The 68,542-nt window shown below is 52.7% G+C and overlaps 3 protein-coding genes and 1 long non-coding RNA gene across 9 annotated transcripts; 3 read left to right on the forward strand and 1 right to left on the reverse strand.

The window, feature by feature from the left end:
• Positions 1-1,937: 1,937 nt before the first annotated feature.
• On the forward strand, positions 1,938-22,944 carry LOC116796386 (bMERB domain-containing protein 1-like). Of its 5 annotated transcripts, none has more exons than XM_032706967.1 (7): positions 1,938-2,418; positions 10,697-10,817; positions 14,624-14,697; positions 18,063-18,177; positions 18,298-18,371; positions 18,989-19,142; positions 20,163-22,944. In XM_032706967.1, the coding sequence occupies exons 2-6, from the start codon at positions 10,714-10,716 to the stop codon at positions 19,105-19,107; spliced, it is 486 nt and encodes a 161-aa protein (XP_032562858.1). In that variant the 5' UTR covers positions 1,938-2,418; positions 10,697-10,713; the 3' UTR covers positions 19,108-19,142; positions 20,163-22,944. The 5 variants fall into 5 exon arrangements, with proteins under 5 accessions (XP_032562858.1, XP_032562856.1, XP_032562855.1 ...); XM_032706965.1 differs by lacking the exon at positions 1,938-2,418 and adding an exon at positions 3,647-3,772; XM_032706964.1 differs by lacking the exon at positions 1,938-2,418 and adding an exon at positions 3,964-4,074.
• A 3,528-nt stretch (positions 22,945-26,472) lies between these two features.
• On the reverse strand, positions 26,473-35,525 carry CCDC42 (coiled-coil domain containing 42). Of its 2 annotated transcripts, XM_032706991.1 has the most exons (10): positions 35,462-35,525; positions 34,910-35,009; positions 30,203-30,862; positions 29,865-30,022; positions 29,433-29,538; positions 29,199-29,303; positions 28,487-28,684; positions 27,644-27,865; positions 27,050-27,208; positions 26,473-26,630 (listed from the first exon to the last, which is right to left on the reverse strand). In XM_032706991.1, exons 4-10 carry the CDS (start codon positions 29,936-29,938, stop codon positions 26,568-26,570), a joined length of 927 nt encoding a protein of 308 aa, XP_032562882.1. In that variant the 5' UTR covers positions 29,939-30,022; positions 30,203-30,862; positions 34,910-35,009; positions 35,462-35,525; the 3' UTR covers positions 26,473-26,567. The 2 variants fall into 2 exon arrangements, with proteins under 2 accessions (XP_032562882.1, XP_032562883.1); XM_032706992.1 differs by lacking the exon at positions 27,644-27,865 and having other exon boundaries at positions 29,865-30,862.
• A 4,055-nt stretch (positions 35,526-39,580) lies between these two features.
• LOC116796437 (TBC1 domain family member 24-like) lies at positions 39,581-47,399 on the forward strand. Its single transcript, XM_032707060.1, has 7 exons — positions 39,581-39,683; positions 41,369-42,404; positions 42,690-42,848; positions 44,120-44,183; positions 45,162-45,257; positions 46,004-46,280; positions 46,871-47,399. The coding sequence occupies exons 1-7, from the start codon at positions 39,581-39,583 to the stop codon at positions 47,014-47,016; spliced, it is 1,881 nt and encodes a 626-aa protein (XP_032562951.1). The 3' UTR covers positions 47,017-47,399.
• Positions 47,400-52,385: 4,986 nt separating this feature from the next.
• On the forward strand, positions 52,386-56,039 carry LOC116796262. The gene is made up of 3 exons (XR_004360303.1): positions 52,386-52,565; positions 54,630-54,767; positions 55,503-56,039. It is a non-coding gene; the product is annotated as an uncharacterized LOC116796262 (long non-coding RNA).
• The last annotated feature ends 12,503 nt before the right edge of the window (positions 56,040-68,542 follow it).

Consider the following 68,542-nt stretch of genomic DNA (forward strand, 5'->3'; position numbering starts at 1 on the left):
ACACCATCTCCCAAAAAATAACAAAGACCTCTTGAAACAACTTGCACCTACTGTGCAGGTGGTTTCAGGATACAACGGACCCAGGAGCTGAGAAACTCCTTGCATCTTTATCCTGCTTTGTAACAACTCGTTCCCAAATTATAAGGGAACTAAAATTACAGACTCTGTCTTTATTTTATGATGGAATATTACAAGTAATTCCTTCAGCTCCTCTGTGTGCACCTCACATCTGTGATTGACTGAAAGAGTGTGGTACTCCCAGAATGGGAAATTAGGGAAAACTCTATAAATGTTAATTTTTCTAGTGGATCTGATCAGCATGGTAAGATCCTTTCCAGGACTCTCCAAAGATTTCTGTGATTCAGCCAGCAACCACAGCGTGGTTCTTTGTGGACTGTAGTGAAAACTGCCCAAATGTGTTCACAGAGAGGTTTTTGTGTCTTTGTAATGAATTTTTTCTCAAAATTGTAGGTATGATCCATGTAAGGTAAATCTATTTAGCTGTAGTTTCAAAAGGAGTGATGTTTTTAAGAGCTGGGGTCCCAGCACAGGAGAGACATGGAGCTGCTGAAACGAGTCCAGAGGAGGCACCAAGAGGATGAGGGATGGAGCAGCTCTGCTGGGAGGAAAGAGGAGAGAACTGAGATTGTTCAGCCTGGAGAAGAGAAGACTTTGGGGTGACCTAATTGTGGCCTTTTGGCACCTGAAGGAGCTACAAGAAAGATGGAGAGAGACTATTTCCAGGGGCCTGGAGTGACAGGACAAAGGGGAATGGCTTCAAATTCACAGAGAGCAGGGTTAGGTGGGATATCAGGAAGGAATTCTTCCCTGTGAGGGTGCTGAGGCCCTGGCACAGGGTGCCCAGAGAAGCTGTGGCTGCTCCATCCCTGGAAGTGTCCAAGGCCAGGTTGGACAGGGCTTGGAGCAACCTGGGCTAGTGGAAGGTGTCCCTGCCCATGGCAGGGGGTGGAATGAGATGAGCATTAAGGTCCCTTCCAACCCAAACCATTCTGTGATTCTATGGTTCTATTTATCAGGAGGGAGCCAATGTAAGGGAGTCTCTGCTAATTTACACTGTACATTTCTCAGGGAACAGATAAATTTTGCTCTGTGTGGTTTCTGCCTGGTTTTGCTGCCATATAAATGACTTTTCTGGCCAAGGGCATTTTTTACCGTCAGTTGAGACCATAAAACTGTGATCCCAAATGTAGAGGTGGGTATGAGGCACCTTTCTAATTAACCTTTGCTTCACCTTTGGTATATTGAGAAGTCTTGCCTGAAGAAATCAAGGAACAGGTATTGTGACACCCCCCCCCCCAGCACAGCAGACAGGGAAGTTGTTGGTAACATGACTTTGGTTTTGAAAATTTGAGAACATTTCTGCCTCCAGTCAGGTTGGAAGGTCAGACCTATGGGGGTAGTTACAACACTGAAAGCAGAAGGCTTGTGTCAATACAGGGTTTTGTTGTTAGAAAAAGGGATTTTTAACCAGGAAACATAGTCATGTGCTGAAATAACTTTAATTCAAAGCATGAATTAAGAAACACAAACCTCATTTTTTGCCAAATGCTAAGGAAAATGGAGTTAGTAAATACTCTGGACTAGTTATTCTGACTTGTACATCCCTCCATAAGAACAGACATTGAGGTCCTTGGGACCACAGTGTTTTCTCAGGGAATCTGTCACCAAGATGCACCTGAGCTGGCAGCGAAGGACCCATGAGTGTCACCTTGGAACTGTTTTTGAAGACTCAGAATTTGTTCTGGTGTTTGCTGTTGAGAACTTCAAATGCCTGTGTCCATCCTAATGCTCTCCAAGGTGCATTTTAATTCTCTGTGTGTTTGTCAGCCCATTTCAAGTGTCTGGGGGATTGTGTTACTGTTGCTTGGTACAGGCTGGTGCTCTGTTTGTAACCCTATAACATATGTGTGCTTTCTGTCATGGAGGTGCTTCATTTCTGCAGAAGGGACTGTACACAGGGAATATTTGCACCAACGTGAGTCACCTCAAGGCCCATTAAAACTTCTGAGCCTCAGAATTGAAGGACACAGAGTGTACCTGGGTGAAGGAGGAACCTCAGTTGGTGAGGAGCAAACGGATCCTGGACCGTGTGGTTACATCTGATTTGCACTTACCTCTGCCAAATGGATTTGCACATCATGGTTCCATTCCATGCAGCAGAACAACTGGCATGTGTTAATTGGATCATAACTCTGTGTGTGACTCTGGACTGTTTGATTTATGCCTGTGCTTTTATTGAGAATATGAGTGACCGTATCGAACGTGTTCAATTTGAGTTGAGCCCAAGGCAGATCTGGCTGCTCATGGTGAAAGTCATCCTGCAGAATATGCAACTGAAGAACTGATTAAAATATTTACAGGTTCATTTTCTGTGCTCTGGGGAGCAACCAAAACCAGGTGAGTCACTTCAGACCCGAGTTCGAAGTTCTAGTGATGGAGGACGCTCATCACTTAATCAGCTGAGGAACAGCCACTTCATGACTATCCTTACACTTCACATTAAAACAACCAAACCAATCAATCCCAGAGTGGCTGTGTCCCTCAGCTGGCCTTTCCTGTCCAGCTGGGAGCCTGGCAGTTGAAATCACAGTGCAGCTGCCTTGCAAACTCAGGGCATTCCAGAACAATTCATTTGAATACAGAAACTCTGTTTTTCAAGGATCACTGCTCTGGGGTCTGTCACAGCCCACCTTGGTGGCCTCGTGGCTTTGTGCTGTTCCTGTCCATGAGGTGATCCTGTGTTTTCAGAGGATTTCTGGAGCAAGGTGCTCCTGTGGCTGCCCACAGTTCACTGGCTGCTGCTGTATTTGTAACTCAGAGCAGCAGCTCCCATATCCTGTGTATTTTCCCCTGTTTTTACACACAGACTTCGTGTTTGTTCTGTTTGTACGCCACAGTTATCCTCAAAGAATGAGGCACCATCTCCCTTGCACATGATCTGGTTTAAACCACTGAACTGGATCAAGTCAGGAGCTCCTGTCTGGCTTTTGGAGATGGGAATTCCAAGATTTTGCTTGGATTTATGCCCATTCCATAGGGGCATTTCATACGGGTGAGCTCAGCAGCCTGTTTCACTGGGGAGGGAGCAGCTGGAGGTGAGGATGCTGCTGGTGTTCTGTGCAGGGGCTGCTCCCCCAGACCCCTCCCTTGTGTTGCTGTGCCTGTTTTGCTCACCCATGGCTTATTTTATTGCATTAACTATGGACTTGCAGCAGTTTGGCTGCCAACTGAGCAGGGGACAGAGTGAGAGGACAGAATCCCACAGCTGCTCCCCTGGCCCTCACCTCTCCACTGCTGCTGCCACTGCTGCTCTCCAGCCTGGTCACTTTGTGTGGCACTTCCCAAACTGACCCTGGGCCCCCTCCCCAGGATGGAGTGTCCCTGAGCCCAGCCTCCCCCTTGCCTTGGACCTGTGCTCTTGACCAAGCCATGCAAGACCTCTGCCTGCACCATGGGGACATCAGTGTCCCCTACAGGCACATCCTAGCAGAGAGACATGACCTAGCAGAGGGTTGTGTGTTTGGGGGAAAGTGGTGGTGAGTTTTGTGTCCATGGGTGTGAATCCTCAGCACAGGAAGGGCTTGTGCTGATCACAAAACCCTGCGAGCAGAAGGGTTTACAATCCACTCCCCATCCCCACCTTCTCTGCACCAGTTTGCACCAGTTTGCAGGCCAGCGGGACTGGGCACTGCTGTGTCCCACAGGAGACCCCGGCTGGAGAGAGGAGGAGATCACCAAGACCCTCGCTGAGGTGGGTGTTGTCAGCGTGTGTCAGCCAGCCTTCGGATTCCAGACCAGCACGTACCTTGGAACATTCTTCAAACACTTGCTGTTGGGCTTTTCCATAGAGAAAATTACTTCGGTCTCTCACCATAGCTTTGGGGGGGCTGTTCCGTGCCGTGCCTCACCCTCAGCACCCCCGAGTCCCACACTGCCCTGCAGAGCCTGATCACCTTCAGTGCCCGGGGCGAGGGGAGTGCCCCCGGCCGCCCCCCGGGCCCCCACCCGCGGGGCCGCTGGTACTGCCCGTGCTGCTCATGCTGCGGTTTTTGGGTGGGTCTGGATTTGGGGTGGGGACGAGCCCCGGGGGATCTCCCGGGTGAGGCTGCGGGGAGCGGGCGGGGGCGCGGGGGCTGCCGGCAGAGAGCGGAGCCCCCGCCCCGGTGAAACGGAGCGGTGCGATCGGGGGAGCGGAGCGGTGGGATCGGGGGGAGCGGAGCGGTGGGATCGGGGGAGCCCCCGCCCCGGCGGAGCGGTGGGAGCAGCCGGAGAGGAGGGAGCGGAGCGGCTGGAGCCCCCTCCCCGGCGGAGGGGAGCGGTGGGATCAGCGGGAGCGGAGCGGTGGGAGCGGCTGGAGCGGAGGGGGGGAGCGGCCGGAGCCCCCGCCCCGAAGGAGGCACAGCGGGCTGGGCTGCGGATGGAGGGGAGCCGGACCCCTCCCCGGTACGGATCCATGGAGTCCACCCGGTGGCCGCCCGCGGGGCCAGGTGAGCGCGGCGGGACCGGGACGGGCAGGGCACGGCCAGAGCCGAACTTCCCCCCCCACAAATCCCCCGGCGGCTCCGGGACTCTCCCGGCACCCGAGCCCTGGGAGCTGGCGGGGAACAGGCGGCTTCACCCACCAAAAGGAGCCCCGCAGGTTCTCCCCAGACCGCTCTCGGCACCTCGGGAGTGGGGCGGGAAGAGAAGGATGGACGGAAGAGAGGGATGGATGAATGGATGGATGGGAGAGATGGACGGAAGCGGGAATAGAGGGAGGAAAGGGGTGGCTAGGGGAGAGAAAGGACGGAGAGAAGGGGCTGGGTGGAGGGGTGGCTGGAGGGCACGCACCGGCAGGAGGAGGAGGGTCGCATCCCACCTTCCCGCTGCTGCTGCCCGGGCGGACACGGAGCCGCTGTGCTGGGGATGCTGTGACAGGGAGACTGGGGTGCCCGCCCTGTCCTTCACCGCTTTTCCCCCTCTCTGACCTGTTCCTCCAGTACGACACGGGGTGAGAAGAGGGGGGGATGCCAACCAAGGGGATTGCCCTGTGCAGAGTCCCCGACCTTGCGGTGGGAGGAAGGGTCGAAGTGCTGGGCTGTGAGGAGGAGATGCGCCTGCAATCCCTCTGCTATGACGTCTCTGCGACCTCTCCCCTTCCCTATTCCTTTCTGCTACTCCTTAGCCCCTTGTACCCAAAGTGTCGGGGACAGGCAGCTGGAAATACAGGGGAGGAAGGATGGAGCAAATTCCTGCTCGGTACTGCTTGGCAGGGGTGTGTGCATGGTGCCTGTGAAGCTATTCAGCTCCTCGGTGGTCTGTTTGAAGTTTTAGTCCTTATCTTTTGTGCCTTTCAGCACAGTATCCTCCTCAAACCTTCACAGTCTATTAGAAACATAGATCCTTGGGGGACAGGAGCACTTCCATCACCTGGATCCTCTGCTCCCAGCAGCTGGGTGCCATCGGGGTGGTCCTGGGACTGGTGGTGCTGGACTCAGGGTGCTGGGTATGGCCCAGACACCCCCCTCCTCGGGTGCCTGTGAGCAGGGCTGTGGTGGCTGCAGTGTTTGCTGGTTCAGTGCAGTTCTGTGAACTCCCAGCTCCCAGGGACCCTTGTGATGGGTGAGAACGTGGCAACAGTCAGTGTCTGCTGTTTGAATGCTGCCCTGCTGTTTGCTCCCAACAAGGAAACAATCAGGCCAAGCCTGTGAAGCCCTGAGCACAAACAGCCTCTTGCCCTGCTTGTGCTCTGGAGGTGACCCTGGGGAGGTACCTACAGCAGTGGGGTGTTGCACAGGGGCTACACCTTAGTGATACCCTCATAAGTCCTCATCTATGAACTCTGCTCCTTTAGATGTCTAACGTGGTCCCACTGGTGCTGGCTGTGCCAGGGGCTGCACAAACACAGCCAGACACCCTCCCTCTGGCTGCAATGGGCCAGGGCAGCACATTTCTCCCTGGTTTACTAGAGGGAATGCTGGCAGGGAAGCAGTGCCATGGTTTGCAGGTTACCAGCAGCTGTGACCTCTCCTGTGTGAACATGGTCTTGTCCTCAGGACTGGTGTGCTGGGCCTACATTGGCAGACCTCGTGTCCATCCTGGCAGGGTGGTGGTGGTGGGCAGAGCACCCCCTCTGACAAGGCTGCCCAGAGCTGGGCCCTGCATCATCATCACTCCCATTGCCACGTTTGTGCAGTAAGGGCTGATTTTGAGAGGCTGAATGCCCCCTGCCCGTGCTGCTTTCTGGAGCAGAGGAAATCACAGGGCTGAGTTACAGAGTTCTGGGGATGGAGCCCCCGTGAAGAGCTCTGACCCCTCCACAGGGGACTGTCAATCCATTGTCCAACTTTAATCATGAAGCAGATTGCTTGAAACTCAACCCTGCGCTGGTTGTTGCTGTGACTCATCCCAGGCTCGCTGCTGCCTGTCTAAATGTTTTCACCAAAGCCATATGGAGTGGAAGTCTCTGGCTATTATACTGCTCATTAATGGAGCCCACCCCCACCCCCCCAGGCCGTGTGTGATGATTAGAGCATCTCTGAGTTTCAATCAAAGCTTTTTCCCCCTCCTTGGTTTGCCAGGTTGAAATAGTGCCAGCTGGGGAGTCTTTCAGCTCGGGCAGTGTGGGGTTGATTTCTCTGTGTGGCTGTGCTACTGTGTGTGCAGCTGTGGGACCAAAGGGACCCCTGGGCCACACATGGGGCCATCCCCAAAGGGAGACTTAAACTGTGAGCTTGATCACAGCTTTAATAAACATCCTACCTTGGGCAGGAGAAGAAACCTGGTGTAAGAAACCCATTCTCAGGTTTGGCAAAACCACCTCCAGTGAGATCTTTTCTCCAGCTGTCTGGAATTTAATCCCGCAGGAGGTCCCAGGGTCTGTACCTTTGCAACTGCTGGATGTGTTGCTGCCCTTGCACAGGTCTGTGGGGACACAGGGCCCTTTGTCAGAACAGCTGTGACCTTCCAGCCTGCAGTGCTGGGGTTCAGGAACTCACCATCACCCCTTGTCTGCCTGGAGAAAACATCTCCTGAGCCAGCAGGGAAGATTCATGCACATTCCAACCATGTCCATCAAAAATCAATTGTCATCAATCTCATTACATGGAATCACAGAGGAAATTGGATTGGAGGAGACCTCTGGAGATACTGAGTTCAACCTGTTGCTCAGAGCAGACTTGGTAGATCACGTTGCTCATAGCCTTGTCCAGGAGTTATCTTGGACCAAAGATGGAAATGCCACAACCTCCCTGATCCCTTTTCCAGTGTCTGAACAGCCCTCAGCCTTCCTCTCTCAGCCTCTCCCCTTCTGTTCTGTGCTCCATCCCCTGTCCTCACTCAGATATTCAGATCTTGGCTTGATGACCTGTGGTCCTGTGCAGATGGAAGGAATCTCCACCAACAAATTTATCTCCCCATCCTGTCAGCTGCCTGTCAGTCACCTGTATGGATTTACTGGTTTCTCATGGATGGTTTTGGTGGATGGTTATGATGCAGAGGTGTAGAGGTGTAGCTCTGTGTCCCCTTGTCCAGGTGCTCCCTCCCAGGGTTTGTGGGCTTCATTTTGCAGGAACGTTCTCCTGGCACTGCCCTCCCTCTGCTGATGCCCTGGATTAAGCAGCTCCAGGCACATGACAGTAGTCCCAGGACTTCCCATCCAAGACTTGCTGCTTTGGTGAGCAGTTCCCTGGAATGCCTGAGGGATGCAGAGTGCCATGACCCGACCACAGCACCTGAAGGCACAGCTGAGGGCTGAGACCTTCCAGCTCGAGTCCTGCAGCCCCTGCTCTGCTGTGCTGTGCCAACCTGCCCACTGCCCCCACTGCACAGGACACTCTGGGCCTGCAACAGGAGGCTGTTGGGAAGTGTCCAACAGAAAGGGGACTTTGGGGAGTGTGTGAGAGCAGAGTGGTCCCAGCCACACCATATTCCCTGGCTCTGATGGGAAAACCACCCAGAGCAGAGTCAGGAGCTTTCTTGCTCTTGTGGGCAGTGCCCATGGACTGGAATTACATCCCAGCCTCCTGCTGTGGACAGAGGAAAGTGACCCAGCACTACCACCTCCTGCCATCCCAGCCCTGCCACCTCCTGCCATCCCAACACTGCCACCTCCTGCCATCCCAACACTGCCACCTCCTGCCATCCCAAAACTGCCACCTCCTGCCATCCCAGCACTGCCACCTCCTGCCATCCCAGCACTGCCACTTTCTCCTATTCCAGCACTGCCACCTCCTGCTTGTCCAGCACCTCCTTCCAACCCAGCACTGCCAACTCCTTTGTACCCAGCACTGCCACCTCCCCCATCCCAGCCTGGTCACTTCCTCCCTTATACAGGTGAGGATTCATCTCTCCCAGTCTGGGATGGTTCTGCTAATGAGATTCTGGGATGAGAAGGGAGAAGAAAAGATGCTGACAGCTGTTTCAAACCCTCACTCATCCCCTGGGGAACAGCTGGCTGATAATCTCAGCCCAATGATTCTGCCAGCAGTGATCAAAGATGTTCTGGGTTATTTACCCACCCAGGCAGGCCAGAAGTGACAGCCCCCCCCTCCCCCAGCGCCACCCCCGTGCTCCTGGGGATGGTTGGCTTTGTCCTTGGCTAGTGGAGGCTGCAGTGAGCTCACACCTGTGTTTACTGGCACATCTGTACAACCAGCAGCGTTGTCATCTCAGCCTGGTCACAGAAGTGACACAGAGAAATGCAGTTTTTCCGTGACAGGTCTAGAGCTGGGCTGGAGTACAAGCCCAGGGAGTGGCTGCCTACAGGCACATGGCAGCTGTGCCATCTGCACCTTCACTTGGGTCACCTGCCAGCATCTGTCACCTGTCCCCGGTGCAGGGCTGGGGGCAGGTGCAGCCAAGAGAGGAGCTCTGGGGTGGCAGAGCATCAGGATGCTTGGGACGAGGGACCTCTGCATCCTGGTCCCCTGGCAACCGCACTCTGGTCCCCTGGCAACCGCATCCTGAGCCTGTAGCAACCACAGGCCGGTCCCTTAGCAACCGTCATCAGGTCCATGGAAACAAGGCAAAGGGAGGGGGTTTGTGCTCATTTGTAGCAGAGCCTTTGAGCAAGAGCTGATGGAGAGCAGTGCATCCAATCCCACACTCTGTCCAGCCCAGGGATTCATCCTTCTGTCCTGAGCAAGTGCTGGCTCCTGAGAGCATCCTGATGGTTTAGAACAGGGAGTGATGGAGGATTCCCACACTGGCATAAGCTGAACATGACGTTTGTGTCTAGGGGAAGAGGGACATAATCTCAAAGAAATCCTCATGAGTTTTTAAGCCAGAAACAGGAGAAAATTATTCTCCAAACCAGTCACACTGACCCAAACCAGTCATATTTCCCTGATAAGCCTTCCCTGCTGGCAGCCTTGGAAATATCCCTCGCTTTGGGAGTGATTTCCCAAGTAGTTTTACATGATGGGTAGAGGACCAGTGACTGAAGTGTTTGGTCTTGTGCCTTAATGCTGGTCTCTTACTACCCTATAACCCTTAGCACTGGCCTGGGTCCTGTTTGGAATGCCCAGACCATACACTGTGAGAACTCCTGTTCTCAAACACCACTTGCCTGGAAAATCCTGTTCCCAGAGCTGGTGCTTCATGGCTGTGCTTTCCCCCTTCCCTGCACGGGGGAAGTCCCAGGGCTGCAGGAAGGCAAAATGTGCCCTGTGAAGATTCAAAGAAAGATTCATGTGTTTTTTTGGATATTTTCTCACAGGCTGGCTTTGCTGTAGCACATCCCAGGAGAGCCAGATTAACCTGTGTGTGATGAATGTGCTGCTGCCTGTCACTGATAACAAGCTCAGTGTCGTGTCTCTGAGAGCCAGACCAGGCTGGGAGGTGGCAGCTGGCCTGGGAGACATTCCCATGAAATGGTCTGGGAGTCACTGTGGGATCCACAGGCACTGTGTGAATCCACACAGCATCCACGTGTAAATCTGGGGGACAACCTTGTGCAAACAGTGGAACATCTGGGTGTAAGTCATTGGCAGGGAGAGGCAGAGCTGGTGATCAGGGCCATGGATGGGGGTTGCTTGGCTTTCACCCTGTCCATTCCTCTAAAATACAAGTTACAGACTCTCCTTGTCTGTGTTTTGCTGTGAATTCTTGCCTCTTGCCCTCAGGAAGGGACATCCCATTTCCCTGCCTCAGTTTCCCTAAGCGGGTTACAGAGGTGATGGCTCAGCACTCCAGAGGTTGAGGAAGCTGAACTGGCCTGCTGGGTGCCGTGAGGCCTCTTCCCCTGGTGAACTGGGGAGCAGGGGGGGACTCCAACCAGCCTGTGATGGAAGGGGAGCAGCTGAAGGACTTTCATGTCCATGATTCCTTCGCTCTGTGCTGTGTGAGTCCAGAATTTGTTCCTGGCATGCACTGGAGAAGGGTTCACACGCAGGCTCATGGCTCTGTGCTGAGGTGGCTGAAGCTCACATGATTCTGGAAGAAGAGGTATTCCTGTCCTTCCCTCCAGCAGTTTTTAGCTCCCTTGGCCTCCTGCTGTCCAGAGAGGGGGAGACTCTGGAAATCTGGGGCTCTCTCAGCAGCACAGAGCCAGGCACAGCACTGGTGTGAGCACGGCCAGCACGAAGCAGGTGAGGTGATGCTGGTTTTGGAGGCTCCAAGCCCCCGTGGTCCCTGTTGGCCTCAGCACCCACCTGGCATCTCCTGCTGACTGACACGGCTCCTGTTCCCTTGGCAGAGGATGAGATCGTTTCCATGGCTGACTCCACCACCACCATCGATGACATTGAAGGAGAGCTCTTCAAAATCGAGAGGATCAGGGAGATCCTGGTGAGGAGGGAGTCGGAGCTGCGGTACATGTGAGTACCTGCCCTGCCCTGGCACTGTGCCCCATTCCCAGGGGGAATCCCAGCATCTTCTCCTGCCCAGTCAAGCAGATCATCCCCGGGGGTGGGCAGAGCTCAGGCTGCTTTCCACCTTGTTTTCCACTGGGAAGCACAGCCTCTCCCACTGCTCTGGCCTTGCCCTCAGGAGGGGCTTTAATGGGTTATAAAGCTGCCACTGATGCTGTGAAGGTCTGAGCCAGCCTAATTCTGTGCAAACAGAGTTTATCACATGGATTTAGCTACACAAATGTTTCCATACTCAACCACCAGCACCCTGTGTTCCCAGTGGGTCCATGCTCTTCCTCAGTGTGAGGCTCTTAGACTGGGATTGGGAAGGGACCTGAGGCTGGTGGTTTGTTGCTGCTCTCTGGAGATGTGGCTTTGCCCCAGCGTGAAGATCTGCAGCTGCTGAACAGCCACATGAACACAGTTTATCCTTCCAGATTGAAGGATTGCACATCCTCCCAACTTCCCCTTTCCTCCTCCATCCCCTGGCCCCTGGGATCACTGGGACACACCAGGATTGGACCAGCATCAGTGCCTGGTGCCACCCTGCATCCTGCATCTCCACCCTGCTTCTGCACCTCCACTCCCAGCACAGCCTTTGCAGCCCAGTGAGGAGGGAAAGATTTTCTCCATGGTTCACTTCAATAATCAAAGCAGTTTGTGGGTAAAAGTCTCTAGGCCTTTCAGATTTTAGGCAATCAAATAGCCACTGTGTTGCAGCAGCACTAAACCAGCTGCAACATAAAGGTACAGGAGGGTTAAAGAACATTTTTCCTGGGTATACTGGGGGATTTTATGGTTTGGGAGGAAAAGGACTCATCAAAACTATCAAGTTTGTGTTGATTAAGCTTTTTAATACCACTGAATTGCTGTAGTCAGCCCAGTCTTCAGATCCCATGCTGCCAGACCAATAGAAACCTGGAATTTTTGTACTGGTAATGGCAAAGATCATATTTCCTGGGCTATAGCACTTGATATGCTGGGGTTTTTTTTGATGTGTCTGGTTCCTCAGTGGTACCTGCACTGCAGGGATCACCAAAGCCTGGAAATGCCTGTGTAAATCCAGTGTGTGGGGAAGCTGTGAGCTGGACTGTGGCTGATTTGGAACAGTGGCCTCTTTGAGGCACAGTTCCCCCTGAATACATTGTTGAAAAGGATTTTTGGAATTCATAAAAAATGTAGTTCTTCAATACCTCCCATGGCAACTGGTGCCTGATTCTCTCCAGTGCTGTCAAAGCTCACAGATCTTGTTCTTTCTTATCCCTTCATTTGTTTTGCTCTTTGCCTTGCACTTGGAAAACAAAGGGAGATCACCTGCAGAAACCACATGCTGGGGTGGGCATGGCTGCAAAAGTGATCCCTTGGGAGTTTGGTAGTGCTGGGATTGTGTGTCTGGGTGTTTGGGGAGTGCTGTGGGAACTCGAGCATCAGCTCTGTGAGGTGCAGGAGTGAGGAGGAGTGTGGATCTGTGGGGCAGGGAAGGCTGAGGGCTGGAGAAGAGAGATCCCAGACCTCTGTGTTCTGCAGGACAAGGTTTAAAAGGATGGGGAACTGGGGCTGCAAGGGGTTTTTTTCTTCCCCAGTGGGGAAAAAGTGTGATGTTCAGGGTGGTTGGACTGTCGGCCTTGGGGAGGTGGACATTTCCCAGGGTGTGCTGCCAAGCAGGTCAGTCGATAGCAATCAGTGTTTTCTCCTTTTTGGAAATGTCAAACTAAAATGTTCCAACACTTCTGAGGTGTCTGTGCTCTGGAAAACAAGGAAGCTCCCAATATTTCTTCTTTTATAGGGCAAAAGGAAAGGTCTGAAATGCCTGTGGGGGATTCAGCCCTGCACCCACCCTCCTCAGTGCCCTGACCTGCTCCCTGGGACCAGACAGGGATACCCTGGCTCTGGCTGGTTCTGCAATAGGTGTGAAAACTATTGGTAGAAGCAATCCCACCTCTAGCAGCAGCTTTCTGGTTGCTTCTCCTTGCAATCCCTCATGAGTTTTACGGAAATGAGAGTTTTTATTATTGCCCATTTATTATTCTCACTATCAATTTTCCCAGAATTAATTTCCAATTTAAATTTAATAATATTTCAGCTCTCATTTGACTGTTTAATTTCATTTTAATTTTTCATTTCGATAAGCACATCACCAGCAATCAGCCTGTTCTCCCTGTGTCCCATGCAGAGCTGGTGCTCTTTGTCCAAGTTCAGGGCTCAGCCACCACAGGACCCGAGAGGAGGACAAAGAGCCCTCCCTGCTCTCCCTGTGCAGCTCCCAAGCACTGGCACTGCTGGACCTGTTCAGTGTGGAATGCAGACCAGGGAAAACTCTGTCAGCTGGAGGAAAAGTCTGACAGAGCCAAGAGGGAGCCTTCTCCTTCACCTGAGCTGATCCCCTCCCTCAGCAACATCTCACAGGGTTCCTCTTTGTGAGATTGTTTATTTTCCCTTCCATTTCTGGTGTCCTCAGCTCAGCTGACAAAGCTGCATCTTCAGGCAGCTCTGGTAAATATGACTCATCCCAGAAGGGTGGACAGTGTGACTCAGTGGAAGGACCAGCAGGATTGTTGGAGATGCAGACAAGGCTTTTAGGAACTCCCACTTCCAAAAGAACCGGTGGCACAGCTGGGCAGGGGGAGAACAGCTCATCAGTCAGCCATGGATTGTCTGCAGACACAGATCCTGCTCGGGGGAACAGCACAGGGAGGACATGGAGCTGCTGGAGAGAGTCCAGAGGAGGCACCAAGATGATGAGAGCAATGGGGCAGCTCTGCTGGGAGGAAAGGCTGTGGGAGAGTTGGGTTTGTTCAGCCTGGAGAAGAGAAGCTTTGGGGTGACCTGATTGTGGCCTTCCAGGACCTGAAGGAACGACAGGAAAGATGGAGAGAGACTATTTACAAGGACCTGGAGTGACAGGACAAGAGGGAATGGCTTCAAACTGTCAGAGGGCAGGGTCAGATGGGATGTTAGGAAGGAATTTTTCCCTTGAGGGCTGTGAGGCCCTGGCACAGGTTGCCCAGAGAAGCTTGGCTTTACCAAGGGCACAGGTGTGAGAGTTTTAAAAATAAATCAGTTTGTTCCTCTGCCAGCCCCAGTAAGCCACGAGCAGCACATGAGCTGGTTCCCATGGAAGGGGCTGAGTGCCTGTGGTGCTCCTGAGACATCCAAACTGCCTCAGCTCAGACAGGGCCACATGTCCCCACTTGGCTCCAGCAGCTGATGTTTGAGTTGGGCCCACCCTGACCAGCACCTTGCTGCTGTCGTGGGGTTTGAGCCAGAGGTGTTTCCATTGCCTTTGGCTTCAGCAGGCTCCTTTTCTCCTGTTGAAATGACCTTGTTTCTCAGCAGACACCTGCAAAGTTTGCACATTTCCCCCCCTCTGTTATATTTCTAACTTCTTTTAATTCTGCAGAAAGGCAGGATGAAAAGGTCAGATCCTCTTATATGGCATCCATTTCTTTTTGGATTTTACCTTCTGGGGATTATTTTTCTGGAAGAAGGAGAGACACAGTTGCTATTGTCTGGTGGGTGTGCCAGGTTTTAATAAGGCTTCGTTGTTGTTAGGGCAATGAAACTCTTTCTTTGCCAACAACCAGCAACCCAACCCATGTGGCTCTGGGGTGAAGTGGGCTCCCATTTCCCATGGGAAGGCTGGTAATTCTGTGCTCCCCACCATAGGCACTGAATGCATTGCCTTCCAGCATTGGTTGGGTGTTGCTCTGGGGGTTTTGAACCTTTCCTCTCCCAGTCTTCTCCCCTGAATAGTTTCACTTGTGTCCCTGCAGGATGGATGACATTCAGCTTTGTAAAGAAATCAGCCGGCTGAAAAAGGAGCTTCAAAAACTCATAGCCCTGCCAGGTAAGGCTTGGTGGAGCTTCAGAGAACTGCACCCTGCTGCACTCAGCAGAAAGGTTCCAGGAAATACAAGAAGCTCTTTGGGAGCTCCCACCCCAGGATGCTCCCAGAGACACTGCTGCATTCACAGATGGGGCTCCCTGAGTGTCTCCTGAGATTCTCCTTGGGAGTACTTCCAGGGAGTCCTTGTCCAGGTTTGGGATAAAGGGCAGAGAAAACTGAAAAGCAGAGAAATAAGTCCTTTGAGGTCTGGTACAGGAGAAGGGGAGCTGAGAGAGTGAATCCCAACACAGTGCACCAGGGAGGATCCCAAATGAGTCAAGAGGACAAGCAGGGGACATTGGCCACACCATGGAGGGACCCCTTTGGAGTTAAAAGAAGGAGAGATGCCTTCAAAGGCCTTAAGTGTGTGAAAAGGAGTGAATTCTTGCTGTGGCCATGTCAGAACGTGTGTCAGTGGTGGGGCAGAGGGCAGCAGCTGCCAGGGAAGGGTTCCTGCTTGCAGCCAGGGTGGGATGGGTGCTAGGGGGATGCCATGCCAAAGGGACTTGGTGATGTCCCTGATTTAGGTGGATTCACCATTCAGGATGTTGAAAAGAGGCAAACAGGCCAGGGCAATATGTGTGAAAACTTCAGCTGGGAGGAAGTGCTGCTTTGTCACCTCCCTTACCATGACCAGTGACCCTCCACGTCCTGTCACAGCTACAGCCACCCTTGTCCCTTCACAGCCCAGGAGAGGCCAAACCTCATTTCTCTAAAGGATCTCTCTTAGTATTTAAGTCAAAGCACCCACCAAATAGCTCCAGGTCGGAATGAGACTGAGCAGGAAAGGCTTCCCTGGCTGTGTCCCTCCCTGGTCATAAGGCTCTGCCTCCTCCTGGGACACACTCACTCAGCCCTCAGCAAGGACTGCTTTCAGAGGCAGATGGGAGACATATCCCTGCTTATTTGTACCCACTCAAGCATGAGGATTCGGACCTGTTTCCCCAAGCACCACCTCAGCTCATCAGTTCTCTATCCAAGGTCACCTCAAAGCCAAGAGTGGCAGCAAATCCTGACCCTGTCTGAAGCCACAGTGGGGCTGTGCTGTGTGTGCTTGTGAATCTTCAGCACGTAGTTGGAGCCCAAATGCTGCTTAATATGCAGGTCCTGATTAGTTTAATACAACCTGCCTGTATCCAGAGGGAGGTTCAGACAGGAAAGGGAGCATCCTGCCATAAAAATGGGACCTGCTTGCAAAACAGACCCAAATCTCATGTAGGCTTTTAATTCAAACATCTAAACTAAGACTTCACCTAAACCATGGCTCAGGACCAGAGATAAATTGGCCTTTTCTGATGCTGGAGAAATGTGTCTGGCTTTCCTTCATCTGCTTTGGTCTTTCATTTCTTGTCTTTTTAGCACTCCCAGATTCAGCTGAAAGCAGAAATTCTGCTCACATCAGGGATGCTCTTTTTGTCTTCTTTCTTACTTGATTCAGATCAGACCGTGCTGGAAAAATCCTGCCCATCACTGTTCTGGAGAGAGCATCACAGCAGTCCTTGGTTCAGATAAAGATTTGACCACGTCAGAGCTTACTCAGGGCCCAGCCAGACCTGGGGCTTGAAATCTCACCAGGCCACGGTGCCTTCAGTAATTCAGAGAGGGTGATGGTCATGGTGGGCTCTGACATCACAAGTCTGGAAGAAAGGTGCAGTGTTTGTGCAGTGGGACATTAACTCTGACATGCCCCACCTTGGGAATGCAGGTTGTTGATTAACTCCAGATGCTGTGCACAGCCTGATGTTTCCCGTTTGTGTGGCATCCACTTGGAAGTGTTCCTGTTCCCACCAGGCAGGTGGGAGCTGCACAGGGACAGTGCCCAGGGCCAGGTGACTGTGCATTAACTCTTCCTGGTGGATGACCAGCAGGGGTGGCCCAGCCCCCAGCCCAGAGAAGCTTTCTCTGCCGGGGAGCTCATTCCTTGCACAAAAGCACAGTGGCAGGAAAACCCTTTGTTTGCTGGGGATGTTTCTGAGTGGTTCCTCCTTCCCAGAGCCCTGCAGCAGCACCTCCACTGATCCACAGCAGACTTCAAACCACTAATCAATGCTCCGTTTAGGTCACTGCTGAGACCCTGCCAACAGGGCTCACTCCATACTGTGAATTTCTCTGTATTTTTATTTAGCTGAAGGAAGGCTGGAGACTGATCCATTCTGGGCTGGGCTGCTGAATTCAGACCTGGTATTAAATAGCTGCAGCACAAACAGTCAGAGTTCCCAGCTGGGGATTTCTCCATTGATATTTCCCACTCCTTGTCCCTGTGACTCCAATCCTCACATATCCCACTGACCACTGTGTACCAATAGGGAGCTAAACTTGTTCATTCAATCCATCTCTGCTATAGCAAGTGAAAATGTAAAGCCAGGTCCATGTCAGGTGTGGTTCTGTTCACTGGGGATGCTTACAGCAATTGCAGTTTCTGATGAGTTGGAAACATCGTGCTGGGCTTTTAAAATGCAGCTACAAACTAAATAAGGGGTTGGACTAGATGATCTCCAGAGGTCCCTTCCAACCCTAACTATTCTGTGATCCTGTAAATTCATGTAGGACAGGACTTCATAGTGATGTGAGAGTTTTCCAGGCCTTCACTAACTCTCTGCCCAAAGATCTGTGGCAGGAGTAGGTCCCACCCAAGGTGGGTCTGTTGGGAGGGTTCAAGTGATGACCAAAGCTGATGGATTCAAAATAGCCTGGCAGAAACTTGGGGCCACCATTGTTGCTGAGATGGGAACAGCATTGACAGTGTTTTGGAAGGTCAGATGTAGAGGGTGAGATCACCAGGAGCATGTTCAGCAAGGGAGTAAGGCCACAAAACCAGTGGATTGTTTTTCACGTCATTTATGTGTGACATAAATGGAGGTGTGAGGGGTTCCCAGGGCATCTGCCCAGTGCTGATAATTCCCTGCACATCTGAATCCCCAGCAGGTTTCTCAGCCACATGAAGGACCTGACTCTGAGATATCTGGACCTCTGCCCAGCTCAGGGCCAAGCTGGAGCTGGTTGGATGTGCTGGCTTGGGAAATGGGCGTTAAACACGTCCCGAGGGGCCCTGTCTCTGCTCTGCAGAGCTCAGAGATGCATCTTGCAGTGCTCAGCCCCATGAAAGTTTTGGGGAGAAGCTAAAACTTTGAAGTCTGATGACTGCAGACGTGTCTCCTTCCAGCCAGGGTGGCTTGGGATGAGGTTGTTGCTTATTTAGCAGCCTGTGCCTGGATCCAGCTGCTTCCTTTGGCTTGGCTTTTGCCCCCACTCTCATATCTGCTCCTGGGTTGACAGGGGTGGGGATGGGCCCTGTTGGTGTGTTAAATGTGTTCTCTGTGCTGCAGAGAATGAGAAGTCCAACGAGGAGAAGCAGAGGGAAGAGGAGCTGGTCCAGCAGATACACAAGCTGGTGGAAACACGGGATTTCTTGGTGGATGACGTGGAATTTGAGAGGCTCAGGTAGCTCAGTGCAACTTATTACTTGCACTGAGGACAGTGCAGTCTGTCCTCTGATCTGCATCCTGCCTTCCCAGATGCTCCTGTTCCTTTCCTGAATGGTAACCAAGTTCTTTGTCACAGGGAAAGGGAAGAAGACAAGGAAATGGCAGAGTTCCTGCAAAGTAAGCTCTCCAAAAGCTACCTCCAGAAAGCAAGTAGGTGGTTGATGAGTTTCATTCCTTGAATTGAACCTCCCTGGCAGTTTCTCCCCTCTCCTAAGCACCCTGTCTCCAAGATTTTGTTTCTCTGCCTGGGGCTGGCTTACCTGGAGACCATCTGTTGCTGGAGGAGGGTGTGGGGAAATGGCAACTGGGGGATGCTGGTGCTTGAGATCACATTGTGGAAAAGCCCCAAATTGGTACAGATGTTGTGCTTCCATTTCCCTCCTGGCATTTCCCAGCCACCATGTCCTATGAGAATGGGGATGGGCAGGTGTCCTTTCATAGCTGATGGGCTTCATCTGACCTTTTCCAACCAGCTCTTTACATCCCATCTCACCACTACCTAAGGTCACAGCCTGGATAGACACCACAGCCTCTGATGGCAGGTCACCCTTTTCCCTGTGCCTCCATCACCTTCCCAGTGCAGTAGGAGGCATTTCCAGCCCAGGACCCCTGTGGACACCCAGGAAGCACAGATGGCAATGTGCCTCCTGGGTGCAGGAGCTCATGCCCAGCTGTGGGTCTGAGGAGGGTCAGCAACTGAGCCCCAAGAGGAGCTCTAAGAATCAGCCATGGGCCTGTGCCCTGGTCACCAATTCCTCTTTCCACAGCTCCTGTCAAAGAGAAGAAGATGACTTCCAGGGGACAGCAAACCTCGGCACCGTACATGACCAAGACAGGCCTCACCCTGCTCAAGGAGTGCTGTGGCTTCACCTGCTCCATCATGTAGCCAGTCCCAGCTCCTGGGCACAGGACATGACCATGGTGAGTGTGCACACCCTGGGAAGCTGGGCCGGGCAAGAGGGGCTTCCTTGTGCTGGGCCTTCCTGGCTCAGCTGCACAGTGATGTGCCAGTGTTTTGGAAACAGGGATCACCCAAGGCCAGCCCGTGTCCGTGACACAGGACTGTCCTCTGGCTGGCAAGGGGCAACCAGGCAGCCCCTGTCCATTTGCCAGAGGTTCAGGACATAACTCATTCTAAAAGTAGTCACTTTGTAGAAGTCTCAGGGAGTGGCAGACCCATAGAGAGGTGCTCCTTACCAGTGCAGCCTGGCATGGACTTCCCAGCTCATCCCAGGAGGAGGCTGAAGTGGCCAGGTTGGATCCCCAGCTCTGCCTGGCTCAAGCTGCCTCCCTGCTCTGATGCCTGTGTGTGACTCTGCTCCACAGCACGTGCTGCCAAAATTGGTGTTTGTGGGGTGCAGACAAGTCAAGCAAGGCCTGAACAGCTTGATGGGGAGCTCAGGTGACCTGGTGAGCTGAGCTCACTCCGGCCAGAGTGTGCTGAGGACACAGGCGACCAAGTCACTGCTGAGATGAAGTTATGCCTGTAAGGATGTGCTTTACTCCAGCTGAAGTGAAATCCTGTGCTCCAGCACCACAAATCTGAGTGCAGACCTTACAGCTCAGCACGGGGCAGCTGGCAAGGAGGTGAAACCATCCACCTACTGAGCTCCCACCTTCCTCCACGCCTGGGCTGCACCCAGAGGGCGTGAGCAGGGCCAGAGCTGAGCACTGAGACTGACCCCATGTGGGACTGTGTGAGAGGAAGATGATGGTAATGGAGGTCCAGTGGGTTGTAGCCTCTGTGGGAGGATACATCTCATCCTGAATATCACTGGAGACTTCCACTGTGGCCAGTGGCCTGAGAGCCAACAGTTCCTCTCGCTGGCATTAGGTGCTCTATAAGGCAGGGTTGGCTCTCTGGCCACTGCAGAAGAGAGGTACCAAGGGAATCCCATGGTTGCAACTCATGGTTTCCCATCTCTTGCCTTTCCTCCCCAGGTCTCCAGCCAGAGTCCACGACCTGCTCTCCTTCGAGAGATTCAACCTCCCGTCATTGTCCATGCTTCCCACGGCAGCACCACCACCGGAGGGGCTTCCCAAGCAGGCTGGTGCAAGCTTGAGTGACCACATCAGTGGTACCACGTCCTCCATGGCATCAACAAACACCACATCCCACCCGAGCTCAGCTTGGAAGGCGTGTGCAGCGGCGGCAGCAGAGGCCACGACCAAGGGACTGGTGCAATCCTTCCCCTGGACACAGGGTTAAAAGAAGCACATGTTTGGAGAACACTGTGCTCCACCATCCAAGACATGTTGTGCACACAGATGATTGTCTCATCCTCAGCCTTGTACAACCTTTGAGTGTCTGTGGGACGATTCCTGAGGACTCTTGGTGGGGAATGTCTCTGGTTTGGGTTTTATTGTGTTTGCCTTGGTTTTGTTGCAAGGTGCTCTGGGGCTTTGGGTAGAACCAAGCAAAGGTGCAGGGCAGTTCCTGGAGCCTGCTGAGTGCAGGGATGCTCCCTGTGGAGTTACCACCAGAGCACAGACCGGGCGTGTGTAACTACGGGCAGATGAGTTGCTTTCCCCACCTCACCTCACTGGATTCAGTGCTCAGCTCCAAGAAAAAGGAGGAGCTGAGAACAACAGGAGCAAAATTCAGAACAGGGCAACATGCAGAAGGAAAGGAAAACCCAGCAGGAGACTGGAGACATGGCAGGGGAAGGTGGAGACAGCAGGTGAGATGCTCTCAGTGCCAGGAGGGCTTTCAGTCCTGCCCTCCAGTGCCCCAGCCCCATGGGCTTGGCACCATGAGCTGGACACAGTCCTGTGCAAAAGACTCAGGGCACCCTGATGTCACCCACTGCTCAGCCCCTGTTGTCCCTTCTGAGCAGCCACCTGTGCTGAGGTGGCACAGCCAGAGCTGCTGGTGCCCATGGTAGTAGGACAGGAGCTTTCCTTCTCCCTGGGTGTGAAGGCCTCTCACCCCTCCCACCCTGCCTGCCCCTCTGCCCTGTACCTGCTGTGGCTTTACTGGGTGGCCTTGGGTGGCCTCCCCTTTGGGTGGCTGCCCAGGAGCTCTTTCTGCCTTGTCCTCCAGCCAAAATGCTGATTCCCCCAGCACAGCCCTGCTGCAGTTTGCTGCAGGGTCTTGAGATGGTTTTCCTGCCTGGGTCACTGGTCACCGTGCCAGGGAGTTGGTCACAACCCTTTGGCTTTTCCCATAGCACCTGACAGCACATTCACCCTTACAAAGCACAATGCAGGTGGGATCCTTCCCAGTGCAGTGCCATAAGCAGGTCCAAGTTCCTCATTGAGCCACAGACTGGTTTGGGTTGGAAGGGACCTTAAAGCTCATCTCATTCTACCCTCTGCCATGGGCAGGGACACCTTCCACCAGCCCAGGTTGCTCCAAGCCCCGTCCAACCTGGCCTTGAACACTGCCAGGGATGGGGCAGCCACAGCTTCTCTGGGCAACCTGTGCCAGGGCCTCCCCACCCTCACAGCCAAGAATTTCTTCCTAATATCTAATCTAACCCTATTCTCTGTCAGTTTGAACCCATTCCCCCTTGTCCTGTCACTCCATGATCTTATAAATAGTGTCTCTCCATCTTTCTTTTAGCTCCTTCAGGTCCTGGAAGGCCACAATTAGGTTACCCCCACACCTTCTCTTTTCCGGGCTGAACAACCCAGTTGTCTCAGTCTTCCCTCATGTATCAGCACTGCCAGAGAACCCAGTGTGTGAAATGTGTTCTCTAACCTTTGCAAGGGGGTTTCCACTCCCTTATCCTTCCTGGGCAACCTCCTCCATCCCAAGACATGGATCCTACCAGCAGTCAGAGAAGTCCACAAACTAAACCAGTCCCTCTGCCCACTGACAGACCAGGGTGCAAGGCCCAAATGGGCCAACATGACACCTGCAAACGTGAATCCAGCAAACTGGACCCTGTTTTGGTTCATGTCACCTCTGAGTTTACCTCAATTCTCTCTGTTTGAAGCTTACCTACCCTACAGCCTCCTACAAACATCACCTGCCGCTTTCTGGTGCTCCCCTTGCTTGGGAGAGGCTTCAGTGTGGACTGGTGGGAGCACCTGTAGATCACAGGAGCAAATTAAGTCACAGAGAGCTCCCCTCTGCTCTGCCCACCCTGTGCAGTGCAGTGAGGTGCAGTTCACCCCTGGGGCTGTTGTCAGAGCTGTCCATCATCTGTAGCATCCAATCCAGGAGCTGATGGGACAGATTGGGCCAGTCCTTCCCTGCTCTTCCAGAAACTGTCCAGTGGGTGCTTTGCTTGGTCACTCTGCAGTCACCATATGTGAGTTTGCTTTGATCCACACAGACCAGAGGCTCAAGACTCAGAAGGCTCCTCTCACTGTCCTTGCCTTCCCAGGGTCTTACTGGGCTGGATGAGTAACTCAACCAGTGTGTTTGGCTGGGCTGAGAGGGAGCCCATGGCAAGGAAGAGCCCTTGATTCAGAACTTGCCCCCCTACTTCATCCTTACCTGCACCCCACAAGGCCCCCAGCCCCAGACTTTGGCTGTGGAGCAGTGCTGGGCAGGCAGGGAAGATGGGAAAGGTCCTGGCCTGTTCTGCTCTTTGTTTATGGGCTGTGTTTGAGTGGCTGCTCATGGAGAAGGGGACAGGCTGCTGGCCTGGGCATGCTGGCCTCTGTTATAAGTGATGGCAAAGGTGCCCAGCACACGGGAGTGATGCTGTTTCATGTGCATTGATTTCAACCCAAACCAATAAATGTCTGTTGGAAGCTTGGTTCATAGGTATTTCCCCACCTGGGACCTTTTTAGAGAGATGGCTCAGGCTGTGTCACAGCAGGGTGGAACAGAAACCAGATCCTAAAAAGTCAGGCTGGACTTTGGACTTCCCTGACAGTTGCAGGAGAACAGAGCAGCTCCTGTACCCAACCCTGCCATTTCTGGCTCTTAACATTTCACTTTTGGGCCAGGCTGAAAAATCTTTGGAAAGGCAAGAAACTGCCTCCCTGGGTTAATACCCCTTACTGCTCAGGGCCCTGAACTCTTTAGACATCTTTGTTCAGTGATAACAAAAGAGGAGCCTTCTGTCCTCACCAAGCCTCAATGGCACCATTTACAGGGGGGTTGTGGAACACCAAATGTCTTCTCTGTGTGGCACTTGGCTCTTGGCAGGAGGTCTGGGTGCACCACATCCTCCCTTGGACCCCAACTCTCCCCCTCCTGTATCCCACCCCCCAGTTCTCCCAGGAGGAGGAGCTGGACTTGCAGGGCCTGCAGGCTGCAGGGTCTTGTGGTTTTTGGTGTTTCCTGGGCTTGGGAAGGGTGATTAAAGAACAGATGAGAAGCACCTCGTGGTGGACATGCAGGAGAGCACGAGGAGGTGGGAGATGGGCTGAGTAGGAGCAGAAAGGCAGGACAGAATCTGGGCTGTGCTGGGCCTCATCAGTTGTGTGGGACCAGAGAAGCTTCCAGTCTCTCATGGATGTGACCTGCTTCTGTACCAGGAACTGAGAAAGGGGACCAGGAAGCTCTTGGCATCATCTCTTGGATCAGGTGGCTGGAAACTGGATGTGCACAAACAGTGCTCTAATTTGGGTTTAATGACACCCAGGGGTGCTCAGCCTGCCAGCTGCTAATCCTGGGGTTAACAAGCCAGCAGTGTCTCCTGAGGTCACCACTGGAGACACTGGTCAGTGCTGGCACTGGGTTGTCCTCGTGGCACAGTGCCTGGGAGGGGAGGTTGCAGGTCTCCAGGTGAGAGCATCCCAAGGGATCTGCAGCTGACAGTGCCTTTCTGTGCAGTCATGTGCACTCACTCTGCATCTGGTGGCTCTGGGAAATGCCACCACTGGTGCCAGGGCAGAGCTGCCCTGCAGAGCAGAATGCTGGCACTGCTAACCCCTTCCCACACTGATGGAATAGCCAGACGCTCCAGAGGAAATGTTGGCAGAGTCCAGACTAAACCAATAACAACATCTCAGTGTGTTGGGGATTTTCCATCAAAAAGAGGCAAAACACTGCAGATTTAGCCAATACTTTAGTCATCTCCTCTCTGTGCCAAGAGAGAGAAACCTTAGAAAAAACCCACCCAAACCCCGAAACCACCACGCAAACAAACCCAACCCCTGCAATTCCCTGAGCAGATGGCAGGCTGTAAACACAAACAACTTATTTATCATCCTCAGAACTGAAACCCTGATACCTGATCAGGTAATTTTAGTCTTTGCCCCCATATCCCATGGCACCATGAGTCACACTGGTTTGGCCTCGCCCAGGACAGGAATAGAGCTGGAAGGAACTGCAGTGTAGTGATGCCCAGCACACTGTGCTTGGGCAGTGGGTCCTGCCACCTCCTCTGCTGGGGCTGAGGGCCCTGAGCCAGCAGGATGGCTCCAGCAGGCAGGAGAAGGATGGCAGGTGGCCCAGGAAAGCCTGGCAACCTTGAGAGTCCCCTCTGTGGAGCAGGACCAGCACAGCTCCAGCTCGGCATCTTCTGGCATCTCACGAGTGGTGAGAGCAGAGTTTGTCTTTCTGCTGGTCTAGGGATGCCTTGGCTGCTTTGCCTTAGCTGAGAGGGTTTCCTGCTGTCCAGCTCCCCAGAGAAAGGGCCCTTGACAAATTGGTACCAAGAGCAGCCCTGCCACCCATCACCAGAGCTCAATGGTGCCAGCGTTCCCACTTGTGTGTCTCCAGCCTGGTGTTGCTTTAGGATCCTCCAGTTAGCAAGGGAATTAAATAAATTTAGCCTTTGCATTTCAGTGATTTTTATGGTTGTTCGGGCCGAGCAGCTGTGTCGACTCACACAGCCTTGGAGGGCTTTTTCAACCTCATTGATTCTGTGATTCTGTTGTCCTGTGCTGAGGGTTCATCAGAGGAGCTGAGCTCAGGCATCTGGGTAAGAGACAGAATCACAGAATGAGTTGGGTTGGAAAAGACCTCTGAGATCATCCAGTCCAACCCATGACCCAACCCCACCTTGTCACCCAGACCATGGCACTGATGCCACATCCAGGCTCTGCTCAAACACCTCCAGGGACGGGGACTGCACCCCCTCCCTGGGCAGCCCATTCCAAGGGCTGATCCCTCTCTCTGGGAAGAACTTCTTCCCAGTGTCCAACCTAAACCTGCCCTGGGGCAGCTCAAGGCTGTGCCCTCTTGTCCTACTGCTGGTTCCTGGCAGCAGAGCCCAACCCCCCCCGGCTCCCCCCTCCTGTCAGGGAGTTGCAGAGAGTGAGAAGGTCTCCCCTGAGCCTCCTCCTCTCCAGGCTGAGCCCCCCCAGCTCCCTCAGCTGCTCCTCACAGCACTTGTGCTCCAGACCCTTCCCCAGCCTTGTTGCCCTTCTCTGGACCTGCTCCAGCCCCTCAATATCCTTCCTAAATTGAGAGGCCTTGAGGTGCAGCCTAACATCTCCAAACTGCCCAGCACTCGGTATCCAAAGGACTTCAGGTAACCTGGCCCATCACTCTGTCTTCTCCTTAAGCCCCTGGAGCCAGCAGTGCCCTCAGACCATCACTCAGGAGTGGCAGGCACTGCAGCCCCCCCTTCCTCAGGGGCCAGAGCTGCTCCTTTTGCTTTAACTCCCATCAGCTGCCACCAGCGAGAGGTAACAAAGTGGGTGAGGGGGTGGCTGTGGGTGGAAGAAGAGGGGACAGATGAGTCACCTCTCAGGAGGGGTGTAAATGATCCTGGTGCCTCTGGATATGTCACAGCTGAGACGAGATGCAAGGGCACAAATGCACATCATCTTCCCTGCTCTTGGATGAGTCACAAACTGACTTTTCTAAGAGCTACTGCTCTTGGTTATCATCACCAGTGCCTCTGCAAGACATTTACCAATCTCTGGGACACCCCTGAGGGCCATAGCAAAGTTCATTCTCTCCTGCTTGGTTTTGTTTCTCTCTTCTGCTGCTGTGTGCTTGGTCTCACAGAAGAGCAGGGAAGGGCAGCATCTGAGGATGCTGATGCCTGTGGGATGAAGGGGCTCAGATCCAGCCCTGGCACACAGAGCTGCTCTCTGGGAGGAGGTGACAGGCTGAGTGTGGTGGTGGAAACTCTCTGAAGCTCTCCCCAATTCTCCCCACCATGTTGTAACATCCCTCTCAAATAGCTGAGGTTAGGCTGAGTGGGATGTCCAAATGTGAGCACTGATCCCTGTTTGAGACTCTGCTGTCCCAGCCTGCTCTCACCACCTTGCTGGGACACTGTCTCCTGCACCCAGAATCCCATCTGCCAGAGAAGGCATCCCAGTGGCATCTGTGGGATGGAGCTCTGATGTGTCCAATCCTCCCAGGAAATGAAGAGACACCTTAAAACATTTTGGGGTTTTTTTATTCTGCAGTATCTCTTGGGTTCTCTTGTCCTCTCCTTTCCTTTTCCACCCTGCTGGCAGGGCAGGTCCCTGAATAGGTTCTCATTTGTACTTCTTCATGTCCTCTGCAGAGATGTCCCTGAGGTCTTCAATAAACTGCTGGATCTAGGGTGGGAAAGAGAGAAGGCAGAGCTCAGTGCAGGGATGGGAACAGGGGGCAGAGGGGAGCTTGTTGTCCCTTTTGGAGGCAAATATCCCCAACTACACTGAGCAGGAGGACAAACAAGGCATTTGCCTTGCTGGATCTGCACCACCAGAATGGGCTTTTGTGGGCAAGTGGGTGAATGAAACCAAACCTTGATCTGCATCCCCTGTCCCAGCCTGTCTGGTTCACACTTCTGCCCCACAAGCACCCTCCTCACAAGAGACAGACTTGCCTGGAGTCCCCAGCCCCTTCCCCGAGAACACCCATGTGAAAAGGAAGGTGTCTGTTGGGCCTGTGGGCTCTCCCCTCCCTTTGGGCAGCTGAGAGTCATTCCTGCTCCTCTTTCTGAGAAGGGAGAAGGGCTCTGGCCTGGCTTTACCATGTCCAGCTGTCTGTGGCTGTCACGTGCTGCCACGTTCCACTTTGCATCCAGCCGTGCGCTGGCAGCGTGGAAGAGGCTGTGGATGGTCCTCTCAATGGCCCTCAGCTTCGTGGCCTTCTTGGCAGCCCTGTTCTGGATGTCGATCCACTGAGCCTCCTGGAGGAAGAGGAGACATGGAGCAGGGGGACATGGCCCAGCTGAAGGTGCTGCTTCAGCACAGGAGACCCTGGCTCGGAGACCCCAACTTCCACACTCATCTGCTTCCTTAGGAAGCCTTGCCCAGGGCTGTGCTGGAAGTGGTTCAGCTCAGTGTGGTGGAAGCAGGTCCAGGAACAGCCCCATCCACCCTCCCCACAGCAGGGAAGCTGATCCCCTGCAGCAGCACTTGCCACTGACCCCCCTCCCAGACCAGGAAGGGCTTTCATTCTTCCTTCTGCAACCCCATGGAGGGAAGAAATTAGCCATCTCCTCCAGCCACAAAGGCTGCTACTGGGCCTTGCCATGAGCCCATGGCTGCAGGATAAGCCATCAGCCAGTCTTGACTCAGCCAGGCCTTGGAGATCTTGGCCTGCCCATCCCACAGTTCCTTACCCAGACAGGGATGTCACTTCGAGCCTGGTCTAAATATTGTTTTAGCTGCGCCAGATCATTCTTGCACTGCAGCATCTCAGCTCCTTTCTCTGCCCTGTACTGGTCCAGGAGCACCCTGGCTTGCTTAGTCATTGCCTTGTGCCACTGCTGTGACTGCAGCAGCTCCCTGCGTGACCTCATCAGTGACTTGTAGAAGGAAATGACGTCCTCGATGTCCCGAAACTGCAGCACAGGATCCCTGGTGTTAGCACCTTCCCTCACCACCTGCAGATCTCATGTCCTCTGGCACCCTGCCCTGAGCAGGGCCAACACCTCCCCCAGATGAAAGGTCTTCCCTTCTCCACAAGACTATTGTCCCTGTTGGCTCCTGAGCACCACCACATTCCCTGGGTGATGACATCCCACTGTGCCAGGTCTGGAGCTCTCACTGCCATAGGCAAGGGGAGATATTACAGCTCTTCCCCAGGTGAGCAGTGCTCTGATAAACACAACCACAACTGCAGCTGCCCGAGTCTCATTCCCAGGCAGCTCTTTACCTCTCCCAAACCACCAATATGACCTGAAATGGTGACACCAAAGGGGCCCCTCAGCCCTGAGCTTTCGCCCCTTCTCATGGTTTTTCTTGGTTTTCTCAAGCCTTCACCTCCTGTTCTGGTTCTCCTCCCCTGACTCTGCTCCCTGTGGCTCACCTTGGTTGTAGGGAATTCCTTCCCATCCCACTTGAGGTCTCTGGGTTTGACCAAGTGTTTTAATTTCCCTAGACTTGCTTTATCTCTTCTATTTTAACACCCAGATAAGGCCCTCCCTGAGCCCAGGATCTGCCTCTCTCAGGTCCAACCTCACCTGTGAGATCTCCACCACATCCTCCAGGTATCTCTTGAACATGGAGTATTTTGGCAGTTTTTGGCAGAGTTTCTGATGCTGTTTTATGAGAGCTTCCAGCTCCCTCTTAGCTCTCAGAAGCTCATTCTCCTTTTTTATTTTCTCCTCTCTATCTTTGCTGGCTTTCTTCAGGGCTTGGTTTCGCAGCATTTCATTTTCCTGGTGATGTTTCCCCATCAGCACACACAGACAGAGGGAAGGGAAGGCAAGGGAAGATGCAGCTGGGTTACTCAACAGCACTGGAAGGAGACACCTTCAGAGAGGAGAGACCAGCATTGGAGCACTCCTGGGAACAATCTTCCTCTCCTTTTACAGGGCCATGGCACGGTCTTGGAGGGAGCACCTGGGATGGCACTCTGATTTTCAGACCTCCTTGTACCTGTCCCTGGAAGACTGATGTAGCTCAACAGTGGGGACAAGGCTGAGACCCTCCTTGGGGGACATTTGGGGCCCTCAGGAGATCACATGGGTACAGGACAAGCTCTCCCCACCCAAGCCCTAACAGGGCTTTGCAGCTCTGTGGTACAAACCCCTGTGTCCTGCCAGTGCTGTTCTCACACCCCCAGGCTCACGGGAGCCTTGGCCAGGTGTGCTGGTCCAAAACTCTCTTTCCCAAGGGAGGGGAGGAGTTGGTGGTGTGGCTCAGGGTTGTGTCAGCTGAGCAGGGCAGTACCTGTACAGTCCTCCCAGATCTCTTCACGTGGGCCTTCAGCTGAGTCCTCCTGGCGTGCAGGTCCCTCCACTGCTCGGCAATGACCTCCAGCCTCTTCTTGAAGGCCTGGCAGCACCAGAGAGAGGGTGACACGGCTGCCAACGTACAGAACCAGCCACCTGCCTGCTGCTGCCACCCACCAAAGAACCCCAAAGCCCTCCCAGCCACGCTCCAGCACCCTCCCACCTTTCTCACCTCTTTCTTCTCCGCCACAGCATTTTCCAGAGATCGGAATTCTTTCTTCTTCTTCAGGAGGCACATAAACGAGGTGGCGGGGTCCTCGTCTGGCTCTCCGAGTGCCCTGTGAGAGAGCATTTCCTCAAGGTTACACACTGGATCCAGGTCCTTGCAGGGTGCTGGACTGCCCTGGGCGTTGGTCTGTGTTCTGGGCGTGGTGATGGGGTAGAGCAGCCCGACACCATCTCAGACCCCATCTGTCAGAGTGGCATCCCCACCCCTCCCCAGGGGGGATCCCCTGACAGAGCAAGGGGGTTACAGGAGGAACAGGGCCAGGGAAGGGAGGTACAAGAGGGGATGGAAGTGATGGAGATAAGGGATGGCAGTTTGCCACAGTGGGGGAAGGAGGGATGGAGGAGACAGGAGAAGAGGGTGGAGGAGCCCCCTCACCTGAGCTGGGGCAGGAGGTTGGCCCTGTACTGTTCCAGGTAATAGGTGGCATCCTCGTTGGCTTCGGGGTCCATCGCTCCAGCCACCAGCAGACACCACAGCCCAGGTCCTGCTGGCCCTGCTCCTCTCCCTGCCTTCACCTGCGGCTACTCCAACACCTGCAACAAGCTCTGTGGCTACTCTAATCCACCAGGACAGGCCCTGCAGCTCCTCTGACCCCAGGGAGAGGCCTTGTGGCTACTCTAATCCACCAGGAAAAGCCCTGTGGCTACTCTAACCCCCATAATAAGCCCTGTTGCTACTCTAATCCCACAAAGAGACCCTGAGGCTACTCCAACCATTTTGACAGCTCCTGTGGCTACTCCAAGCACTGTGACACCTCCTGTGGCTATCCAACTATTGTGACACCTGCTGTGGCTATCCAACCATTGTGACAGATCCTGTGGCTATCCAATCACTGTGACATCTCCTTTGGCTATCCAACCATTGTGATGCCTCCTGTGGCCACTCCAACTCCTCTAAATGTTTATTTGGCAACGAAATGTTTACTTGTCATCAGTGGGACTAAGTCACTGTGTCCAGAACCAGGATTTTTTTCATTCCTTCTCTTCATCTTCTCTGTTTCTTCCTCTCCTAAGTTTGGCCCCCCATGCCTTGTGACCTCTGCTGCCTTGAGTGGGTATTTCAGGGCCCCTGACAGCCACATCCCACTGTCCCAGTGCTCAGGGCTTGCTCCTTCTCTCCAAAACACCAGATGGAAACACTGTTGAACACAACCCAGAACCTGTGTCGGAGTTCCTGGAGGAATTGTGGTGAAGTGGGGACATCTCCTGGCCGGGAGATGGATCAGCACTGCTGGGAAATAATCCAGCACTGAGTGAGTCTGTAAATTCCAGGCACACTTCCCACTGTGTTCACAGCCACACGTGAGAGCTCTTCACCTCTCCTCACTGGACATTGCAATGTGGTCATGTAACTTCCATCCTGAGGGAACAGATCTGTCAGAATTAAAAATAAAAAGGTGATTTTTTTTGCTGAAAGCCACTAAAAAGCACTTTTTGTGAACCACACCATCTCCCTTAAGCACCCTGGTGATGCTGAACACCAGAGCACATCCAGCCTGCCCTGCTGTGCCACAGCCACATTTTATTTCACATCAGTCTGATTTTCCTATTTAAACCCTCAAAATACACTCCACAATAAATATTAATCTCAGATTAATGCTGCTATCAAACATTACTGTCTTCTTTCTACACCATCCCTTATTTTCCAAGCAAGATTGGACATAGCACAATATGAAATATATTATAACCCAGCTCATACAGTTCTCAGTGAAACAGTCTCACCTCTACAGCCCACCTGCACCCCTCAGCAAAGAGAGCTATGAGAAAGAAGAATTCTTTCTAGAAAGAAGCTGCACCCTGTATTATTACACCCAGAGAAAAGGTAGAAGTTGCTTCTTCCCCTTGTGCTTTTCAAATGGTGTGAATCCACAGGGAATTCTGCCCCATTCCAGTCTCTGTTACAACAACCTGCACAGATCTCTCTCCAAGGAGAAAAGAGGGGAGAAGCTACTGAAATTGCTATTGAAAACCCATTAAAGGAAATTTAACTGACCTTGCTCAAGGGGAGTCACGTCAACAGCACAACCTTTCCCCTGGAAAATTCCAGCTGCATCTTAATTAAGGCTGACACGCCGGAAGGTAAAGGAATGCTGTCCCAAAGGAATGGAGTGTCCTGCCCCGTGTGCCGGCCCCAGTTGTCACTTGGGATCAATACTGGAGCATTAACAAACTGTACTGCACAACCAGGAACAGCTTTACAGCAGCTTTCAAAGGAGGTAAAACTCACTGAATGGTGACCAAACATAAACGCAGATTAATTCTGGTGAAACCCTCCCAGCTCCAGGCCATGGGCACAGTAAATATGTGATCAGTGGTGCAAGAAGGTTAATGAAAGGAAGGACTGCTGGAAAAGTGTGGGCTGTCACATCAGAGATGGATTAGATACGGAAAACCAGCCCAAAACCCGGGACAAGTGTCACTGCAAGAACTTCATCAAACAACAGGTGCTGATTTTTCTAATGCAGGGGAAAAGCTGAGGCTCAGCCTCAGACACAGCCCAGAGTGGGCTCTGCCTCCCAGGAAAACCCAAAGCTGGGTCACAACTCTGCAAGGATTTTAAAGGACCCCTGAGCTGGCAATGGCAGCTGAACCCCATGGAACGTGTGGGCTCTGAGCCCCAGACCAGCTCCTCCCAGGCTCCTTCCAAGCCCTTTCCAAACTCCTTCCCTACCAGCCCACACACAGGCCAGGCCCAGGCAAGAGAGGAAGGCTGGACTTACTGGCACAAGATCCAGACCCTGGTTACACCTCTGCCTGCACCTCCAAAACCAAGACCCAAGAGGGAGACTTTGGAAGGGGTGTGAATTCACCACTCAGGAGGAAATGGCAGATTCCTTTTGCTGTCTGCAGCCTGGCTACCAGCTTAGGAACAAGGCTTGTTTATTGTCACCTCTTCTCTCCTCCAGGAATTAATTCATTGGGCAGTTTGAACACATTGAAGGAAAAAGGAGCCTGAAAGAAAAATCAACTTTTACAACACAAATGAAGAGGCAGAAGAGGAAGAGCCTCGTGAGCCTTTGGCCCATCTCCAGCCCGTGCAGAGCTCCAGGGTGAGCCCAGGACACTCAGCCAGGACACTCCTGCTCCTCAGCAAGACACACACACATGCTCAGGCACAAACTGAAGCCACCAACAGCTCTCAAGTTCAGCCCAGGGGAGCAAACAAAACTCCAAGGGAGTGGAATTCCACGGGCAAAAACTGAAACCCAAAAGGCCACTGACAACCCATCCTCCTCACCCCACTGCACACAGAGCTCACAGGATGCCATGTCTGCAGTGAAAATGTCTTTTTATAGAATTATATCAAGTCTGTGCCTAATGTGGTTTGTTTGTTATGGACACAGCACCCGTGTGACTCCATCAAACCCAAAACTGCCCAGGAGGAGAACGCTGCATTTAATCAACCCAGAACAGCAGAACAACATAAAGGTGACACGGCCAAGAAAGTCCTCAAACACAGACACCACTGGCCACAACTGCAGCACAACACAACATTTCACTTCCTTCAGAGAAAAAAAGAAACCAGTGGAAGGCTTAAGATCAGCTCGACAGAGCAGAGCTCACAGACTGTAAGTGCTGCCTTGAAATCTTTCCTTATAGTTTATATTTACATTTTAAGTTTTACGCTTTATTTTTGGCAACAGGGTTTTTAGCCATGCTAATGGCAAAATACTATAAAAATAAAAACTTGTTTATATTCTCCCTAACAGGCAAACAATGTACAAAGACATTTCCCTGCATTAAAGTGTTCAGGAGGCACAGAATACAAGACTGCTCAGCCGTGGATTTCTCAACAGGCATTTCTGTTGTGAAAACAACTCTCTCCTTGTTGGAAACTTGTTTATAGTAGAATCAAACACTGCCAAATATTCATCTTTACCTGTTAATGGATGAAAGGGAAACTCAAAAACACAGGGCATGGAACAAGTGATTTTATGAAGAACTAAGTCAACCATGTAATGTTTCCATAAAACACAACCTCGGAGAGTTCTGGCCCCAGAAAGGCTTCAAACAACAGCAACACGAGGTTTTGTTGGGGTTTGGGGACACGTCATGGATGGCACTGATGGAAATGGAGGACTTTGTCCTCTATAAATACACACAGGTTAAGCTGCAATCTTTTTATTAGTCTTCTACTGCTTGGGCATATCTGTGCAATTTGTGATAATTCACCATCCTGCAAGCAGGGACCAACCCCCAAACACTCCTCTCAATGCTACAGCCAGAGAAAACACTTCCCTCAAATCCCACTTATTTGGGCCTTCTGAAACCTCTTCTCAATTCATGCTGAATTTGAGTCACTCATTCAGCAGCACTGATTATTGGACAAAGCCCACACAGTTTTCCTCAACATTTCTTCACGGGAAACATTTAAAAAATGGCATTTTATTTTAAAAGCTGATAGGTTTTAAAATGGTAGAGAAGATTCAGTGCTTGGGTATCATATTAAACCCCTGCTTTAAAGAGGAGCAGAGCCTGCAAGATAAATCAGTGGGGCTTTAATTATGTCAATTATTATAAAGGACCAACTCAAGGACTTGCAGCCTTTTTTTAACTTAACACATCCAAGGGACCTGTTGATGGCATGAAGCTGCTCCTGCACTGCCTGGAGGAAAGGATGAGGCTTTTAGTCCTGGAGACAGAAGCTTCCTGAGAATCCCAATTTTATTTTATTTTTTAAACAGGAAGTGTGAAAACGTGGAGAACATTTTCCTGGGTAAGCTCTCACTTCCACTTCTCATTTATATTTAATTCTGGTCTTATGTTTTGTCAAAAATGTGGCTAAAACAAGGCTGCAAAGTTCCTGTTTCCTCTGCTGTAGAGCCCCTGCAGAAGGCAGCGATCCAATCTCGTGGGGAGAAACATCTGTTCCCTATTCCCAGAGAGGGGCACAGAGCAGCTGATGTGCATCCCAGCACCTCTGAGCTCGGGAGCTCTGGGAAAGTTCTGATCCCGGCAGCGACAGCCCCGAGCAGTCAGCAGGGTGAGCCCAACGCTCCCAGGGCTCCTCCTCTCCTCCTTTCAAACCAGCCTGATCGCCCACAGAAACATCAGTTCTGTTAAACCCAAGGTGACTTTGGGGAGGCTGAAAGGCCTCTGTTAATTTAGAGTTTGCACCCTTGTTGTCTTTACAGGACCCCCGACGAACAGAGCACTGGCGCTGGGTTCCTGCCATCACACACAGCGTGTCCCTGCAGGTCCCAGCGGTGACACCGACACAGCCGGACCCGGGGCAGGGCCGGAGCGTCACCCCCGTCCTGGCACCGGCTCTGCCCCTTCCAGCAGCTCCCGCTTCCCTCTGCACCCCCTGCCAGGGAATTCAGGGCTCCTCGGGCACATCCCGCCCCCGCAGATTTAAAGCTGAACCCGCCCCGAGAACGCTCCAACCCAAAACCCAGCTGAGCCCCCATCCCGGGGTACCTTGGCTGAGCTCTCCCCGCTCCGCTGGCACCGGTTCCGCTCCTGGATCTTCTCGGCGATGTCCTGGGCGAGCTGGCGAGTGGCATCGAGCAGGGAGAGCCTGGAGGGAGCGGGGGAGCGGCTGAGCCCGGGGGGACCGGGAGGGGCACCGGGACCGCCCGGGATCGGCCTGGGAAAGGGCCGGGAGGGGAAGGTAAAACACCCCCAACACACCCCGGGACGGGCTTTGGGAAAGGGCCGGGAGGGGAAGGTAAAACACCCCCAACACACCCCGGGACGGGCTTTGGGAAAGGGCCGGGAGGGGAAGGTAAAACACCCCCAACACACCCCGGGATCGGCCTGGGAAAGGGCCGGGAGGGGAAGGTAAAACACCCCCAACACACCCCGGGACGGGCTTTGGGAAAGGGCCGGCACGGGAAGGTCCAACCCCCCCGCACACACTCGGGCCCTGCCCGGCCCCGCTCCCGCCGCCCGTGACGGGGCCCCGGAGCCCCGGGGAGGCCCCGCAGGGTCGGTCCCGCCCGGCCCCGCTCCAGCCCCGGCCCAGCTCACCAGGGCTCCGGAGCCATCGCGGGCCCCGAACCCACCCCGCGCTTCCGCCCGAGCGGCCACAGCGCGCAGGCGCCGGGAGGGGAGGGAGGGGAGAGGGGAGAGGGACACGGGGAGACGGGGAGAGGGGGAGAGACCGGGAGAGGGGGGACGGGGAGACAGGGGGACGGGATATTGGGTACAGGGGGACGGGGATATGGGGGACGGAGGGACGAGGATATGAGGGTACGGGGGAACAGGAATATAAGGGTACGGGGATAAAGGGATACAGGTGTATAGGCATGCGGAGGTATAGGGAAACAGGGATAAAGGGGTACAGAGGTATAGGGATATCGGGGTACAGCGGTACGGAGGGACAGGGATAAAGGGGTACGGGGATACAGGGGATCAGGGATCAAGGGGTACAGGGGTATGGCGATAAAGGGATACGGGGGTACAGGAGTGAGAGGTGCAGGGCTGCAGGGAATGGGAATGTGGTGCCTGATCCAGGGGAATGGGGTGCCCGGTGCGGAGCCCGAGGGTGCAGCGGTGCTGGTTGTGTGGTACAAGGTGCAGAGGGGCTCGGTGGGAGGCACAGATGTGTGGGGTGTGGGTGCAGAGGTGCATGGTTTAGAGGTGCAGAAGTTCAGGGTTTAGAGGGGCAGAAATTCAGGGTGCAGGTACAGAGGTGCAGATGTGCCCAATACAGGTACAGATGTGCCCATTACAGGTACAGAGGTGCAGATGTGCCCAATACAGGTACAGATGTGCCCATTACAGGTACAGAGGTGCAGATGTGCCCGGTACAGGTGCAGATCTGTGTGGTACAGGGTGCAGATGTTCACAGCACAGAGCCATGTCTATCCCTCCCTGCCCAGCCCTTCCTGCTGTCTCTCCCCAGCAGGGTCACTCCTGGCACCTGATCCCCAACATCCACCATCCAGCACTGCGTGGGAAGTATCCCAGTGCTGCATCTTCCCAAGGGCTGCCTGCCCTGGTTGGCACCTCTGCAGCACACCCACCCTCCTTCCTCCTCCTTCCACCCCTCCTCCTCCTGCTGCCTCCCTCCTTTCTCTCTCCTCTCTTCCTCTTTCCTCCCTTCCTCGCTTTCTCCTTCCTCTCTTTCCCCTTCCTCCTCACATCTCACCCTCCCTTCCTCCCCAATGCCAAGCAGTGGGTCACCCTATCCCGTTCAGACCTTGGGTGGCAGCTCCTGATGCTCAAGGGTCACTTTAACCCCCCACAGTGTCACCTGCAGTGCCCAACGCCGGGGCTTTCCCTCAGGCAGAGCAGCCCCATGGGCTCCAGAGGCCTCTCATCCCTGGCTCAGGCCTTTCCCTTCCTTGAGGCAGCTGCCAGTTCCCTTCTCCAGATCCTCAGCTCCATCCCCTTTCCCTGCCCATCTCCTGATGACAGTCCCTGCCCTGCCCTGGCCATGCTGATGTCCCTGTGCCCCTCATCCCCATCCCCTGGTCCCTGGTGACACTGCTGGTGTTGGCACAGTCCCTGTTGTGGCTGCCAAGGGCCCTGCAGTCACCTGGCAGTGGGCACAGCCCATCACTCCCACAGCAGCCTCTGTCCAAGCCCAACGAGCCCTTCCCACCCCGATCCTCCAGGATTTGGCCTCTCCTCTTTGTTTCTGAGTGTGATTGGTGACGCAAATCAATGCAGGCACAAACCTGGGCCCCGGTGCCTGAGGAGCAGTCACGAGACGCTGACAGAGAGGCTTTATTGTCCTCGTGACACGGGGCTGCTGCTGCAATGACAACGATATTGATAACGACAGTGACGATATAGATAACGATAATGACGATAGTGATAACAATAATGATAACAAGTGCATCCTCATCAGCACGTTCCCGGGGGGCTGTGACCCCACTGTGCTCCCACATTCCTGGGGGCTGTGACCTCGCTGTGCTCCCACATTCCTGGGGGCTGTGACCCCGCTGTGCTCCCACACTCCTGGGGGCTGTGACCTCGCTGTGCTCCCACATTCCTGGGGGCTGTGACCCCGCTGTGCTCCCAGTGAGTGCCCGACCCCACAGCAAAGCCCCCGGGGCTGGGGTGAGTGTTGAACACGGAGCCAGAGGAGCCCCCGTGCCCTGGGGACCAGCCCCGCCGAGCAAAGCTGCCCCGGGGCGGGTTTGGGGGGTGCTGAGCACCCCCAGGCACCAACTCGTTTCCCTGGGCAGGGCTGGGGACGTGCTGGGGTGGGGAGCAGGGACACGCGTCCCACTCCTGCCGTTGCGGGGCTGAGATCGCTGCGCTCGGGAGGACCCAGGTGCCAGCAGTGCCCCGGGCTCTGCGCTCCCCGCTGGCCCTGGCAGCCCCCCGGGGTGGGCTCCATCTCCCCTGTCACAGCTCTTCCCACATCCGGCTGCTCCCGCAGCTCTGGGCATCAAACATTCATGGCCTTCGGCTGCGCTGCTCCGCTGGAGCCACGCGGCCTCTACATATTTAATTTTTTCACCATTAAAAACGCATGAAGTGATGTTTCGTTTCGCCCTGTCCCTAATTCACTTCCATCTCCCACCTCCGCAGCGGCTGCCGGGAGGTGGCGGCGGCGCTGCCGGAGGTTTCAGAGCTGGGTCGGGCTGGCGGGGAGAGGTACCCGCTGTCCTGGAAAAGGCACAGGAGGAGAAGGCGGCCAACAAGGTCCAGGGAAAGGCAGCAGGACCCACGAGCCTGGGCAAAAGGGTTTGATTTGGAGAGAGAATACATAAAAAGGGTTTGAGTTGAACGATCCCTCGGCACCGGGAAGCAGAGTGGGATGTGGTGTGGGGACCCCGGGACTCCCAGGAGCAGGGCTGGGGGCCACCACCTGCCCCTTTGGGTGCAGCCAGAGCTGCCCACTGGGTGCCCAGGCACGCTCTGAGTGCAGACTGGGAGCCTCCCACTGGGAGACCCCCTTGGCTCCCTCCCACCCAGCACAGCCCCTGGGGGCCCTTTGCTGACACAGCCCCTCGCCCCCACTCCCCGGGGCTCCAGGCTCATCAGGAGCAAAGGGAGGAGAGGGATGACGGGACAGCCGTGCTGCTCCCAACAGATTTTGGCACACAGTGGAGAAGGTGCTTCATCCAGAAAGGAGAGGGGCTGCAGAGGGGCTGCACTTGCCCGGGAGATGCCCCGAGACCGCCGGTGCCGGTGGTTGCTCAGGGATGTGCTGCAGGGGCAGACGGACGTGCAGGCAGGGAGGCAGGGCAGGAACAACCTGCAGCTGCTCTTACCGCTACAGAAAATATCAGGTTTTTAAAGGGAAATAAAAATCTTTAAAAATCTATAAAAATACACACGAAGTGCAGCCTGAGCTGTGAGTTCTCCAGCAGCAATGTTGGATCGGGGTGATGTGCTGGGAGCATCTCCCAGCTGTTGGAGGGGACTTTTCCTTCAACTGTGAACACAACGTACGGTTTGTGGCTCTGCAACGCGTTTTGAGGCTAAAAGTCAATCGATAACAACCATTTCCCGGGGGCAGGTTGGAAAGGCTGCAGCACCACAGCCGTGCCTGCAGCAGTGGCGGTCTGTGCTCCTGCTGGGGGGGCGGCAGGGGCGGGGGGCTGTTGGGGGCACGGGCACATCGCCCCCAATTCCCCTGGTGGTTTTGGCGACCGGTGCTGAAGCCGCCCCGGGCACACGGCCGGCACAGCCCCGAGGAGCGTCCCAAGGGCGGCACTGGCTCCTCGTGGCCCCGATCCCTCCTCGTCACCGGCTCCTGGCACTTGCTGCTCACGTGCCGCTCTTCCCGGCTCCCCCGGGACCATCCAGCGGGAAGCGGCTCCAAACCCACGCTCTGTGTTTCCCTCGTTCAAGGACGGGCGGCGGCCGCAGCCCCGGCCCCTCCTCAGCCCCGCGGCCCCTCCTGCCCCTGAACTCCAGAGCGGGAAAATGAAGGTTATCCTTGGGGAAAACAAAGGATTCGGTTTAATGGCCTCGTTGCTCTTCGATGATATCTCGTTCCATGGGGTGTTTCCATCCCCGCCCGGCCCCGGTGCAGATTTAGGGCAGGAAGGGGCGACGCGGGCGCGGGAGCTGCTCCACCCCTCGCTCTGTTTACTCCAAATAAACCCCCCGTGCCCTCGCCTTATAAGTCAGGGTAGGTGACGGGGACAAAGGGGACCCGGCAGCGGTGGTCGCACCCGGGCGATGCTGCAGGTGGGGCTCAACCTGCCCGGCTCCCCCGGGGGGGCGGCCGGGGGCTTCCCCAGGGCCGAGCGGGCCGGGGGCGAGGACACGGGCACCGGGCGAGGTGAGTGCGGGACGGCCCCGCTCGGGCCGGGGACACGTCCAGCAGAGCAGGGACAGGGGCTGGAATAGAGGAGAGGGGCCGGAGCAGAGTCACAGTTCCTGCCCCAATCCCAGGGCTTGTCCCGGGGCGGGCAGAGCTGGAGCCACCAGCCCGCACCGGGGACCGGGTGGGCTCGGGGTGATGCTCCTCAGGGCTCCGGGCAGGGCAGCACCCGGCTGAGAGGAAGAGGTGAATTTGGGGACCGCGGGTCAAACAGCCCCTGCTTCAGCCCCGGTGTTGTTTCAGCCTGGTTTCTATGGCCAGGAGCCTGCGGGATTGGGCTCGGGGTCGGGCTGTCTCCAGGGCAGGGAGTCAGGATGAGCAGCCACGGCAGCAAACTGCTGCCCCTCCCCTGAACCAGCACTGAACTCGATCTGCTGGTCCTCCTGACCTCGAGCAGGGGCCAAACTGAGCTGGGGAGCAAGAGCCAGAGCCGGACCCAGCCCAGGCGTCAGGACCCTCTCGATGTGCCACCACGTGCTGTCCTCTCGTGTCCCCTCGGGGCCAAAGCAGAGGTTTGGCTCGGCGCGAATCCATCCTTGACTCCCCAGGCGCCTGAGCACATCCGAGATAGATACAGCCGAGAATTAACGTGTGTGAATTGACTTTATCCCTGCCAATGAATCCCTACTCAGCAGAGCTCACCCAGGCGGGGACAGCTCCCGTCTCCTGTGCAGGGTTCGGAGCCGAGCTGTCCTGCAGCCCCGGGGAAATGCCGCTCCCGTCTCTCTAGGAGGAGCTCAGGCTCTGCTCTTCCCGGAGCAGGGCTGGCGGCTGCCCGAGCCCTGCCCCTGTGCTGTGTGCGGGAGCCTCCCGCGATGGGAACCTTCTGACCCCGAGGGGCTCCTCAGGTGCTCACCAGTCCCTGCGTGCGGTCCCCGGCCGGGGTCTCTGCAGGTGCCTGGGGGCACACGGGGAACAGGGACCCTCTGCACCCCTAGAGCAGCCCCGCACCCCCGGCGAGCCCCTGGAGCTGCAGCACCTTCTCCTCGCCCCTTCTCTCCGGCTCCCGAGCAGCCGGAGGGGTCGGGAGACTTTGGCAGGAGGCAGCAAGAGGAGGGCAAACACCCGAGGGCGGCTTTGTCCCCTCTGCCTGGGCTCGGAGCAGCCTCGTCCTGGGCTGCCCGACCCGGACAGGACCCTCCTGCCCCGCGCTGTCCTTGGGAGGGGACACGATGCCGATGGTCCCTCTCGGCCTCAGCATCGCTTGGGCCCCGCTGCCCGTGAGGTCCCTCCTCATCCCTGCAGAGCTGGGCTGGGACTGAGCTGCTCGTCCTCCTCGGTGGTGTGACATGTCCCCGGGGGACAGGGACTGTGTCCCTGCTCTCTGCACCTCCCTCTCAGCAGGTCACAGGCTGGGAAGTCAGGAGCTTTTTGAGGGGTACAAAGCCCCTCATGGTGGGAGAAGCAGCCCTGACACCCAGCTGGGACCTGGCCCTGAGCTTCCCCAGGGTCCTGAGCCAAGGGGAGCAGGAGAGGGCAAAGCAAGCAGCTCCAGCCAGGCAAAGCCTGAAAACCTTCCCCTTGCAGGGGACAATAAAGAAATACAGGACGTGGCTGTAAGACTTCAGAGTACCCTCAGCCAGGGTGAAACGCTGTTGGCTGGGGCGGTGGAGAGTGTTGAATAAAAGGTCTTTGTCCTGCAGAGGAGCTGGGCTCATCTCCAGTCACCATCGTGGTCACATCCGAGGCTGACACCTGGGACACCGACGCCTCCTCCTGCCCGGGCTGTGGACAGTTCGTGGACTGGGACAGGATGCCGGACCCGCAGCGGCCGGCACAGATCCCCCAGGACATCCTGAGCAAGCCCCAGAAGGAGCTGAAGAAGCTGGCGAGGGAAGGCTGCTGGGCCACGAGCCACGCCCTCAGGGCTCGGCTCTACCACCAGCTCATCCAGCAGGTCTCCTGCCGGCTCATCACCCCAGACGCTGTCGTCTACAGGGACGTGGCGAGCCGGCTCTTCGGGAAGCCCGGCGCGAGCTCCCACCCTCTGCCGGAGTTCCTGGAGGGATGCCCCATGCCCACCTACTGCCTCAACCCAGAAGGGGTCGCTGCCCTGAAGAAGATCCTCATCTGTGTTGGCAACCTCTTCCCTGACATAACCTACAGCCCGATCCTGCCCTCCCTGGTGGCTCTGCTGCTGCACTACAGCGAGGACGAAGCTCAGTGCTTCGAGAGCATCTCTCGCCTCCTCGCCAGCAACGCTCCCCACACCAGCTACATCGACCAGTCCTTCCTGGCCCACCAGGCCTCCTGCATGACATTTGGGGACCTGGCCAACAAGCACTGTCCAGCAGCTCACAAACTCATAGCCAGCGCCTCCGAGAACGTCTTTGAGGTCTACTCGGAGTGGTTGTCGTGGCTCTTCCACGACCTGCCCTTCGCTTACGCCGTCCGTGTGCTGGACGTGTTCCTGCTGGAGGGGCAGAAGGTCCTGTACCGCATCGCCCTGGCCCTGCTGAGGCAGTTCAGGCTCTCGGGGAGCTCGGCCGAGCCGGAGGGCTCTGACATCAAGGCGGACCTGCAGGCTTTCGTGCAGAACATTGCCGAGCACGTCACTGTCGACAAACTCCTGGAGAGAGCCTTTGGCATCCGGCTGTTCTCCCGCAAGGAAATCTGGCTCCTCCAGATGGCCAACAGGAAGGCGTTAATGGAGAGGGGCATAACCATGGTGCAGAGCAGGTAAGGAGACCTCTCCCCTTGCCAGCCCGTGGGGCTGAGCAGGCAGAATGTGAGCTACTGTGGAGACACACAGGGGGAGCTTCAGGGACCCTTCGTAGCTTTGGCTGTGCTGGGGCCTCCCAGCCCCTTGGGGGACCCTGTTGGGAGACACGGGACAGCCAGAGCTGGTGGTGGTGGCAGAAATCTCACCGTGCAAAAAGCAGGACAAAACCTGATGCCTGGGGGCTGCACCCCAAAAAGCAGACGGGCCCCAGAGCTCGGCACAATGTCCATCCCCCTGTGCAGGCAGCCCTTCCACCTGGCCGTGGACATGCAGAACTTCAGCTCCAGCATCGTCACCGCTCAGGAGATGCGCCTCGTCTGGTCCTGGATCCCCGAGCGCTTCTCCCTCTTCCCCCCCCTGCTGCTCTTCTCCACCTCCCAGGATGGGTGCAGCCTGCAGAGGTAAAGCAGCCCCTGCCCAGGGGCCGGGCGGGTCGGATGTGTGGGGTGAAAACTGGGCAGGGGTTGGTGGGGTAGAAAGGAGCAACACAGAGTGTCCCCAGGGCACATCGGGGGTCTGCTGGGGACTGTCCTGGGCTCAGCTCAAGACCCTGAGTGTGATCTGGGCTGGTGCTGACTCAGGGGAGAGGGCTGAGGCTCGCTCAGATGGTGATCAGCAACTGGGGAACACGGAGCCCTGGGGATGTGCAGTGCAGGGGACGTCCCATGTGCCACACTGGCCATGCTGTGAGCAGCCAGGTCCAGCCAGAACACCATCCCCAGGGCTCCAGCTCCCTCCCAGGGATGGGACACAGGGGTGCTGGGCACTGCAGTCAATGCTGTGGCTCAAAACAGGCAGGAAACCCAACCCTGTCCTCTGTAGGAGCCCCTGACAGTGAGAGGTGCTGAGCTCAGGGCAGGGGCACTGGGAACATCCTGCCCAGGACAGACACCAAACTCCAGTTGAAAGAGCCCAGGTGTCAAGGCCAATGCCCAAAATTGCAATAGCAAGATGTGTCAGAGCAGGAGAGAGCCCAGGGCCCAGTGACACCCTGGCTGTGGAGTGCAGGGGGCGTGGGAAGCAGGGACATCCCCACATCACTCAGTGCCGGGGTGTTTCTCTCCTGGGATGCAGCTCAGGGCAGAGCGGGAAGGGCACTGGGATCACTGGGATGTCCAGGACTGGGTGCTGCCCACTACCCCCTGTTCTCAGGGCAGTGTTTAAAGGGGGGTGTGATGGGCACCTCAGTCAGCACCCCGAGCTCCCCCAGCCTCTGAGAGGTGAGTGGGTGTCCCATGGCAGTGATGCAGCCCCGGGAAGCGCAGCCCTGACCTTTCCAAGGCAGCACAGGGTGCAGAGCCTGGATTGTGAAACACATCCAGATAAAAAGTGAGCTTGTTTTGTAAGCTCCCCCCAAACATCCCCCCCAGCCTGGTGTCTGAGGGTAGGGTGAGAGGGTTGAGGGTTTGGGTTTGTCTGAGCTTCACCAAGCAAAGGTGATGACTTGAGAAGTCCCATAAGGCAACTCCCTCTGCTCTGCACAAACCCTGGAGATGCTCAAGCTTCGTGACTCTGAGTTTCTGCCGTGTCCTTCCACGAACTCCCTTGAGCCAGCTGAGAAGAGCCACCACCCCCTTCCTCTCTCCTTCCCAGCCCCGTGCTGGCCACATGCTGGGCTCACTGCTCTGGGGTCTGAGAGCCCCCAGCCCGACCCCCTTGTCCATCTGTGCAGGTTTTACACGTGCTGTGAGGGCTACGAACCGACCGTGCTGCTCATCAGAACCACCGAGGGGGAGGTGAGTGTTTCCCAAGCAGAGGTGGGGAAGGGGACAGGGGGGCTGACCCCACTGGCAGTTCTTGGAGCAGCCCTGGGTCTGTGTGATCCCTCTCCTGCCCTGCCCCGGGGTCTGTTCCACCTCCCAGGAGAGAACAAACTGCACCTCCAGCCACCAGGACACCCCTCAGACAGGGGATGCTGCAGGGAACAGGAGGAGTTGGTGAGAGGAAAAGGGGCCACGAGTGATGCTCTTTTACTGCAAACACAAGTCATGAATCCTGGCTGAGCAGACTTTCCTCAAGTCAGCAGATGCTTTGTCTGAGCCAGGACTTGCTTTCAAAGCACTAAATGCAAGGTTCTGCCACTGATTGTAGGAGCAGCCACACAAGGGAAATGGAGGAGAAACAAGGACAGTTTCTGCTGGAAGCTGTGAAATAACTGCAACCCCCCCTGAGCCAGGGATCTTCCCAGGGGCTCTGACAGGGGCTCAGAAATCTGTATTTTCTCTCTCCACTCTCATCCAACAGTGGAGGCAAGTTCTGTGAATTGTTCAGGCCTCCCAAAGATTTACTGACCCACCAGTGCTGATGTCCCCAGCCTGACACTTCAGTGTGGTGTGGAGATAAACACCTGCCACCCCCAGGGCCCCGTGCAGGTGACCTGTAAAACTTGGTTTCCTACACGTTTTAGCTGATGTTATTCCTTGGCTGTGCCAAGGACAGGCACGAGTTCCAGCCCTTGGTAGGTCCCTTCCAGCCATGGTCAGGTCAAGGACATCCACACCAGGGTCAGCTTTGGGCACAGGAGCCAAGTGGACTCACAGCCAGAGCACCAGTGATTGTCAGTGCAGGACTCAGCTGGCACAGCAGAATTTGGCTCCCTGACTCCCCCAGGACTGAGCAGAGCCCCTGCCCTGCTGACCCCATGGGCCATGGCCAGTGCTCCAGGGGCTGGCTCTGGTCCTGAGCCCCCACTGATCCCTCTGCTCTCTCCCAAGGTGTGTGGGGCATTTCTCTCCTCTGACTGGAGTGAAAGGAAGAAGAGTGGGGCAGCATCAGCCTTTTTTGGGACAGGGGAGTGCTTTGTGTTCACTGTAAGTCATGGTTTATCTCTGGCTTTGGCCCTTCATTACTGTTTCCTTGACCCCTCAGGGCACAGTGAGCCCCAAGGTGCTTCCTCCCCACGGCCCCAGCACTGCCCTGAGCTCTGGCAGGAATTGCTGTGCTGGATCAGAGCAAAGGGAGACCCAACTCCTGCCCTGAGTGAGCTGGGGCTGCCCTGAGCCCCCTAGGAACGTGTGATACCCCCAGGTGGGCCTGGGAGCCCCTCCTGGGATGGCAGCAGGGCAGGTTTCTGCCCAGTTTGCTCAGGGCAGCTCCTGGATGGGGCATTCCCAAATCAGCTCTGGTACCCCCGAAGAACGAACAGGCTGAGCTGGACCAAGAGATCCCGGGGACAAAGTGCAGCATCCATCTGGTATCCCACTGGCATCCACCCAGCATCCACCTGGCACTGTGGGCAGCGCAGGTTTGCCCATCTCTGGCAGCACCTGGCAAAACCAAAACCAACTTCTCAGCCACACCCACCTCCAGGGCAGCCCTGTCCCTTCCTAACTCCAGATCTGGCCTTGGCTCACAGCATTTAATCTGAGCAACCTGACCTGGCTGGAGATGTCCCTGCTCATGGCAGGGACTAGCTGGCCTTTAAAGGTCCTTCGGCCCAAACTATTCCATGATTGTATCATTTGTGCCCTGCCCACCCTGGCCAGGCAGCCCCGTCTTCCCCCAGCAGTGACAAGTGTCCCAAAGGCTCTGTCCCCACGTGTCTCCTGCTCTCCAGGTGCGCCCCGAGGCAGAGAGGTACGAGTGGGTGTTCATCAAGCAGCCGGAGCTGGCCAAGGCTGTGCCGCGCTCCCGCCAGCGCTCGCCTTCCCCCTCTCCCGACTCCCGGCTCGGCTCCTGCCCGGGCAGCCCCAGCTCCAGCTCCAATCGCCTCACCGTGCCCACGCCGCCCAGGAAAGGCCGCCTGTCCCCGTTCCTGGCCGTCAGGCATTTCCTCCTGCCTTCCAAAACAGCCTCCATGTTCATGTCCGGCTCACGGGAAGGGATCGTTATCGGTAATTAATTACCCACCGGGGCCCCCGGGGGTGGGCACCGACCTCCCGCCACTGCTCCGGCTGAAAAGGGCCCTGCTCCAGGTTAAAACCTGCCCGAGGGTAAACACCTCCTGGTTGGGGATGTCAGTTTAAAGGCAGGGCAGGTGAAGGCAGCCCCTCTTCCTCACCTCAGCAGGACAGTGCCGAGCTGCTCCTTCCGAGAGCCCCGAGGGGGAGCAGCACAGCCCGAACCACGGGAGAGGTTTGTGCCCCTGGGGCTGGTGTGTCCTTCCCCAGCCCTTCCCTCCACTCTGGGTGGGATGGAGGAGCCGCGGGAGGGGATCAGCCCGAGGAGGGGCCGGGCACGGCCACCGGAGCAGACACACGGGTCAGGCTCGGGCTGGGAGCGGGATCTTTGTGCCCCCCGTGCTGGGGTGTCAGAAACCCCTGCAGCACCGCCAGCCTGTGCCCCCCTGGCAGCCCCGGGAGCAGGGTCAGGACAAGGCCGGGGACAGAGAGCCGAGGGGTGGGCGCAGCCCTGAGCCCTCCCAGGTTGGGCCGGAGCCGCCCGAGGCGGGAGCTCAGCCCTGAGCCGGCGCTCGCTCTTGCAGGTGGAGGGGGAGGCCAAGCCCTGTCCCTCGACGCCGACCTGCTCTGGGGGCACACGGGGCACTGCGAGACCTTCGACAACCCCCCGCTCTGCCAGGAGGACTTCAAGGTGCAGCTCTTGGAAGTGTGGGGCTTCCAGAGCGCGTAGGTCCCGTGGGGGACGGAGCCCCTCGTGTGCTGCCCACGGACACGGGGACCTCTCCCCGTGCTGGGCACCCCCGGCCGGCCTGGGGCCGTCTCTGCTGCAGCTCCACTCTCCATCCCCCCTCCACCATCAGCCACCGCGGTGCTGTGGAGAGAGGGCAAAGCAGAGCCAGGAACGGCACCGCGGGCGCTGCCTTTGGGGACACTCGGGGTCCCTTCTGCAGTTTAGACCCAGCCTGCTCCACCCAGTCTGGCCCAGTTTAGGAAGCTGGAGGGGAGGGCAGCCAGTCTGGTGCTTCTCACACCTCCCTGGCCTGTTTGCAGCTTGGGGCTCAGCAAACCAGTGGCACCACAGCATGGGCAGGTTTTGTAGGAATTGAGCCCAGGCAAAACCCAACACCAGGGTTCAAAGCTTCAGATTTCACAGGTATCCAGGGAAGAGGAGGAGGTGAGGCACAACCCTTCATGCTCCCGTGTTTGACCTTCACCCACAGAGCCCAAATTAAAGAACTCTGCAGAATTGCTCTTTCCCTTCAGGTAAAAAGCTCTGCCAGGGTGTCCTCAGTATTTTTTCCTTTCCATGATCATGTACTGGACTTTCTATCTGGCTGAAAGTTACCCATAGGAGTCCCTCTCTCTTCCCAAGAGGTGGTTTCATCTCTCCACCCAGAGATGGGAGACCTTAGAGCCCCTTCCAATGCCTAAAGGGGCTCCAAGAGACCTGGAGAGAGACTTTGGACAAGAGCCTGGAGGGACAGGACAAAGGAGAATGCCTTCAAACCGACAGAGGGCAGGGTTAGATGGGATATTAGAAAGAAATTGTTCCCTGTGAGGGTGGGGAGGGACTGGCACAGGTTGCCCAGAGAAGCTGTGGCTGCCCCATCCCTGGAAGTGTCCAAGGCCAGGTTGGACGGGGCTTGGAGCAACCTGGGCTGGTGGAAGGTGTCCCTGCCCATGGCACGGGGTGGAACGAGGTGAGCCTTAAGGTCCTTTCCAACCCAAAGCATTCTGGGATTCCGTGATTTCCTTGTAAAGGTCTACAGGCACATCTCATGCATTCCCAGACCAGAGGCTGGGGTTGTGCTGTGCAGGCTGTGGAGTCTCCAGTGCAGTGGCAGAGCCTGTCAGTCCCTTTGAAGCTACACGTGCCACGTGCCCACACTGCCAGGTCAGAGCCATCTGTCACAGTGGGTGTCAGTGCTTGCAGCACTCCCTGTGCTCTGCTGAGCCTTTGCTGTGTCTGAAAGGGACTCTGCAGTCCTTTCTCCTTATACCTTATTCCATTACTGAATAAAGTGCAAAGCTCTTGGAGAATTAAAAAAAACCCCACAAAACCACGCAGTGGGGAAGCAGCAGGGCCAGGAGGCTGAGGGGACTCTATCTGTGTTGTGCTGTCACTTTGCCTGCAGTGGGTCAGCACCCCTGCCCCTCACCTCACATCCCATGGCACCCCAGCCCCTCGACTCTTGACCCCACAGCCCATCACCCCTGATCCCCACGGTACTCCAGCTCCTTACCCTGTGTCCCTACAGCACCCCAACTTCTCACTCACAGCACCCCAGCCCATCACCCCACGTTCCCACAGCACACCAGCCCCTCAACCTCCAGCCCCATTGCACCCCAGCCCCTCACCCTGCAGCCCCATGGCAACCCAGTCCCTCACCCTATTGCCCCATGGCACCCCAGACCCTCACCCTATTGCCCCATGGCAGCCCAGCCCCTCATCCCATAGCTCCATAGCATCCCAGCTCCTCACCCTATTGCCCTGTGAAACCCCAACCCCTCACCCTGCAACCCCATGGCAACCCAGCCCCTCATGCCACAGCCCCATTGCATTCCAGCCCCTCACCCTACAGCCCCACAGTGCCCCAGCCCCTCATCCCTATTGCCCCATGGCACCCCAGCCCTTCATCCCACAGCTCCATTGCACCCCAATCCCTCACCCCACGGCCCCATGGCACTCCAGCCTCTCACCCTACATCTCCACAGCAGCCTATCCCCTCACCCCGTGTCCCCACAGCTCCCCACTGTGCCACCCCTTAACCTATTTCCCTTTACAAAGAGTCTTTACTCAAACACAAGGAAACTGAAGCCCCTGTGTGCTTGTGGCTTTTTCTTTTTTTGCTCTGAATGGACCCGGAATATCCATCAGCTCGTCCCTTTAAGGCATTTCTGCTCCATCTCCACACAACGAGGTTCTCAGAGCAGCACACAGGGACCCGCCTGTGTCACTCCCCGTTCCCAAGAGCAGGATTCTGTGCTCAGCACTGCCCGTGCAGCGTTTAAAACCTTGAGCTGCCAGTGTTTGCACAAGAAGAGCAATTAGTGAGTGGCTCTGAACAATGGTTAATTAATGTAGGAACAAGGATATCTCGCAGGTTGCTGGATCGTCTCCTGCCCCCACCAGATGTGAGATACAATTGGTCACTGGCTTGTAACAAATCTCGGTACAAAAAGTCACATTTTGTGTGGTTTGGAGACAGGCTGTGTCCAGGACCTGCACTTCCCCAGAAATCTGGGAAGGCTGTGGATGTCCTTGGCTGCAGTTGCCCTTACAAGTGCAATTTTAACACTTTGTTAAAGGTGGCTCTGTGTAAAGATTCTGTATTGGCTCCAATGTTATCAGTTAAATTGTGTTAGAAAATAGTTGGGAGTGTCCCATACCATTCATTCCTCATTCTAGGAACTAAGATTTCCCTGTGGCATGTGTCTGGGAAATGAAGTGTCCAGGTTGTTACATACTCCTTTGTAATCCTTGTATGTGCTTTTGCTGAACCTTTAAGATCTTTGATTTACATGGAAAAAATTACCATAAGAGACAGTGGAAAAGACAGAGTCTTCCTGCTGCTCCCTCTGATATTGCTCTTCTACTCCTTATTAAAATTTCAGAATAATGAAGCCTTGTCAAGGCTTTTTAATTCTTCCAGTGGGGGAAAAACCCTGGATGTTTCTGCATGTGTGGATTTTATCCCACTATATTTGATTTGCAGCCCAGAAAGCCAACTGTATCCTGGGCTGCACCAAAAGGATTGTGGCCAGCAGGTTGAAGGAGGTCATTCTGCTCCTCTGCTCTGCTCAGGTGAGACCCCACCTCGAGTGCTGTGGCCAGGTCTGGTGCCCCCAGCATTAAAGGGAAGTGGAACTGGTGGAGGCCACGAAGTTGATAAGAGGCCTGGAGCACCTCCCCTATGGAGACAGGCTGGGAGAGCTGGGGGTGTCCAGCCTGGAGAGGAGAAGGTTGTGTGGAGACCTCACAGCACCTTCCAGGATCTGAAGGGGCTACAAGGAAGCTGGAGAGGGGCTGTTCATCAGGAACTGGAGAGATGGGACAAGGGGGAATGGCTTCACACTGAGAGAGGGGAAATTTATGTTAAATGTACGGAGTAAATTCTTCCCTGTGAGGGTGGGGAGGCCCTGGCACAGGTTGCCCAGAGAAGCTGTGGCTGCCCCATCCCTGGAAGTGTCCAAGGCCAGGTTGGACGGGGCTTGGAGCAACCTGGGCTGGTGGAAAGTGTCCCTGCCCATGGCAGGGCGTTTGGAATGAGATAGTTTTGCTGATGGTTGTATCCTCCTGATCTTCTGGTGCACCTGACAGAGCATGGGAAACTAAAAAAGCCTGACATTTAGGATAAAAATCCTTTACCAACAACCAAAACATCAGTGTGGTAACAATATTTTTCTCTTACTGAAGCCAGAACTCAGCACTGTACCAGCTACTTGGGAAATCACTGAGAAAATTAAATCTATTGCAGCAGAAAACATCTCTAGGTGTAAATACAGAGCTTGTGGCCCGAGGCTTCAGCAAATCCAGTCTCTCATGCTCGTAAAGCCAAGCAAACAACATACCAAATCCCACAGTGTTATAGTTCTGTGTGACTCCTTCTTCTTTAAACCTATTTATGCCTCACAACTAATATCTCCTGACACACTGGGACCATTTGTGGGAGCTGGATATTTCATGTAGGAAAACCCAACCAACCAAATGCCAGACAGTGAAACTGAGAAGAGTGGCCACGTGTGTTAAAGGCAAGTTTCAGCCAAAATAATCTGGCTGAACTGAGAGATCCTCATCAGAGGAGAGAAAACCCACAAACTCTCATAGCAGTGCTAGAAATGCCAGTTAGAGCTGGGCGATGCCCGGGAAGTTACCAAGTGCTGGCTCGTGACAGATGGTCTCCCACGGTTTCATTATCCTGGGAAAGAGAGTTTTGAATGCTGAAATGAGGAGAGGCAGTGTATATTTTTAGTCACACACCCAGAGAATCCCGCTTTTGCTTCAAAATATTACCTAGATTTGGTTAGGAAATGTCTCGTGTTCCACAGTGTTGTGGATCTTTGAGTGAAAACATTGGCTGGATCCCCTCTGATTAGATCTTGGTAACATTCTGAAATAAATAAAGCTATTTATGCAGCCCAGAGCTAGACCTGGGACAAGTGTCTTGCTATGTAGACCACAGTCTCCTTTATTTTATGCTTTCCTATCGATTATAGATGATGGTAGTTATTTTTCAGTTGGCACATGGAGTGGTGAGGTTCTGAAAGTGAAATACAAACAAGGTGATGATTGACTGTGAGCCTCAGAAGAAGATTGTCTTGGTGAGGAGCAGCTCTGCAACTTGAATTTTTTCCTTATCCTCCTCTTTGTTAGTAGCAGAAAGTAGGGCAACCTCCACAGGAGCATCACAAAATTGATTCACAGATGAACCCTTTTCCTGTGCTATTTATTCTTTGTGAGTGTCTCAATCTCGATCCTGAAGTTTGAGACCCTTGGCTTGGCTTTGCTGGGTTTCATTTCACTCAGAATTTGGGTTTTTCCTGAATCTCATGTGTCATCCTGCAGAGTTCTTTTATACTAAATCTGGTAAAAGTCATAAAAAGTTAAAAATGAGCATAAAAATGGACTAGTTCCTGAGCTGCTTTTTTTTTTTTTTTTAGGGAGATATTAGCTGGAGTGAGGCAGAAGATATTCCTAGGAATGGCAGAAGTGCTTATTTGAGAGGTTTTCCCCACACCAACTGCTATAAGGTCTATATTCAGATCTAACAGATTTATTAAATCATCTGGGCTGAAATTTTCCAAGATCATTATTTGCCACAGGAAGAGGATTTTGGAAAAACTCCAAAGACTTAAAAGACCCCAAAAATCAACAACTCGATTTTAATGCTCATTCCACATATGATTCCTCCTCCTTCCCTTCAGGAAGTTTTTTTTTTGAAATCCTGATTCTACCACTGATGAGAGAGAGGTTTTACTGAAGAAGATAGAATAGATAAAATAATTAGTTTATTGTAATGCCGGTGTGCAACTGGGGCAAAACAAGGTTGCTCAGGGTACATTGACTCTATTGCTCTGTGACTTCATAACCCCAGAAGTGCTTGACTTCATAACCCCAAAGTTCTCTTAACTTAGCCTTTTTTGTCTATAATTGGCACTCAGGGGTCTCAGAATGCAGATCCTGAGGCAGGAATGTCTCTGAAATAAGGAGCTCTGGCCTTTCATTGGAGATAATTCTGCGTGGAGGAGCTTTGATGATGGACCCTCAGCACCAGCTTAGTGCACTTGTTCTTATTTCACTTTATTTATTGATATAAGACTTCCTGTAACTTCTCTGTCTACACCCAGTGGAGGGAGTAAAACTTGAGGGATTTAAACACTTCCCTGAAGAACTTTCTTGCATGAGGATGAATGTATTTTGTGGTGTAAAATTAAAACCTGATCTTAGGATACATTTATTTACAATGAGGGTGGGGAGGCCCTGGCACAGGTTGCCCAGAGAAGCTGTGGCTGCCCCATCCCTGGAAGTGTCCAAGGCCAGGTTGGACGGGGCTTGGAGCAACCTGGGCTGGTAGAAGGTGTCCCTGCCCATGGCATATCCTGAAGGCCATCCAGGATGGCCTTTAAAGGTCCCTTCAACCCTATGAATCTATGAACCCTATAATTCACTTAGCAACCATGATGATCAGCAAGCAGCATGGGAAGCAATGAAGCTAGAAATCCCAAATATTCCATTGGGGATGCCATGGGGAAGCTCTCCTACAAAGCAGCAGAACTTGCTTGAGAACAAACACAAAACTAACAAGAACTTTCAGATGAATTCATCAGTTGACCCCAAAGAAAAACCTACTCTGGACTTGTTTATCTAAACCCAGTGACCTTTGCTTGTACCAACACGTGTACACACAAACCATACTCATGCCCATTCCAAATGTCATGGTTCTTGGATTACAAGTGCATACTCACATCTCTGGGATAACTTGGAGCCACTGAATTCTTTGAAATATATGTCAATGTTTATGTCTTCCAGAAGACTGGAGAAGTTATTACTCATTTTTTTAATCACTTGCGTTGTAGGAATGTAAGAAATTCCATTCTGTGTATACATTAAGTGACAAGAACGCGTCAATTTTGGGGTTGAAAGAGTTTTAGAGCCTCTTAGAGAAAAGCAGAGGCTCGAAGCCTGATGGCACTTCAGTCCATGCTGGGAGGGGTTCTATCACAAAGCACATCCATGGGTCCTGCTGCTTGTGGAAGGGACATTTGAAGCACTGTGAGCTTCATCTGCCATAGCTTCTGGCAGAGAAAACATGAAGGAAAACAGGACCTTTGGGTATGCAAGAGGCTGATGAGATCTCTCTGCTTGGAGAGACTATTTCCGAGGGCCTGGAGTGACAGGACAAGGGGAAATGGCTTCAGACTGACAGAGGGCAGGGTTACATGGGACACTGGGGAGAAATTCTTGGCTGTGAGGGTGAGGAGGCCCTGGCCCAGGTTGCCCAGAGAAGCTGTGGCTGCCCCATCCCTGGAAGTGTCCAAGGCCAGGTTGGACAGGGCTTGGAGCAACCTGGGCTAGTGGAAGGTGTCCCTGCCCATGGCAGGGGGTGGAACGAGATGAGCCTTAATGTCCCTTCCACCCCAAACCATTCTGTGATTCTGTGATCTGTCACTATCCCCACTAAGAGCAGCTGGTGGGCATTAATCTGTCTTCTCTGCACTTTATTTGTGTTATGTGGTGACATCCACTAAAGACAAAACACTGGCCATTTTGGAAGAAGGGAGAGAAAATGAGACACACTGGGTGGAAACAACAAACAGTCCCTCCAATCTCCTCCTTTACCCTGTTGCTCAAAACAGACTTTTTGGTCAAAGACAGGCTTTTAACCCTTCCCCTCTTCCTTTCTTCCTCTCTGGTCTCTTCCCTCACTCTTACCAAATGCAGTTTCCAAATGCCCTAAATGGGAGATCCATCAGGGCAAACCTGTTGCTGCAGTCAGTGAGAAACTGGTACAGTTCTGTCTCTCACTCCTGTCAGATCCATTTTTGTGCTTTCCATTTTTCGCTCCCTAACTCCATCCTGTGATTCCCCTCCCACATCTCTGCATACAAATAATACCTTGTCACGAGGCTGTCAACAAGTCCTCTCTGAATGCACGTAGCATCTAATGTCTTATGGCAGAAATTCCCTTCAGTGACAGAAGAGACATTTTGCAGATGTTTTTTTCCGAGCCAAAGCCGTGGCATTTATCAAAACAAAAGTGTTTCCATCCTTGTTTTCACACAATTTGGCACGAGGTATTGCTAACTCTGGGAGAAGTGTTGATTTTTGTTTCCCCCCTGCAGAGCTGTGTGATTCCACAGGACGTCTGGGGAGTCTTTGTTGAAGATGTACCAGGTATTGGTAGTTGTGATGAAAATTCTCACGTCTCCTGCCCCATGGCTGCTTTCAGTTGCAGTTTCAGTTGAGTCCTGCTGCTCCAGGTCGGCATGGCTGCTCCAAAAGGTGGATTTTGGGATGTGTACTGCCTGTCCTGAGAGGGAATTTCCCCCTACCTGGAGCCTCCAATGGTGGAACTGTCCTAATCTCCCTCCCTGCAGAACCATTTTCATCCCTTTGTTGCAATTTACCTGCAAAGATCACAGAATCACAGACTGGTTTGGGTTTGTAAGGGATCTTAAAAATCATCTTATCCCACCCCCTGCCATGGGCAGGGACACCTTCCACCAGCCCAGGTTGCTCCAAGCCCTGTCCAACCTGGCCTTGGACACTTCCAGGGATCGGGTGTTAAAAAGATGCATTTTAGTGACCAAACATCATCCTTTATCTCTGAACACCTTGTTCACCCATCACACCAGGGAATTATGAGCCCATGGCACAGCATGAAACTCTAAACCTGGAATCCACAGCCACCCCAAGATGAGCTTATCTTTAAAAAAAGGGGTTTAGATCTGCTTGGGTGAGGAGAAGATGTTTATTGAAAATAAGTTTGGTCAACCTTAAAGGAACTTTGCCTTTAGATATAGGAGAAGGTGTTTATCTTTTAGGCTTGATCTGAAGTTTTCTTTGTTTCTGTTTTGAAGGGGAGTGGCAGAACGCTTCACTGCTGTGATGATGCAACTTGTTTTCCATCTACATGGAATTAACTTTAAGTGTGTTTCTGTAATGTCTATAAATACTGGAATAAACAACCAAATTAATTTTGTTCCCTGTCACAGCCCAAGCAGCTCTAAGTGCAGATGCAAAGTGGGATGGACGACTGCAAATGCCTTTTCAGAAAGAGCTGATTTGCACTGCAAAATAAAAAAATATATATATATATATATTTAAAGATGTGTTGGAAGAGTTCATAGGGTGCTGAAGAACTTCACAAGAGATCAGAACAGGACAAAGAGCAAGTATCCCTGCAGGGGAGGGAACGGGCGGGCGGGACTTTTGCTGGTATTTTTATTTATAATCGTACTTCAAAGCAGTGGTTTCGTTCTGCAAGAAGTAAATAATGAATGGTGATATTTTTAACCTCCTACATAGACTCTGTGTTTCATCTACAAGAGCTCTGGCAGCATCCAGGGTATTCATGGCATCGTTAATGTGAACTGCTTGACTGCTTGAATAACAAGTGCAACTTAAAGCCATTTACTCGTGGGGATTCAAAGAACAGCCTGGACAAGAAAGAAGCACAATTATCAAGTTAATGTTGAAATCAGACTCTGATGAACTCTATGAAGACAGGCTGAGGGAGCTGGGGGCGTTCAGTCTGGAGAGGAGAATACTCTGGGGAGAGCTCAGAGCCCCTTCCAGGGCCTGAAGGGGCTCCAAGAGAGCTGGAGAGGGACTGGAGCGACAGGACAAGAGGGAATGGCTTTAAGCTGAAGGAGGGTAGATTTAGATGGGATATTATGAAGAAATCCTTCCCTGTGAGGGCTGTGAGGCCCTGGCACAGGTTGTCCAGAGAAGCTGTGGCTGCCCCATCCCTGGAAGTGTCCAAGGCCAGGTTGGACGGGGCTTGGAGCAACCTGGGCTGGTGGAAGGTGTCCCTGCCCATGGCAGGGGTGGAACTGGATGGTCTTCTAAGTCCCTTCCAATCCAAACCATGATTTTATGAGCCTGGCAATGAATCCTGTCCATTCTAAGGTGGTTTTTTTCTGTGTTAATAATACCCTCTTCCCTCTCAAAGTGAAGAACTATAGAGAATACCTTGGACAAATCAAAGCAGTGCTGCAAAAACTCTGATTTATCAGCAAGCAGCAGGGAGCTGCAATCAGATAAACTCTGTAGTTATAGGTTTGATTTCAAATGCCACCTCCTGCCCTAATGCCAACCCCAAAGGGCATGTGAGGTGGGAGCCTTTTACAGGGAAAACTGCAAAGCAGCACATCAAAAGCCAGATGATGGGCCCGTGATAACAGAGGACTCCCAAAAGGCTGCCAGCACCTCATAGGAAATTTTTAAATACATTGTTCAGAAACAGTTCTGCCTGTGTATCACATTTCTGATTAGAAAGGATCCCTTTGTTCTCCTGCTTTAGAGAATATTTGCATGAAGCCTGGCTCCTGGCTGCTGGTGTTGTGGGAGTGTGGCATGAAACCCTCGCTGGGGGTTCTGTTTTTCACAGGGATCAGTCCTGATACTACAGGAGGCTCTGGAAGTGCTACTGCTGGAGGCAGACCAAGGAAGAAATCCAGTGCAATTAAATTACAAATCAGGAATTATTTTTTATTTCTTCTTTTTTTTTTTTTTTTTTTTTTTTTTCCCCTGACATCCACATTTACCTGATTCTTGTGTTTGGTAAATATTCAAATATTCCTTAAGCATAGGTGGGTGCATAGGTGCATAGGTGGGTGAAGAGCTGCTTGGAATGTCAGCACTGGAATGCCCAGTTACTTATATGGTGATGTTTTTTCTTCAGGAACTGGGGTGATAGGACAAGGAACAATGGGTTCCAACTGAAAGAGAGGAAATTTAGGTTAGATATAAGGAATAAATTGTTCCCTGTGAGGGTGGGGAGGCCCTGGCACAGGTTGCCCAGAGAAGCTGTGGCTGCCCCATCCCTGGAAGTGTCCAAGGCCAGGTTGGACGGGGCTTGGAGCAACCTGGGCTGGTGGAAGGTGTCCCTGCCCATGGCAGGGGGTGAGACTGGATGAGCTTTAAGGTCCCTTCCAACCCAAACCATTCCCTAATTCTATGATTCTATAAGCAAGACTTTAAAAACAATCATTTACTTCTATTTAGTTTTATAATTGAACCAAAGTAATTTTTCCAAACTCATCAGACCTCTCCAGAGCCCAATGGCCCTGTTGGTTTCCCTTCTTTCCTCCCTTCCTCTCTCCCCTTCCTTAGAGCTTCAGTTCCCTCCACACAGAAAATCAACACTTCCCAGCTTTCATTCTTTGAAACACTCTGCAAGTGTTTAATCCTGAAAATTAGCTGAGATTAGGATGGATTAATGCTTGGAAAGGACAGGAATACTGGGTGGTGCTGCTTAGGTGTCAAACTTTATCAGGAAGTGCTGACACCTGTATTTGTTCAAAAATCACAAACCAAGCACATGACAGTGATTGTTTTTTTAAGAATAAATGCAGAATTACTCTGATTTATCTCTGTTATTATTTTTTGAGAATTCCCTTCTCATGCTTTCACAACAACAAATACCAGAGGTCATTTCTCTTTCTGAGAAAACACTTTACCAAAGAGAAAATGGTGTCTTCACACATAGAGCTTGGGTTTGGAGTGAAAAAATGGGAATCACTGGGCAGCACTGTCCGTGAACCCAGGTAGTGGCAAATGTTGCTGGAGTTTATATTGCAAGTTAAAATGTCAAACTCACCAGATTCCTCACAAACCCTGGGGAGCCTGGAGCTGCCACCAGCTGGTCTCTGCCTCTTGTATGCACTTGCTTCGTGCCAGAGCTTTGTTCTCAGTCCAAGTTCTGATGGCATAAAGCTCCTTTATTCCCTTTTTTGTTATCTATTTTCCGTATCACTCATGTGTAGTTGCCCTGACAGGAGGGATAATTTTCTGAGTAAGAATATCAGGATTTCAGGGAGGATTTCAGAATATCAGGGAGGTTGTTCTGCCCCTCTGCTCTGGTGAGACCCCCCTGCAGAGCTGCTCCAGCCCTGGGAACAGCACAGGAAGGACATGGAGCTGCTGGAGAGAGTCCAGAGGAGGCACCAAGAAGAGCAGAGGGATGGAGCAGCTCTGCTGGGAGGAAAGGCTGGGACAGTTGGGACTGTTCAGCCTGGAGAAGAGAAGCTTTGGGGTGACCTGATTGTGGCCTCCCAGGAGTGACAGGAAAGATGGAGAGAGACTATTCACAAGGGCCTGGAGTGACAGGACAAGGGGGAATGGCTTCAAACTGGCATAGGGCAGGGTTAGAAGGGATATTGGGAATATGTTTTTCCCTGTGAGGGTGGGGAGGCCCTGGCACAGGTTGCCCAGAGAAGCTGTGGCTGCCCCATCCCTGGAAGTGTCCAAGGCCAGGTTGGATGGGGCTTGGAGCAACCTGGGCTGGTGGAAGGTGTCCCTGCACATGGCAGGGGGTGGAATGAGATGAGCTTTAAGGTCCCTTCCAGCCTAAACCAATCTGTGATTCTGTGATTCTATGACTTAACCCCACAGAAGTAGTTTCACCCCACTTGCAGCCTATTTTGAGGTCTCTCAGATTTTGAAGTTAATCTGCTGTGTTCTGTACAGAAGAGCAATATTCCTTCACAGGTGACAGAACTGAAGCAGAGACTTCATCTTATACTTCAAATTTTGTGACAAGGCTAAGGACTGGTTTGAGTTATTTGCTGGTTGGTTTGGATTTTTTTGCTATAGTCTGGTACTTTATCTGTGGAAAATCATTTCTCCTCTTCCTAATGGCTGACCTGCTGTTCTCCTCATCTTAGGAAAGAGCAGACACCCGTGTTGATGATGGGCTGACTCGTTTCAAAGCTTTTCTGTGACAAATGTGATTAATTACTGACAGGCAGGAGATGAGATTGCATCCTTCAGACAGGGAGAGGGGCCTGGGACACAGAGGACCTGCAGTAAAAGCAGCTCTAGGAAAGGATGCTGAGGCTGAATTTTATCCTCTGTTGTTTTCATGTCTGAGAGACAAAGAATCAGTGGAAGGAGAAGTGGAGACACTGACATAAAATGTGTGTGTTGCTGGAACGAGGTAAGGATTTTTAGGACCATAAGTGATCCCTGCTGTGCTGAAAGACCCACAGTGATGATATTTACTTGCTCCTTACACTGTAATAGTTCATATACAACTATAATTAATAACTCCCTCCTCTCTTCTCCCTCTAGAGAGTCACTCTCTAGCCCAGGTCAGTCCAAGAACACTGAAAAAGCCATGGCTGAATGACAAATACCAGCACCAGGGGCAGGAGAGACTTTGATGCTGTTCAGCATTGGCTGCAGCAGCAAGGAGACTCCAATCCCATCCAATTGTGCTTTAATCCTGTTTTCTCTGAGGGAATCACAGCTTTGCTTCTGCTAAAGACAGGAAACACAACAGTTGGCACTGGAGGAGGGATTGGAGCTCTCTGTAAAAGATTCCACCTCCAGAGTGATGAAGTGAGCTTGGAGGGCAGAGGTGATGCTTCCCCCAAAGGGACACAGTGTAAGAATCACTTGTTTTTACCTAAGGCATAATCCAAATAAGCATCAGAATTGCAGTCCCACAGACAAAATGGCCAGTGTGGTTCCACAGCTGAGGGAGAGCAGGCTGAGAATTACAGCCTGTGTTTGCACAGAGGTGAACTGCCCTACTCATCCCTCATTTAAGTGAGTGTTCTTTCCTTTCAGGTATTAGGACAGATGCTAAAATGGTGCAAAGTGGCCCAAGTCTGTTGCAGTCAGCAGAATTACTCTTATTTACCCCAGCTAAGAAAGAGCAGGATTTGCCAGCTGAGAAAGGGTTTGTTGGAGGAGGGATTGTAAAGGAGGCTCTGCTGGTTGGGTGGGCACGTGTCTGGAAGTGCTGGAGTACGTGCAAGGCTTTTCTCTGCCTACAAAACAGAAACCTGCAGGCGTCACTTCACGGGGGATTTGAGAGTCGGGCTCACAGCAATTCATTTTGCACTGCTTGAGTAACCAGCTTCAGTGCACAGTCCTGCCAGCTTAGCCTTGTACAATTGAAACTATTCCCCAAAGACCTAAGCTGTCTGGAAATATTCTTGAATACGGGATATTGAAGTGCACTTGAGCAAGAATATCAACAAGGAGCTGTTGCCATTAGACTCTGGTCCAAAAAACAAAGTCTCTGCAGTGTTACCTTTGCACACCCTGGCACAGGCAGGTGGGACAGGCAAGATCATGTAAAATATTAGCAGGTGAGGGAATGAAATGTTAGTCCTGACCATGTTCTTGCATATTGATATCACAGCCAAACGTGGAGCTTTTTGGGGAAGGAGGGAGGTCAAGACCCTCTAGAGGAGATGGGAAATAAGTACATTGAGGTCAATATCAAGCCAAACCTCAGTTATCTCTTAACAGGAAAATTCAAGTTCAGGGTGCTGTAACTTCCCTGACATGTATAGGATGGGGTGACCAGTTCTTTGCAGGGACAAATGAGTGGCAGATTTGTTGAATGAACTACACTGGGTTTCAAGAGGAGCTGATTCCTGCCTGTCACAAGGAAGCATCAATGACATTGGTTTTTTCTTGTGACTAGCTGGGATGCTTCTGGCTGGCAAAGAAGTTTCAGTAAGCTGCAATTAAGGTCAGGATACATATCAAGCCTCTTTTAACCAACAGGAACCCCAAACCAGTTGAAGTCCTGACAGGATGATTTGTCCTGTGACCTCCCAGTGAACACAAGGGTGACAATGAGCAGCTGCCTGAAAGCAGGAGCCAGTTCAGCTTGAGAGTTGGAAAAATCATTGATCTACAGAAAGAATTCTAATAAAAAGACTGGAATTATTGACATTTGTGTTATGGCAGCGATGCCAACTTCCCCCTTTTCTCCCAGGGTTGGTGCTCTGACACTGGGGCCTCTCTGGGTGCCAGCAGTGGGAACCCGAAATTCTGCTTTTCTGCAGTTTGTAGAGGTGTCAGCTTTACTGCCCCCATAACATCAGCTGAGATCTGGCTAACAGAGCTGCTCCAAGAGCCTTTTTGGGTCTCAGCATCACTTACTTGTTTGACAACGTGACACGTTGAATTAAATTCTAGGCTTGTGACAAGAACTGCTGGGCATCCTGGTGTGTCTCATGGATGGACAGCAAACATCTCCTCTTCTGTATGGTAGGATCATGACACTTTATTTAAAAAAACACAATGGATCAGTTGTTTTCTCTCAGAAAACAAATTCTCTTAGAGTTCTAGAATGGTTTGGGTTGTAAGGAACCCTAAAGATCATTTCATTCCAACCATACCTTCCACTAGTCCAAGTTGCTCAGAGCTCCATCCAAAATGACCTTGGATGAGAATTTGATCCCAATGAAAGTTTTCATTTTTGGCATGTTATTATTACATCACTTCTTGACATGACACAGAGGATCAAACCTTACCAAGGTGCAGCAAAGTGCACAGTGTAAGATGTTACCAGCCTGAAAAATCCACATCCTTCTAATGTAACAAGTGAATCATTTGCAGCTTTAGGTTGCTCTGATGCCAATATCCCTGACTGGTGCACCTGTGCCACAGAGGTACCTGGATGAGCTGGATTTAGGGATGGTTGTAAGCACTACAGGACTACACCCTTGCACAGATGTTTGAATCTTTATCTGCCAACTGCTCTTGAACAGAGAATATTGCTGAGAGGGAAATACAGGCTTCATTTCCCTGTTCTGACATTTCAGAATACTTGAATTGCAGATGTTATCCTACTTTATAAAGCACCCACACAAACTGGGCTTGAAAGGGGCCACACTTTTGTTGTGCCAGTTTTCTCTGCCCTGGTTCATCTTTCCGCCGTAGACGGGGATGTCGAACAAAAGCTTGTGGTACTTTCTAGGTTCTCCTTTCTGTCATATCCCTGGGATGTGTGGCTCAGAGCTGATTTCAAAGCATTCAGCCCCATGGCTTTTGAAACGTGGCAGGTCTCTTTTTATTCAAACATGTAGAACAAGTGTGTTACAAACAGGCTCCTGCCGCCGTTTCTGTTGCCCTCAGCGATGCTGAATAGGAATCATCCAGTAAGCAAGATAAAAAATGACATCTTTACAATGTGAGGCTGCTCTTCCTCCCTGATGTTAAATCTGGGCAGCCAGCACCTCTACACCCACTTCTGTGTCTGTTATACACAACACGTGAAGTTGTTTTGAGATTGAATGTGGGAAATACAGGTCACAGCATCCAAAAAGGGAAACTCATTGGGTTAATGGTTGGACTCGATGATCTTAGAGGGCTTTTCTAACCCTAATGATTCTGTGATTGTAAAGGTAGAAATATTTTTTTAAGTTTTACTTTCAATGTTCCTTAAAACGAATCTTTGAGTAGAAGCCAGACTGGGGGGATTTTTTGTGAAAGGCCTTTGTCTTAACCCTGGTGATCCCTATTGGGAAGGTTACAGGTGCATGTTAGAAACAGCAAAGCTTCAAAGGATGATCTGAGATCTGACTAAGAAAGAAGCATTTTTTATTGCCTCTCCTCATCACATCTTCTCTCTGAATTCCCCAGAGGAGTTCCTGACTTGTTCACTACCTGCTACCTGGGGTGTGACTGCTGCTTGCTCAAGAACAGATGTATTGGTCACAAAATCTGACCAGTGGATGTTTAAGATTGTACGGAGGCAGCGTTGATGGAAGCGTTCTAGGAGACGCAGGTGGTGGCGGTAGATGACCCATGATTCGGAACCATACAAGAGAGTAGACAACACTATGGCTTTGTAAACACTGATCTTTGTGCTTTTCTTCAAGTGTTTATTACGCCATACTCTTTTGTGGAGTTTTCCGAAAGCACTGTATGCCTTTGCCAACCTGTTGTCTATCTCCCCGTCAATCTTACCATCCGAGGAGATGAGGCTACCTAGGTAATTAAACTGCTGGACTGATTTGAGCTCTGATTCGCCAATGGTGATATGGGGATGATGGAAGACTTCCTGAGGTGCAGGTTGATGGAGAACTTCTGTCTTCTTTAGGCTGACTTCCAGCCCAAAGAGCTCAGCAGCATCTGCAAAGCAGGATGTTAAACGTTGCAGAGCTGCTTCTGTGTGGCAGCAGTCACAAGTGTAGAGGCCATGCTGATGAGAACACAGCTGCGATGGGCAGGGCACGTCTCCAGGATGAAGGACCACCGCCTCCCTAAGATCTTGCTCTATGGTGAACTTGCCACTGGCTGCCGCAAGAGAGGAGCCCCGAAGAAAAGATTCAAGGACTCCCTGAAACAACATCTCAGCCTTGGCCTTATTGATCACCATAATTGGTCCACTCTGGCCTCAAATCGGGAGGCCTGGAGACACAGCATCCATAACGCTGCGGAAGCCTTTGAGAACACACGCAGGATCACTCTCGAGGAGAAAAGGCAACGCAGGAAGAACCGTGTCTTGCGGAATACACCATCTAAGGAGTCTTTCTGTTGTGCCTTTTGCAACCGGATATGTCTGTCACGTATTGGCCTCATAAGTCACCAACGTGCCTGTAACAAATGTGGATAAAGCCTTCCCAAATCTTCGTTCGCGAAGCTCAGCCATGATGACCTGGGGTGTGTTATGAATCAACATCTCCAACACGACCTGCAGTGCCATAGAGGTTATGGGGGATGGCCAGAGAGATGTTTCAGGTAATGGCCAGGCCAGAGCACACATACTTGAATCCCAGAATCGGAGCACATGGCACAGGATTGTGACCAGACTGTTCTGGAATATCCCCAGTGAGGAGACTCCACACCCTCTCTGGTCTCTGTTCAGGGCTGGGTCACTGCCCAGCAAAGAAGTTCTTCCTCCTGTCCAGGTGGAACCTCCTGGGCATCAATTCCTGCCCATTCCTCCTGTGCCATTGCTGGGCCCCCCTGAGCAGAGCCTGGTCCATCCTCTGCCCCCTCCCTGCAGCCCCTGATGGAGATCTATAAGATCCCCTCAGTTAGGTCTGCTCAAGGCTGTAGAGGTCCAGCTCTCCCAGCCTGTCCTTGTAAGAGATACTCTATAAGAGGCAGATGAGTTCAGTCTTCAAGTGTTGCCAAATTAAATAAACATCAGTATGTTAGAATGAAGAGAGGATTAAATTGGGAATGGGTTTAACTTCAGCTCATGACTTGACCCAAAGGCCTCTTTGCTGGCAGCTGCTCCGAGGAACTTTGCTCACAGCCCTCAGTGTCCTGGTGCTGTGGTTGTGGTGTACGTGGAAGACAAGGTTTGGAGACCTGGCTTTGGATGTGGTTTCCAGACCTGTGGTGAATGGAGAGCACCTTTTGTGTAAAGCTGCTCCCCGTTGCCATGTGCAAATTGCTGCCACAGGACCCACTGCAGTCCTAGAGCAGAGATCCCATCTCCCCCCACTGCTACCAAACAATTTGTCCACAGCCAGAATCAAAAAGGAATTAAATTTTAATGGTTTCTGTGGGACTATCACTCTGTGGGCTCATCTGCAGCAGGGAGGTTTTCACATGTACACTGGTGACCTAGCAGGGTGGGCCTTATAAAAGCTTAATAAGCTTAATTAAAATAGGATTCATTAGGAAAGGAAAAAGAGACAATAATACAAGGAAAGTCTGTGGGCCTGGATAATCCGTTTCTTTATGTTCATCAGCTTGGAATCATGGGAAAATCCATGCCTTGAAGGCAGAGACTGGGCAGTCAATGTATGTGATTGACAGTGCCTGTAGCTTGGAATTGCTGCTACAAGTGACTGTAAATGGATCATTAGTGGAGGAGGTGAAGGGCAGGAAATTTTTGCTTAAAACCCTGGAGCAGGTCTGTGCTCTCATCACAGAGAGTCAGAGTGAGCTGTTCTCATTTTCCACTTCAGCAAAGGTCTGAGCTCCAAAACACTGGCTTTGATATGTGCAAATCTCAGGGGGCATGATGTAAAACTATTTCTTCAGCCTTAGTAGTCTTGGAAATCCTTCTAATGCAGAATATGCTCTTAATCCTTTTTCTTCATTTGTCTCTCCTCTGTATTTGCTTTATCTGCTTTAGTCATCCTTTACAAGCCTCCATCTAACTGTGCTCCAGCACAGATTTTCTTTCTGTAGCTGCTTTGGAGCTCCTCATCCTGCCCAAAGTGACCTGTATGAATTCATTTCACAGCACAAAGTTCCTTTTATATCACTGTACTCTCTATTGGGTGACTTCCCAGTTTTCTGGGATGGTACTCTGTGGTTAGGTGTTAATTGGACTCTAATAATATAATAGCACTCCATTCCTAATACAATTTTGGAAACATTCCAATACAAATAACAATAAAGTTAGAAAACATGTCGTAGGCATCATACCTGTGCCATTCAACAATTTATTTCCAGCCATGCGAAACAAACACCGTGTACTTCAGCTACTTCATAAAGCAACTTCATAAAGCAATGACCCTGTTCAGTCAGTTAAAGTGACACTCCTTTCCTAACATTTAAATAATTTAAGCAGAGGAGTTTTATTTATATTCAAAAGAAATGATTTGACTGGGAAGTTCATGTTCAGTTTCTTGGCTTGGTTTGGCTTCCTCCTTGCATTCTGGTGAGAGCCAAACACTTAATTGTGCTGTGATTAATCTGCTCAGTGCTCTGTTTGTGTGCCCTGAAATTAAGGGTTCAGCGTGCTGTGCTGGTGAGGGCACGGTGAAGTCTGGAAGAGGGAGGAATTGAAGGCAGGGCTCCCAAATCTGGGGCTGGTGTCCTAATCAATGAGCCATCTTGGTGAGTCACTGTGCACCTCGGCTCTCCTGTGGAGCAGTGACGCAGCAGTGCCTTGTCTCACTGCATAAAGACATTAGACATGATGAGCCACTCCAGCCCTTCCTGAGAAAAGCACATTAAAGCAGCTCGGGTGATTAACTCTCGAGGATGTGGAGGATGAGGACCTGGATTCTGTTTCACACACGGAGACTGGCACAGGCTCTGCTCAGTTCATCTCTGAGCTGACAAAGGCAGCTGAGACCGAATTAAAGCTAAAGGTTGGTTAAACAGAAACGAGAACTGCAGGGGAGCACTTGCAGTGTTCATTTGGAAACACAAAAAAAACCTGTTCTGAGATGGGAATGGTTCTGTCAAAATCAGTCATCTGAAAGCTGCCACTTCCAGGGCCACTTGAAGGACCTGGATGCTCTGAACATTCATCAAGTGGGAGCTGGAGACCCAGATCCTGTAGTTAACTCAGCATCAGACTGGGAAATGTGGACAGTCAGCTCTCTCTGCTTCTGTCAGTGTCTAAATCTCTACATTTTCCCCAGGATTTGACCTTGCTGGAATTTAAAAGCGAATGGATTTCGTGAAGTTTGGCCCTGGTGGGGCAGTAAGTGGAAGGTGTGAAAGATCAAGCCCTCAAAGCAGAAAGATTTTTGCTGTTACCACCACTGCGAGAAGAGGTGCTTTCAGGCACGTATTTCACATCAAAGATTTAAAGAGCTGGTTTGTATTTACTTTCTGGCATTATGTGGAGCACAAATAGCAGGCAGCTCTTTTTTTATATTCCATTTCAGAAGCTTTGCTCTTTAAGGCACCGCTGGAAATATCTCCTGGACCAGAGGCTTTTTCCTACTCCAGAAATGAGTAAACTGAAGCATGGAAGAGTGAGAATATGACAAACACAAGGTGAGGGGTTAATGGTCAGGGATTTCTGAACCAAGTGGATCACACTCTGAAGAACTCAGATAAGTGTAATGAGGCAGCTGTGAACAACCCACAGGAAAATAGGGGCAGTTGTTGAGTTTGAGTTGTGAGTACGTGTTATAAGAGGAAATAAGAGCTGAGAAAAGCCTTTGACTGAGCTCAGTCAGGAGCAGGTGGTACAAGAGCAGATGTTGCTGGTGATTTTCAGGGGAGGGTCTGGGAGATCAGGGCAGGCAGTTCTGCAGGATTCTTTGCTGTGTCCTGAGTGAAGACGAAGAAGGACAACCAAGATTGTGTCCTAACCAGCCTTGATGGAATGTGCAGCATGTGGGATCTTGTGAAGGAGACAGATGAGTGTTGCAAAGCACTTAAAGCGCTGGGAATGTCTCTGTTGGGTCACTGTGCCCTATTTGGGATATCTCATAGCGAGAAGCAGAGGAAAAAGAGCATTTGGAAATAGAAATTACTGGAAAAAACAATCAAGTCAGGGAGGGTAGAACCTTCAGTGCTAAGAACAATTCAGAAAACTTTTGACAAACATTTGTCAAAAGTCTCATAATGGATCCTGCTTGGCCAAGAGGATGGAACAGGTAATTTCCTATTTCCCAGTAGCTCTTTTTTCCAGGACTTTATGACTCTCATTGAGCTACTGCAGATCTGCAAACTCTCTGCACTGTGGTGAGGGTAAGGAAGCTTTTGCGCAGTGAAGAGCACCTAGAAAGCATTCAGGATTGAAAAAGATTAGTTCATATGACAGCAGAGCAAAAGTGTCACAAGGCAGCTGTGATGGGTGAGAGAACTGATGACCCCAATAAGGCTTCTGACCTCAGAGTGGGACCTGAGAAATATCCAGGTAGAAAGAGAGATTTGAGTACAGCACAGGCAGAGATAGTTCAGGCAGACAAAGTCTGAGTTCTGACCCTATTGCTTTTTTCTCATTTGGGGGTGTTTTGCAGTTGTTTTATAAGAAAACAAATCATTTGACCCCAGTCCTCTTTCAGATGTGTGTGTTGCCATCCTGAAGGGTACCAGATAGTCCATGGTGAGAAAAACTGCAGGAATTCTGTTTGCAGAAACTCCAAAACACGAAGTCTGGGGCTTGTTCCGTGGTGAAACTCCTGTGCCCCCACAGAAGGTTGTGTTACAGAGCAGGGCTGAAGTCTGTGGGGTCTCCATGCACAGCCCTCCCTCTGCTCTGCTCTCCAGATGAGCTCCTGGGAAGTGCCAGAGAAGTGGAAGGGTCTGTGCCAGGTGCCATCAGTGGGGTTGGACATCACATCAGATGGGGCACACTTTGTCACAGGTGAGGGGGTGGGTAAAACCAGAAAAGAGGAGGTCATGCCAAGACCAGGAAAGGCAGAGCAGTGAAGCCAGGATCTCAGAAAGGAAAGAAAAAATTAAAAGGAGAGGTCAGCTAAAGGGGAAAATAAAATGAACCACTGAAGAAAACCACTTAGAAAAGGGCTGTGATTCAGCCTGGGGAGATGTTGAGGTTCAGTCTTGCAAGGTGTAATGTAGAGGTGAAGACAGGGCTCAAACCTCTCTGGGGAATGCAGGGTTTCCT

The sequence above is a fragment of the Chiroxiphia lanceolata genome, chromosome 19, assembly GCF_009829145.1.
Source record: "Chiroxiphia lanceolata isolate bChiLan1 chromosome 19, bChiLan1.pri, whole genome shotgun sequence".
Classification (NCBI taxonomy): Eukaryota; Metazoa; Chordata; class Aves; order Passeriformes; family Pipridae; genus Chiroxiphia; species Chiroxiphia lanceolata.

Coding starts and splice junctions, on each gene's coding strand:
- LOC116796386 (XM_032706962.1), top strand. CDS start 5,112: ATGCGCCTGCAATCCCTCTGCTATGACGTCTCTGCGACCTCTCCCCTT. Junction 5,260..10,696: donor ATGGAGCAAATTCCTGCTCG/GTACTGCTTGGC, acceptor TTCCCTTGGCAG/AGGATGAGATCGTTTCCATG. Junction 18,372..18,988: donor AAGCTACCTCCAGAAAGCAA/GTAGGTGGTTGA, acceptor CTCTTTCCACAG/CTCCTGTCAAAGAGAAGAAG.
- CCDC42 (XM_032706991.1), bottom strand. CDS start 29,938: ATGGACCCCGAAGCCAACGAGGATGCCACCTATTACCTGGAACAGTAC. Junction 29,539..29,864: donor AACCTCCTGCCCCAGCTCAG/GTGAGGGGGCTC, acceptor GCTCTCTCACAG/GGCACTCGGAGAGCCAGACG. Junction 27,866..28,486: donor ATGTGGTGGAGATCTCACAG/GTGAGGTTGGAC, acceptor CCTGTGCTGCAG/TTTCGGGACATCGAGGACGT.
- LOC116796437 (XM_032707060.1), top strand. CDS start 39,581: ATGCTGCAGGTGGGGCTCAACCTGCCCGGCTCCCCCGGGGGGGCGGCC. Junction 39,684..41,368: donor GGACACGGGCACCGGGCGAG/GTGAGTGCGGGA, acceptor TTTGTCCTGCAG/AGGAGCTGGGCTCATCTCCA. Junction 42,405..42,689: donor ATAACCATGGTGCAGAGCAG/GTAAGGAGACCT, acceptor CCCCCTGTGCAG/GCAGCCCTTCCACCTGGCCG.